General features: G+C 38.4%; 10 protein-coding genes across 12 annotated transcripts in view; 5 read left to right on the top strand and 5 right to left on the bottom strand.

Moving 5' to 3' along the window:
* LOC18788516 lies at positions 8,884-10,269 on the bottom strand. The gene is made up of 2 exons (XM_020554043.1): positions 9,777-10,269; positions 8,884-9,677 (listed from the first exon to the last, which is right to left on the bottom strand). The coding sequence occupies exons 1-2, from the start codon at positions 9,931-9,933 to the stop codon at positions 9,166-9,168; spliced, it is 669 nt and encodes a 222-aa protein (XP_020409632.1). The 5' UTR covers positions 9,934-10,269; the 3' UTR covers positions 8,884-9,165.
* Positions 20,998-24,627, top strand: LOC18792760 (inorganic phosphate transporter 2-1, chloroplastic). The gene is made up of 3 exons (XM_007221930.2): positions 20,998-22,100; positions 23,094-23,285; positions 23,656-24,627. Exons 1-3 carry the CDS (start codon positions 21,348-21,350, stop codon positions 24,478-24,480), a joined length of 1,770 nt encoding a protein of 589 aa, XP_007221992.1. The 5' UTR covers positions 20,998-21,347; the 3' UTR covers positions 24,481-24,627.
* Positions 24,908-29,302, bottom strand: LOC18790631 (beta-arabinofuranosyltransferase RAY1). The gene is made up of 6 exons (XM_007226663.2): positions 29,176-29,302; positions 28,720-29,072; positions 28,019-28,271; positions 27,174-27,938; positions 26,652-26,898; positions 24,908-26,509 (listed from the first exon to the last, which is right to left on the bottom strand). Exons 1-6 carry the CDS (start codon positions 29,179-29,181, stop codon positions 26,073-26,075), a joined length of 2,061 nt encoding a protein of 686 aa, XP_007226725.2. The 5' UTR covers positions 29,182-29,302; the 3' UTR covers positions 24,908-26,072.
* Positions 35,627-42,521, bottom strand: LOC18791583 (transcription elongation regulator 1). 3 transcript variants are annotated; one of them, XM_020566502.1, is made up of 12 exons: positions 41,840-42,520; positions 41,474-41,525; positions 40,787-41,194; positions 39,795-40,075; positions 39,516-39,719; positions 39,248-39,436; positions 38,979-39,053; positions 38,832-38,898; positions 37,597-38,695; positions 37,466-37,519; positions 36,325-36,399; positions 35,627-36,178 (listed from the first exon to the last, which is right to left on the bottom strand). In XM_020566502.1, the coding sequence occupies exons 1-12, from the start codon at positions 42,194-42,196 to the stop codon at positions 36,133-36,135; spliced, it is 2,907 nt and encodes a 968-aa protein (XP_020422091.1). In that variant the 5' UTR covers positions 42,197-42,520; the 3' UTR covers positions 35,627-36,132. The 3 variants fall into 3 exon arrangements, with proteins under 3 accessions (XP_020422091.1, XP_020422094.1, XP_020422087.1); XM_020566505.1 differs by having other exon boundaries at positions 35,627-36,399; positions 39,837-40,075; positions 41,840-42,521; XM_020566498.1 differs by having other exon boundaries at positions 35,627-36,399.
* Positions 42,785-48,402, bottom strand: LOC18788814 (ABC transporter B family member 26, chloroplastic). Its single transcript, XM_007225119.2, has 18 exons — positions 47,797-48,402; positions 47,566-47,693; positions 47,333-47,375; positions 47,183-47,227; positions 46,948-47,070; positions 46,760-46,863; positions 46,342-46,396; positions 46,185-46,255; positions 45,925-46,027; positions 45,531-45,741; positions 45,268-45,341; positions 44,685-44,741; positions 44,523-44,597; positions 44,311-44,385; positions 43,953-44,234; positions 43,797-43,861; positions 43,661-43,721; positions 42,785-43,353 (listed from the first exon to the last, which is right to left on the bottom strand). Exons 1-18 carry the CDS (start codon positions 48,274-48,276, stop codon positions 43,273-43,275), a joined length of 2,133 nt encoding a protein of 710 aa, XP_007225181.2. The 5' UTR covers positions 48,277-48,402; the 3' UTR covers positions 42,785-43,272.
* Positions 48,694-50,964, top strand: LOC18790123. The gene is made up of 4 exons (XM_007222249.2): positions 48,694-49,273; positions 49,574-49,726; positions 49,834-50,039; positions 50,611-50,964. The coding sequence occupies exons 1-4, from the start codon at positions 48,794-48,796 to the stop codon at positions 50,816-50,818; spliced, it is 1,047 nt and encodes a 348-aa protein (XP_007222311.1). The 5' UTR covers positions 48,694-48,793; the 3' UTR covers positions 50,819-50,964.
* Positions 52,062-52,949, top strand: LOC18788978 (60S ribosomal protein L27a-3). Its single transcript, XM_007223642.2, has one exon. The coding sequence runs from the start codon at positions 52,340-52,342 to the stop codon at positions 52,778-52,780; it is 441 nt and encodes a 146-aa protein (XP_007223704.1). The 5' UTR covers positions 52,062-52,339; the 3' UTR covers positions 52,781-52,949.
* Positions 53,807-57,273, bottom strand: LOC18792515 (protein DETOXIFICATION 29). Its single transcript, XM_007222425.2, has 7 exons — positions 56,673-57,273; positions 56,020-56,561; positions 55,256-55,342; positions 54,942-54,998; positions 54,504-54,861; positions 54,318-54,404; positions 53,807-54,200 (listed from the first exon to the last, which is right to left on the bottom strand). The coding sequence occupies exons 1-7, from the start codon at positions 57,036-57,038 to the stop codon at positions 54,108-54,110; spliced, it is 1,590 nt and encodes a 529-aa protein (XP_007222487.1). The 5' UTR covers positions 57,039-57,273; the 3' UTR covers positions 53,807-54,107.
* On the top strand, positions 59,652-64,934 carry LOC109946995 (FRIGIDA-like protein 5). The gene is made up of 4 exons (XM_020556183.1): positions 59,652-59,942; positions 60,295-61,641; positions 62,240-62,330; positions 64,783-64,934. The coding sequence occupies exons 1-4, from the start codon at positions 59,652-59,654 to the stop codon at positions 64,932-64,934; spliced, it is 1,881 nt and encodes a 626-aa protein (XP_020411772.1).
* LOC18792067 (copper methylamine oxidase) overlaps positions 68,208-69,627 on the top strand; it is a 6,163-nt gene continuing 4,743 nt past the window's right edge. The window contains exons 1-2 of the mRNA XM_007225184.2: positions 68,208-68,888; positions 69,469-69,578. Of these exons, the coding sequence (XP_007225246.1) occupies positions 68,669-68,888; positions 69,469-69,578 (330 nt within the window). The 5' untranslated portion in view covers positions 68,208-68,668. The remainder of the gene's footprint in view (positions 68,889-69,468; positions 69,579-69,627) is intronic.

Here is a 69,627-nt window from a genome sequence, read left to right as displayed (position 1 = left end):
TTGGTGTTAATTGTATCATGTTAGTGAGTCCTTATTTAGTTAGGATTTTTGGTTCCTTAATATTGGAGAAGAATATATAAGTAAGTATTTGCCCTACTTTGTTTGACTTGGTATCAGAGCCTAGTTCTAGGGTGTCTCTTTGCTACTTGTTTGCAAACCCTATTTTCTTCACGACCCTATGTTTCACAACCTTAGTTGCTAATATTTGAAATCATCCGCTAAATTGAGAGTCTTTGGCGTTTTTTCATCCTTCACCCATGTGGGTGTTTATATTGGTACTGTGCTATATTCCCAACTGATTGTTTTCGTTTGTTTGTGTGATTGATTTTCTATTCCATTGCTAGTGCATGTGATTAATTGTGGAGTGCAAATGCAGGACCCTAGCAAGTTTGCTGCTGCTGTGGCCCTGTTGCTGCCGCCGCTGCACCAGCTCATAGTCTAACCCTCTTGCTACTTCTCTCCTTCTAACCTTTATTTAAAAATATTTGTTTTTTTTGATAAAGAAAGGCTTTCGTTGTTGAAGACCACAGTTCTTCCTTTTTCTTCATTACCTTATTTCTGTTACAGATCCTATCCTATGGGCAGCACACCACGATGACTTGATCTTCTTTCCTTCGTGAGCCTCGTCACCGCTCACCAAGCCGTTTTTTTTCTCTGTGAGCCTCATCAACGCTCACCGAGTCATCACATCTTTAGACAACCCCCATGCTCTTCGCTTGCAGCACCTGGAGCACACCCACGACACCATTCCAAAAATCTCACCAGACTCATCAATCAGTACCATTCATCATTATCATCAAAGTCCAATTACTTTTGTATCTCTCACTTCTTGTCCTTTTTCAAATATACATCCTTTCATCCTTAATTTTTTTTCACCTTCTTCCAAATTTGAGGGGTAGATAGACGTACTGTGCTTGCGACTTAGGTTCTCTTGTGACCTCTGCTTGGGTTCTCCTTGCAATTTAAGTTCTCTCCTCCCTGTTGGAAGTTTGAATGAAATTCAAGGACTTTTGTCCTACATTGGTAGAAAGAAGAAAAATTGAGGCCTTTATAAGTGTGGTAGTCCTACACTGAATAAATGGAAGTTGGGCCAAGTAGAATCAATTAGGCTTCAAATTCGATTTGGGCATTAAATATTATATAGATAATATAATATTTAATTATAAAAAAGATGGGCCTTGTGCTTCATATTTAAATTAATTTTTTAGTTTCAAATTAATAATTTTTTATTAATTCAGATTAGTTTAATTAATTATTTCTTAACAATTGTGTCTCTTCTGATAGGGTTTCAGAAGTCTATTTAAATCAGAAGAGGCCTTATTCATTTAACATAGAAAAAGCATTCTACAAGCACATTCATATTGTCTAAGAGGAAAACAAACAAAGTTCGCTAGATTCTAAGTCCTAATGCTATGGCTTAGAATATAGATAGTTGAATCATGGGAGGCAGTAACCTACAGAACTTCAAGCACCGAGAAGGGGTGTGTTGAGGCCCAAAAATCCAGGGTTGGACCCAAATAAATTCTTGGCCCAACGCAATGCCTTAATAAGAAAAGACTCAATTTGCAGCACGCGAAAGTTCATCATTCACGCTTTCACGAGCCACAACCATGTGTCATGCCAAATAAATATGCAATTTATCATGCTAAGAATTAAAATGAGCCTATAAAAAGGCACTGGCTTTACAAGCCCATGCTAATTATTCCGTCAAGTATTATGTCTCTTTTCAAAGACGATAAAATTCAAGCACGCCAATCGACATGCCATGCCAAGTAGGAAATCATTATTTCACACCTAGCCATGCTACAAGCTTAAGTGGGCCCAAGCCACGCAAATTCCTAGGGCTTGCTTGAGTGGGTTGTGGTATGGATGGTAACGAGCTTTCATGAGACCCATTGATGAGCTGAGAAATTGAAGTTTTGGGCTGCTTGGGAGCCTGAAAACTCAAGCCCATTTCTTGAGCCCAAATATGTGGCTAAGCATAAAGGAGGAAAAAAAGCCCAACTACCCTAGAAAATTAGCCCATCACTCAAGGAAATTAGCCCATTCCCTTAATGGGCTAACTCATCACTTTAGCAAGGCCCAAGTAAGCCGAGAAAAATATCTATAGTCTCCAGCGCCTAGCTGGAAATGTGAACCGCGATGAAAGCCAAAGTGTTATGTCGGTGAGCTGCTGAGAGGCTCCAGCACACGGGCATAGCAAACTTCAAAGAAGAACATTCAAAGATCCATAGGATAATAGCGCGCACAGGTTGCTAAGAGGAGGGGCACCCTTCAAAACAACATACATACCCATTTCTTTCTTTCTCCCCACCAAATCTAGCCATGAAATAGGGAAGAAAATGAGGAGAGATGATAGCCAAAAATAAGAAATCACCACTGAAACAGCTGCGGGAAAAGCCTAGAGCTCATAAAACCCTGTTTTTGTGCAATTGGGTAGAGAGAATTTCACCAAATAGGATGAGTCAAAGGAAGAGAAGAGAAAGGAAAGGAAAGACTTGGCCAAATTGGATAGAAACCATTAGGGTTTCTTGGGAAGAAAAAGCTTCCAGGGCCCATAAAAGGAGGCTTCTTCTACCCAGCAAAATCATCATCCAGAGTGCGACCAAACTTTGTCAAGCAACTGGAAATTCACTCAAACTGCACCCACTACTTCACCACTAGCTACAACCACATGCAGAGAGCAAGCTTCATCTCTCATCCCAGAAACCTCTGTAATTTCGAGCCCCAATTCCTCCATCTCTTCCATTTTCTCTTCTAGCAAGTTATTCCTGAGTCTAACAAAGCTTTTGTCATGTTGCCAGAAACTACTCAACACACCCATTATTTCCTTCATCTCTCTCTCTTTTCAACAAACCCTCTTAGAATCCCTTCCTCCTTTCCTTAGAACCTCTGTCTTTCATAAGAATTCACAGCTCTCACTCTGTTTATACTAAACTCATGATTGCTTTGCTCTCATGCCACAAGCCTCTCATGCCAAGCTAAGAAATTATCTGTAAGCAGTTGTTGTTTTTGTTGGTGAAGGTAACCAGGATGCTTCCTAAGGCTTCATTACCCTTTTGAAGCATTCTTGGGGCCTGATTCTTGAACTCAGACACATGGGGTAATTTCACATGTTTCTCTTTTCGATAGCCCAAACCCATTTATCAGGCTGCTAGAATAAAAAAAACTCCCACAAGGAAATTACTATTTTTAGGACATTGCATCAAATCTACAAGCCTCTATCTAGAATCCAAGTCAGTTTCATTTATTTATTGTTTACTGTATTTCAAATTACAGTTTGTTATAAATTCAATTTCATTGGTATTTATATATTGTTGATATATAATCATTTTTATTAGTCACTGATTTTTGTTTTTCCAACGCTTCCCTCCTCAAGGGAGTGAAAAGGGTATGTTTATTGTCGTATCCCCATTACCTTGACGTATTTCTATGAAGATATTTCCTATTTCTTGATTCTGATGACCCCTTCTCTTCAAGGGGAGAGGAGGAGTAAAAAGAAGTTGTGTCTGCGTGAATTAGCTAAAGTTGATGTGGAAGAATTTGTGTTGTCGTTTTCCGTTGTTATTGTCATTGTCGTTGCTGTTGCTGTCTACCTTGCTACCATGGCAGTTGCTGTCATCCCGCCATCCATCACTATGCTAAATGTTGATGCCTTTATTTCTTCACTTGCTTCTAGTTCTATTTCACCTGCTGTTTCTCCTACCCCTATTGTGTTCATACTGAATCGTCCACCAACCTACTCTTAGGATTCAAATTGAATGGACCCTTCTACATGTGTGTGTGTGAGGGACTGGGGGTTGGGGTTTCTCTTGTTGCTGGCCCATTTTGTTTATATAATTTTAGGTTTTTAAACATTAAATTTTAATTGTAAAAAAATTATAATTTTAATTAGCTTATTGAAATTATATTTTAATTTGTATGAGCCTAAAAACTACATTTGAAAAATGACACAAATATTGATTATATGATACATTTTATTGGAACCCTTTTTTTAATCAAGTATTGGAACCCAATTGAACCACTATTGAACCCTTTTAAAAAAATATATAAAATATTAAATATTAAAAAAAAATTATATCTGAAGTTTTTTTTTTTTTTTAATCAAAAGGAGAAATTCCATTAGCAACTGCAACAAACGTACAACTAACTTAATCAACAGGGGAATGAGCTACAGAGTGGCCTCATTAAAATCTTGTCATAAAAAATCCCCAAATGAGGAAAATCCGGTTAAGAAAAAAGAGTACCACAGCTCCTCTCAAAAACAAAAAAACTTCAAATCTCAACCCTATCCAATTCCAAGGCATGCTCCAACCAAGGTGGTGCAACATCTGTCCACACAAGTTCTTTACTCAAGAATCTGTATTTATTTTGGAAAAAAATAATTTAAATGTATTTTAAAAAAAAATTTCTTAGATGCATACTTGTTCAATTTATTATCAATTAACCAACAAAATTCAACTTTTTTATTTATCATTTTGACTTATTTTTAAAGATAATTATAGCTTTTTTTACATTAGAATTTTATTTATTAATTAATTTTTTTAAGAATAGACATTAGCAAAAATACACTTGAAAAATAGAGCACATATTATTATTCTCAAATTGCACTACCATACACGTTTTCACTATTTTTATTTTATGAATCTGTTTTCCAATTAATCTACCATACATATTCTCGAATCCTGAAAAATGCAAATTCGTTTTCTCACTTTCATTCTCTAAAAATATTCTCATAAAATATTCTCTAAAAACGTTACCAGACAAGCACTAAACTTTTGCAAACGTGTAATGCTCTTGTTGATAATTGGTAATTGTGTGTGCAAATATGACAACTAGAGATTAGAAAGATAGTAGAATCATAGTCTAAAATATCGATAATATCGACACAATATCAAGGATATTATCGTTTTTTCGAATCACTGATATTTCGGAACGTATCAATACACATATCGTATAAATATCGATGATAATATCGAAAAATATCGATGTCGATAATTTCGCTCACACTTCAGCAATATTTTGTCAAAAATATCGAAAATATCGATGTAATGAACAAAGAAAGGAAAAAAACACACACAAAGAGGATTCAAACCCCTAGCATTTCACTCATTCAACGCCTTAACCACCATGTTACTTATGTTTTTGTGATAATATGCTAAAATATGTACATTTATATTGTTTTGTTTCCCTGCAATAATTAGATTTTCACATGAGAATGTGAGTCTTTAACCTTTCCTTTTGAGATAGAATCGAGCGGCTCATGGAAAGAATCCGAGACATAATCTTCAAATGATTTTCCTTATGGACAACGTCAACTAATCTCATATCCATATGGATGACATGTTAACAATTACATGCAAAACTATTTTGGGAATTTATCATTTGATTACTATTCTTCATAATACACTTGCTCTACACATAAAGATGATGAAGATAGTGAAAATTTTGAACCTCATAAGAACTCTATGTGGTATTAAGTCACTCATGTACCTTACCATGCATTTATAAAGTGTAAAATATTGTAGTAAATCATTATATATAAATGATTATAGTGTATTTAATCTTCTTTCCTTAATTACTACATATTTTCTACACTCATAGTGTTTATCAGCTCGCTATATAATCAACTTAAATTAGTTAAACCCATCATGCGATGCATTTCCTTCCAATTTTTTGTGATAACTAATATATAATTGACTAAATAAACATTCTCCAAAGTTTCAATAAAAAATTTCAAGTTTTTCTTACAATTTCCATAGTTTTTATTCAATTTTTATCGACATCGATAATATCCCGATATTTCTATCGAAATTTTCGTGTTTTTGAACTACCGATATTTCCGATACCATCGATATTTTATACTTGAGTAGGATAGAGGTTAAAAGCAAACTAAGGGATTATTTGAACTAACTATTTCACCCCTAATTTTAAAAGTTATTATCTCACTTGTTTAAAGTTAAGAGCAAACTTGGCATGTAAATATGGGATTAGCCAAGTTGGTTAGAGTAGATGTGCACCCCACTCTGCATCCGAGTTCAAATCCCCTTCCTTGTAGTTTAATTTAATTTAAAATAAAATATCATTTGTATAAAACAAAAATGAATTAATACCAAACTTGGCATGTCTTAAAATGTAGTAACCCTAATTTGTTTATAGACTTAGGTGGTTGGGACCATACATAATTGGAGTTTAGTCCAATCAAGTCCAATAGAGTCTCACCTCTCTAGTGGCTATAAAGATAATTTGTAAGTTAGAATATGTTGAATTGTTGACTAATTCAATAAGTCCAATTCTTATAGTAAAAAGAAAAAAAAAATCAATTTCATAAGACTTCTTAAACACCGAGTACTTTGATTCTGATAGTGGGATTCGATGGTGCATACATACACGTTGTTTTCTTATTAAGGACTACGCATGCATACAAGAAGGGTAGTGCTACTCTTATCATATTTTTTATACCATAATTGTATGCCACTTTATGCGGCAGCCGATTTGAATATCTACATCGTCTAAGGTGATTTGAATTATTATTTTTAATTAACAAAAAATTAAAAAATATAAACAAACTACCAAGAAAATACCCTAGGGTTTGACGCTTGCCTCTCCACAACAGCTCCAACTACACTCCACTCCACTCCATCTTCAGCACACAAACAACAATTCAGACTCAATATATAGATATGAACCAAAAGAGATCTAAATAAATTTTATTAATCTATTGTTATGAACCAAAGTAAAGTGGACAACTCCTAGGAAGTCTCAAAGGGCTCCATTCAAAACAATGACCCTACCTTGAATTAAGAAAATTACTTTCTATTGTTTCCATCTGATTCCTCAACTTCTCTAGTTCAGATCTTCTCTTCCCTCTATTCTAGATGTGAAAATTTCCTCCAATGGATGGGTTGGTGGGAGAGAGAGGGTAAGTAAGAAGAGGTGATAAGTTTTGAGTAACATAATTACATTTTGAAAATTAAAAAGAAATTTTAGTATAGCTGGCTATTTACTTGACATGTCTATAACACCTAAACCGATACATAAAATGGTATATAATTGTTATATAAAAATATGATAAGAGTAACATTATTTATATAAGAATTTATGTCTTCTAGTACTATTTTATTCTCTTTTTATTTCAAGCTCTTTGCAAATCAAAACTTTGTTTATTGAAGATAACACAGTACAACAATATTTATGTATGTATTTATTTCCTTCAATATAAATATGTTTCAACTTAATTATGAATTTCCTCATTACAAATTCAATCAACCACGTCATGATTCAAGTTCTTTTATATATATATATATATATATATATATATATATAGATATCTTTGGCCATGGGATAGAGTTGAGTGCATATTGAGATCACGCCTAGCAAACCACTTAGTGCTGTCACTGTTGAGTGCATCTTGAATGCGGTGCAGTGCAGTGCAGCTCACTCAAACACACACCGATCAACACAGTAAAGCTGGTTGCTCTCTCTCTCTCTCTCTGTGGCCTGTGGGATCCAACACACTATCACTTTTGTTCCACGCAACACACTATCAATTGAGGACAATATCGGTGTTTTATTAGTAATAAGTCAATTAACCGTCTCTCTAGTGAAATTTAACACTTTGTCAAAAGATGATTCAAAGTTGATGATCTCTCTATCTATATCTTAGTCCCACATTTCTACTTAACAACAAAGACGAGATCAAAAGGATCACACGCATGGTGGGGGGCAGGCAGAGAGGTATAGCCTATAGGGATGGGATGATCCTTAAACCACTTTAATTATCCCTTAATTAATTAAATATTACCCACACGATACCTAACAATGCTCCATCAAATCTCTTTCAGATTTGTCTCCCTTCTAAATTTCCATAAATTAATTGGTTAATTGGGAATCATCTGAAATGAAGGGCCAAGGGAATCTCATCTCATCCCTTGTGAATGCTACGTGAGTGGACTGCGGACGGCCTCTTTTCAAATCTCTATCAGCAGCTGTCATCTGTGTTTTTCTATTATTTATTTTCATTTATTCGTTTTTATATTTAGGGTTTAAATATCTTAGGTTAAACTAATTACGTGCAGCTTCATGAACCAGTAGTAGCTAGGCAACGAGCACCAGCTGTCACGTATGGGACATAATGTATTTTTATGGGTTTCTCCCCAATTCCATCAATAAAGATTCCGATGCTTCCAACTCTATCGCTGTTTCTCGAGAGTCCAGTTCTGCCTGCCTTCCCAACCCATCCCATCCAATCCCATCGATCGAATCTCTGGTCAAGAAAAAAGCTAACCCCATCATTCATGTCCTCATGCATCATGTATGATGCACCATACCTTACCATTATCATGCTTGTAATTCGCATAAGGTGAAAGCATTTATTTAATTAATCCAATCCCACACAGAACACAGAAAAATAAAGGAAGTTAAGTCCCGAGAAAATGAAACTTACATACATTCTGCTGGTTGAGTCAAAAATTGAAAGCTCTGTCCGTCTCCCCGATCAGCATCCAACCTGCTTGCTACATTTTAGAATGTCAAACTGTTGAATAATTAATCGATTTTTAATAAAACCATTTCCCAGAAAACAATAAGAAATAAACCGAGCAACTGGAACAAATTACAAACAAACAGAGATGTGGATGAGAGAGAGAGAGAGAGAGAGAGGTGCTCTGTTTCACGTAAAAGCATAACAGAGCGACACAACACAGACACGTTTGTGCAACGTGGCACGCAAAATCTGATGGAAAACGGCAATGGAAAAAGCTGTTGTGCAAAAATAATGGCTGCTATAAGGTATAATGGATTTTGGAAGGTTAAAAAAAAAAGAAAAACAGAAATGCAAAAAGACAAAATCACTCACCATGATTCATGAATGAACACATGCACATGAAAAAACGAAATTGGACTGAAATTCATTAATCGCCACGGATACTGAAAAGCAATCCATCTGAACGATTACAGCTCTAGCGCCAATCCCATTACATGATATGATCAAATACTATACGATAATTGATCTTCTTCTTTTTTGGTTCGTATTTTCTCCTTCGTGGGGTTGGGGGGAGAGGGAAGGGGAGTTGTCTGGTAGTATTTAATTTGTAGTATTTAACCCGCCGTGGCATATATATTTGTAGTACTCAGTCCGAGACTCCGAGAGTGTCACATGTGTTGTTATTGCCAGTGGTTGCCGTTGTGAATGAGATAGAGCCGACTACTAGGGCTTCCATGAGCATGGCAAATATTAGCACAGTGAGGAACCTTGGCGGCTGATTTCTGAAACGGCGTCGTAGCCTGTGAGATTTGGCGGACACAGCGGTCAACTGGCGTGGACACCATGGGGAACCTGGGAGTGGACCCGGAAGCAGCAGCGCTGTAGTAGTAGTTAGACGAGGAGGAAGTGCCGGAGGACGACGTCGTGGAGGCGGAGGCCGAGGAAGACGGCGTAGACGACGGCGTTTTGTGTGGTTTGGGAGGGACGAGGGAAAGGAAGGCTCTGATCTTCAAATTGGCAAAAGGCGGTGGAGATGCAGAGGCGGCTGCTCTGTCGTATTCTTCGATGAGATTGGCCAGATCCTCATCGGACTTGATGGACACAAGGGCGTCGAGATCCTCGGTGGGCAACTGACAACGTAGGCTCACGGTCACGGAGGGCCCACACAGCTCACCCAGCTTCAACAACAGCTCTGTAAACACACCACACCACAACAAATCAATCCTATCTACTCTTTATATATCATCGAGGATGGCATAAAGAAACAGAGAGTAAACGGGAGTTAACTGACCGGAAAAGGAAATGTTGCGGTGGACGGCGAGGACGCGGGTTTCGCCGCCGAGATAACGAAGCTTGCCGTCGGGATAACGGGGGAGGATTTTGCCACCGTAGCTGCAGAGGAACTTGATGGTGGAGGGCTTGGTGGGGTCAGGCGAGGGTCCTACCATTCTGGGTTTGGTTTGGTTTAGAAGAAGAGTTGGGAAGAGAGGCTAGAAGAAGATGTGTTGGAGACTACGAGTTGCGTGCTCAAGCCTATGTATGGTACACTTCGGCCTTTATTTATAGAGTTCCTTTCTTCTTCAAGGGGCAGGGCAAGTGTAAAGTAACTAGAATTGGTTGGTCAGCTTTTTCTTTATTTTTTTCTTTCCATTTTTTTAACTTTTTTAAAGACTGATGTTTACTCAGTTTTAACGCGGGTTGTACGCAGAAACGTTATCTTAGACTCTCTCAACAATGTGAACAATTATAGCAAAGGAGTATAATTGCATAAATATTTTTTGAGATTATATTTTAAAGTGAAAAATCTTAACCATGTCATTCTCGCGTGCTATAACAATTAGTCTGATTATATCCTGTGATTGTATTTCAATATTATACAATAATTTTTTAATTTGTAGCTCTATTAATTAAGAAGAATTATCCAAACTTCGATATTTGATCTCCAACCTCTTAACATCGCTTGTATATATATATATATAAAAATAAAAAAATAAAAACACTACCATTCGTCCTAAGAATAGTGTCGACTGTAGTTAACGATGTTTTGTCGTTTTGTGCTCCATTTTCTCATTGCTTTTTCCATCTGTTACTTTTGTTTGTATGCATATGGAGCACTTTATAATTCACTCTCGTTTGGTCGTTACCTCGTATGTGAACATGGACTAGTACTGTCTATCATTACCGGGAAACATAATTCGAAGCATAAAAGATTTGATTTCGCCAATGGTTCCCACCACAGTGGTGATGAATTCCCTCTTTTTTATGGCACTTAGGATCGAACTTCAGTGAAGTCTTCTTTCTTCCAACCAACCAATGTAACGAAAAGAAAAAAAAATTGATATTTCGCAACTTTAATCAGCTGCTTTCATAGATTACCGTCTGCGCCCGAAAAAATTATAGTTTAAAAAAGAATTGTTGAATAAATACATCTTCTCAAAAAACTAATTGATGCTTTTGGTTTTCTTTGTTGCTTACATGCCTTCATCTGCAAGTCCTGGCCGCATAGGCATTGCCCATTCATAGTCATAGTCATGCTGGCAAAACGGTGATATGCAAGGGCAAGGCATATGGGCTCCACAAACGCTTCTTTGTTTGTTTGTTTGTCTATTTTTTACTTTTTAGAAGAGAGGACTGAGATGCTCTTGTCGACCTGCTAAACAAAATGGCCGGAAATGATTGATGACCTCTATACATGTATGTGTTATGTAGCTGACTCAGTACTGCGTGCATATCTTCTTCTTCACACTGGCCATGTGGTCCTGTGAGGTCCATGACCCACCACATTCTTGGAGAAGTGCAATTTCAGGGTTTCTTGAGACTCACAAAGGAGAGGAAGGGGGTGGTGTCAAATTAACACAACTTCCTCATTGTAATGTTGGTCGTATTTGAAACAATCTGTAGGTCTGCTTGCTGGAGACAGATATTTTTGTTTTAGGGTTTTTGAGGTAGCTTATCTCGGTTCATGACAACAGACCGACCTATTAGTTCGCTCCCTCCTAAACATGGCATACCTAATTTAGGCTACTTTCGTTTTATTGCTTTATTTTTTCTATTTTTTCTCCTCATTTAATAAGTAAAATATGTTAAGATTACATAGAAGTCCGTCTCTTTGAAATTTTACAAAATGATGAGGAGAAAGATAAAAAAAAAAAGGATAATGAAACCAGGATAAGGAAAGTTATTCTGGATTTTATAAGAACGAACATGCACTCATGAGTATGAAACAGCTGCATTTCATTTCATTATTTCTTATAATATTAATTTAGGTTCAAGAATGAAAATATCGGTCGATATATCCCTTTTGTTAGGTGTCGATACAGATATAAGAGGGTAAGTCTATTCCTTCCCCCTTATTTGCAATATATCCCCGATAACTCCCGATATCCTCAATATTTATCAATATTTTTTGATACCAAACAAATAACCCAGAAATTTGTCTTTAGTTTAAAAAGTAATCATAGGTCCCAATCCCGAAATATTTATAAATTGAAAGCCCAATAATATCTAAATCGCTGATATTTTCATCTTTGGTTCTAATAACATTTTCAAATAGTAAATGGACAATACACCTGAACATAAATACAAGCAGGACCCAGATCGATCAATTGCAAGCTGTCCATAGGACCATAGACATGCATCATCACATCAGTCTCTTGTGGCAATTAAGAGTGAGGTTCCATTTAGAATACGTAAGAAATCATCACATTAAAATCTCGATCTTTACCGAAAGAAAAAAGAAAAAAGAAAAAACCATAATCAAAGTAAGCAGTTTGGAAATGAAACTGTAATGGCAAGTCCAAAAGATATGTATCATTGACAAATGACAATCGATTGAAAGGTCATGCACTTCCTTATCCGAACACACATTATCTATCTGCTCTTTTAGGATAACCTCTCACTAGAGACTAGACTTAAAATTATGCTAAAATCCGCTAATCCCTTGTCCTTTTCCTTGATTATGTCATGCAATTATATTTCAATTTGAAAGATGAACATGTCAATGGGGTCCCACTTGAGCCATGGATCAAACTCTATCTATCTCCCACCATCTTCTATACCATGTTTCCAAATTCTTAATAATAATAATAATAATAATTTTGCACAATAGTTCAAAAGTTGCTGAGCATATCCACCTTTATCTCCTTATCCTTTACGTGCGAGAATCATGCACTTTGCTTGGTTTATTCACATACATCATACATAATTACATATGATATGCCACTTGCATATTATTATTATTATAGTTTATTCGGTAGGTCCCAATTCCCAATTACAAAGTGGAGAGCAGCTTACAAAACAACAATAATACTACGAATACCAATTTGTCGCATAAATTTTTGAGTAAAAATATTTTAAGTTTTCTGAACCAACATGATTCAGAGTGAGTTTGGACGGAAAACAAATTAAATGTAACTAGCAGCATGTTCTATTGTCTTGCTCTTTTCCCTTTTTCTTATTCCGTAATTACGCACTTTTTCATATGCCTTTTGTGGAGCTATATTTCGGAATTGGATATTCATATTATGATTTTGCAATCTCTCTTTTATACGTGTCATAGATTCACCGAGAATACTTGTAATTAGGATGCTGACGCGATCCCTGTCTATAACAAAAAAACACCCAACTTGCAATGTTTTTTTATAAACAGTCGGCTGTCATTTTGTTCCGTTTTCAGAAACGTATGAGTCACTCGTGCCAGCGACAAGCTCGAAGCTATTTTCAATTAAAAAAAGGTCGTTTTAGGCAAGGAAGGGGACCGATAAAATGACGAGGCAAAACAAAATAGATGTGGTGGGAAGATTAATGTGTGTCATGTATGTACCTAAAAATTTGGTATGTGAGCTTTCAAAATACATGCTTGATCATCACCTTACACTATTGTGTACCGACATATTGATATAGTATTGGACCCATGTCTTGTATAGGGGACCCCTATCTACCGTTAAAGTTGACTCTCATGATGATGGAATAATGCTAGAGTCACAAAGTTATTACACTAATTTTAAGTTGCCGTGTTTGCATTTTATTTGTTTTCTCTGATTTAGACCTTATTTATTTACGGTAGATAAAAAATTATGACATTAATTAGTAAATAAAAATTAAAAACCAGTTAATTAGGATAGTGAGTTCTTTTCACCCAAATTTAATTTTTATCTTTATAAATTAAATTAATTAAGAGTGATTTAAAATCGGAGAAAAAAAACTAGTGTCTCTATTGTGTACAATAAGTTGGTAAAGTGTTATTGGAGATGAGAATCTGAGGTTGCTTTGCCAGTGTGCCAATGTGCCACTGTGCCACGTGCCGACCTCTGGTAGTATATGGAGTAAGCTTCTCGATTTATTATGTGGCAGAGTGTGATTGCGTTGGCAGCATGCACAGTGGAGGGTTTGGCACGCTCCCCACAGATGTGGAAATGGTAAAAGTGATGGGCAGCGTCCGGTTGGGACCCAGTGGACCCTGAGCTTTGAGTGTTGAAGGCTTGTACTTTCTTATGATTCTGAACTCAGTGGAGGACCAAAGGGGTTCACTGAATGTGTGGATGGTCCTTCTCTCCCAATTTGGACTTTCGAATTAATTTTGGAATTTGGATGAAATCATTGAAGCTTGAGAATTTTAAATTAAACTGCTGCTATGCTAGCAGAGAAGAATATGGGGATGTATTGCATAATAAAGGTTAAAGCTAGTATATTACCAAAGGACTTATTCTTACATACGGAATTAATTGAGTTGGTAAGGATCGTTTTATTCACTATTTAGTATTATAGAATTATACGGTATCATCACGTCAGCTAGTGATATTTTCATTTAAAATTTGTCACTATCTAGTATTATAGAATTATACGGTATCACCTCGCCGCCAAAGCTCCTCCTCCCCACTTTTTTCCATGGCTGCCCATCGATTTTTCTTTTTCTTTTTTTAAATCTCTCCCTCCCCTCTATTATGGGTTTAGGTTTCAAGGAATTTTCTCACTATTATGGTTTAGGGTTCAAGGGGTTTAGATTGAAGATTTGATGGGGTGGGTTTATGATCTTTATAGAATCATTTAATTTCATACGAAGGTTTTGAGGAATCTGAAAAGTTTCCAAAGTCCTACAAGATATATGGCGATTGACATGTTTGACAGGAAAAGCAAATGAGGTAGGTGAATAGGAATCCAATCTTGGTTGCATAGCTTTCAAAATATACCAAAAGCCGAATCAAATTTTTCCTATTGATTGTGAAAGAGTGATGCAGTAGTCATGGCAGACGGTGGGTGTGGGGTTTTGGAGTTCGTCAATAAAGCAGATGGTTTCTAGGGGGTTTTCTTTTTTCTTTTTCTTAAGTTTTTAAAATCTATTTAATTTATTTAATAAGAGTTAAAATGAGTGGTAAATCTAGTTGTCAATAAATTATACACGTGACGAATTTCGAGTGGAAGTATCACCAGCTGACGTGGTGATACCGTACTATTCTATAATTTATCGTCCTCAAAAAGGCATTGGTATGCCCTAACCCTATGATGAGACAGCCTCCCCTCCTTCTAAACCTTTTTTTACGAAAAAAAAAAAAGAGAACTTATTCTTTCATTATTATGTTTAAAATTACAAAAGTAGACTCTAGAAACCATGTGGGTTTGGTGTGGGTGAATAGTTGGCCAATGTATTGTACTCCTCCCCTTACACTTGAGTTGTATCTCATTTCCGTACAATAGTGTAGTTTAGAATATCGATATGTCAAAAAAACCAAAAAAATAAGAAGTTTTATTTCATGCTAATTTTGTGACGCTTAATTAGTCTAAAAAAGGTGCCTCCTCCACCTAACTTATACGAATGAATTCTATATATATGCTTGATTGTTTTGCCAAATGATTGATTAGATTTTTAAAAGTAGTTCATGCATGTACAAATGGACCAAATCGGCGCGGGACCAAAGTTAGGTGGAATATATATAAAACAAAACCAAGCAGATTAATTAGTTTCCATTATTCTTTCTTTTGTTAATTACCCGAGTGAGTGAGTTAACTCACTTTCAAAATTTCAATGCAAATGTTAAAGATTTTCAGCTTGACGAGGAATCTTAGAGCAACTCCACCGCTCTACACAAATCGGGCAAAAGGCTGCCCTTGCAAGCCCAACACCCCTTCAGTGCGCAAGATTGAGCCCGGGCAATCAGTGGATTCCACCAACCCGGGCAGGCTCAAGGGCAATTCTCGTCTGAGCTTCAGCCCGATGGGAGTGACGTCAGCGCATGGTAATTCAAATTTTTTTTACCGTTGACGTGTGAATTACACGCGCCAACGGTAAAAAATTTGACTTCCGCGCGCTGACGTCATCGTGACGTCAGCGCTGACAAACTCCAACGGGCATTTGACACGTGTCGCAACCGGACTTCTCAGATGGGTTTTTTCTAGAAATCCGACGGTCCTCCTTTTTTTGGCTAAAAAAATTCCAAAAAAATTCAAAAAAATTCTGAATTTTTTTTAAAAAAATACCAAAAATTTCTGTATTTTTTCCCTATAAATACCTAACCATTTTATTTACTTTCCACACTAAATCTTCATACAATTTCTTCTCCATCCAATATTTTTTTCTCTCCACTCACATTATTCACTTCCCACACCAATTCTCCACACAAACTCTTCTCCTTCCAATATTTTTTACTCTCCACTCACATTTTTCACTTCCAACACCAATTCTCCATACAAACTCTTCTCCTTCCAATATTTTTTACTCTCCACTCACATTTTTCTACTACTTTCCATTTGTATTAAAAAAAAATAAATAGCATCTTCTGTCGAAACCGGAGGCTCGTGGTCAACTCATGAAGATATTGCGTTGTGTCAGTCTTGGGTGAACGTTAGTCATGACCCTATCACGGGCAATGAGATGAAGTTCCATCATATGTGGAGCAAAATTCATGGAGAATTTTGTCAAAGATCGGGTTCCATTCGGACCGAAATGGCCTTGTCTAGTAGATGGAAACTTCTGAATAAAGAGTCAGGAAAATGGAGAAATGCCTTGACAAAAGCAAGGGAGAACATTCGAAGCGGTCAAAATCTATCTGATGAGGTAAAATATTTATAATTGTCATTTTAATAAATTTAATGTAATTTTTTTTATTGCATATTCTATGTCTTTTTGTTGCATAATTTTTTTTTTTCTTTTTGCATTTCCAATTTGTCTATATTTTCTTGCATAATCAATTTCATTATTGCATTTCAAAATAGTTTATATTTTCTTGCATAATAATTTTTTTTCTTGCACTTCCAATTATTTATTTTTAATAGATCATACAAGCACAAATGTGGTTCGGTGCCATGAGGCAAGGCAAAAAAAGTTTCGTGCATTTTCAATGTTGGGAAGTTGTGAAGGATTGTTCAAGATTCAAAATTATTCCCACCGGTCCAACGGTTGTGTTGAATGAGACGCCGCTTCACGATTCACCATCAACCGATTCGCTGTTGGACTCCCAAATGGAAACGGAGTCACCACTCCCACGTCTGCCAAGACCTATTGAGAGAAAGGCGGCAAAGGCCAAGAGAGGGGGCACTTCAAACAATGAATGTGTACAATTATTGGAGCAAATAGCTAAGAACACCTCACTAAGAATTGAGAGAGACTTGAAAAGAGATGAAGTAGATAAGGCACGAGATGAAGCATTTATAATTCAACAGCAGCAGGCACAAGACAAAGACATGGATGATAGAGAGATGAGAATCATGGCCATGGATACGAGCCATATGTCTCCTGAAACAAAGGCCTATTGAAAGCATAGACGAAGGGATGTGATGAGAAGAAAACTTTTCCATGACGACGGACCTAGCAATACAGATTGGTTAAATGATGAAAACCATTAGGTTTTATTGAAACACCTTTGCCATATGTTGTATTGTTGTATTGTTGTATTGTTGTATTATCCTTTAATTTATTGTATTGTTTCCTTTTCATTAAATAAAAAAAGCATTAAATAATATGACTATTTATTAAAAACATTTGAGCATCAAAACAAAGATTAATTAAAAACAAACCTTAATTTATTGCAAACAACACACAAAACAAATCATACATAAAAGCATAATAATAATAAAAAAAGCATAATTCCAAAAAACACCACACACAATATAAAGCATAATTAAAAACAAAGCACTAATCTTGACTTCATCCATTGTGATTGCCTTTCATCTCCCACAAGTGCTCGATCAAGTCAACTTGACGTCTCACGTGAACATATGAAGATTGCATTTCTTTATAACGATCAATCATGGGGTTGTTGAATCAACCATCCCGAACCTCCATTGGTAGTCCATTTGGTCTCATCGGCCTTTCATATATTCTTGTCAACACCGTGTTCATGGGATCGGGTTCAAACACCTCTGGAGCATCGTAGTCATACTCATCCTCCACAATCATGTTGTGGAGGATGATGCAAGTCATCATAATACTTCGCAGTACCTCCTCGTCTAGCATCCGAGCAGCACCCCTGATAATTGCCCAACGAGCTTGCAAGATACCGAAACACCTTTCTACGTCTTTCCTGTAACCTTCTTGAAAGAAAGCAAAGCTTCTTTCCTTCTCGGATTGGGGATTCAGAATTGTTTTCACGAATGTCGTCCACCTAGGATAAATTTCGTCGGCAAGGTAGTACGCACCAGAGTATACGGTATTGTTGATTTGGTACGTGACCTGGGGGAATGACCTCACAATATCCCGTCGAACACCGAGAATTGACCAAGGACATTGAGGTCATTCTGAGATCTGGCAACCCCGAAGAAGGCATGCCAAACCCAACAGTCGAATAAAGCTACGGCCTCCAAAATTATACTTTTTTGGACATTTCGATTCCTGTACTCTCCTTGCCAAGCAGTAGGACAATTCTTCCACTGCCAGTGCATGCAATCAATGCTTCCAATCATGCCTGGGAAACCTCGAGCCTCTGCTTTTTGTAGTAACCTTTGCAGGTCCCTCAGCGTGGGTTTGCGAAGGTACTCCCTCGTGTACAAATTTTTCACTGCATCACAGAATCTCACCAAGCACTCTAGGATAGTTGATTTTCTCATCCTTGCAATCTCATCCACATGCTCTGCAGATGCCCCATAATCAAGCATCTGCAAAGCAGCTGTAAGTTTTTGCTCCGGGATAAGACCCAAAACTCCAACAGCATCATGCTTTTGAATGAAGTATGTGTCGTAATTAAAAAAATCATGCATGATTTTTTGAAACAAATATGGCTGCATTTTATATCTCTCTCGAAACTTATGAGCAGGATATAACGAATTTGGGATAAAGTAATCCTCCAAGAGATTCTTACCTCGAGACTCTCTACGTCTGTCCACATTTGGGGCACGAGGACGACGGTATTGCCTTGATTGATTAAGCATACACACCGCTGCTGCAAGCATTTGTTCCTCTTCTTCATCGGCGTCCCGATCTTCTTCAGCACGTCTACGCCGGATTTCTTCCTTTTCTTTCTGTTGCCTCTCTAACACCCTCCTCAAGTTTGACATTGAGAGTAGAATGTGTTTTGTAAAATCTGAGAAATGAAGGAATAGATAAGAAATGGTGTGAGAGGTATGAGTTGATGGTGTAGTTTTATAGAGGGATTCAGAAGATAGAGATGACACGTGGCACAATTTTAGAGGATGAAAATCTTATCTAAAATATGAGATTATAATTTTTTTTTTAAATATATGAAAATCTTATCTGACATGGGACACGTGGCACAATTTTAGATGGTGAAAATGTTATCTGAAATCTGATATTATAATTTTTTTTAATGAATATCCAAAAATTTTATCTGGAATAAGACACGTGGCAATCGAGATTCTCATTCGAAAATCTTTTTTGAAAAATAATGGACACGTGATAACCAAAAATATTATCTGAAAATTTAATTACAAAATATTATCAAAATTAATGGTTTAAAGTATAAAAAAATAGGAAATAAAGTACAATGAATAGTATTTGCCTTAGATTTGTCCTAGACTTAGCCCTCATGGATAGAACCACAAATAGCAAGGCTACCACTATTTATGTGAATAGTGGCAGCCCTTGCTTGCCCTTGCTTTAAACTTAGCCCTTATGAGTGGAGTTGCTCTTAGTGTGTGGAGATAATAAGTACTTTGCTTTGAACCATAGAAAAAGGGTAGGGAGTTGGGAGGGAGGGATGACATAGGATAGGAAGCAGCATAAAGCTCCAAGCCGTCCAAAATCAAGGAATCTCTACATGATTGGATGCACGACCTTTTTGACCCAGGAGAGAGACCACTTTAATTTTCCAATATACTATATGCTTGGTATATAAGGCAAGCATATTCTAGTACAATGGGAATGCGCGTCCTTCTTGTGTTGCGTTTTTGGACTTTTCTTTTAGGATTTAGGATTTAGGGTTACGTCGACATCGGTGGTTTAGAATTGTGTTTGCGGTTCTCATCCCTCACCTTTGACCAAAGTCAATTCATGTTTCGATAAAAGCTCCTTGAACCTGTGATTGATGGAAGGTCGGAATTTGCTAAAACAGAACTAGCAACTTTCAAACTTAAGTTTCGACCATTTTGTATTGTGAGGTCGCCTAATAAGGTCGTAGGCTTACATAATTGGAGCACTGATGGGCCCTAGATATTGTCATGGGCTTGGGTTGTTATCTGTTTGTGAGGCCCAATCACTCATGCGTTTAGCATAATGAAAAATAAGTTTTTACTTTAGGGCTTGCTACAGACTTGGCTCGGTTTGTTGACTTGTGTGGTCAGGCTCGGCCCAAACATATTTGTGTTCTCTTGGGCCCAGGGGTTTGAAACTTTGAAGCTATCCTTTGTCCGGGCCTTGTTTGGTTGGTGAAAAAAGTTGCAGGATTTGATCAGCTTCATCCAATACCATGTTTGGTGTTAAAAAAATGAATACAGATATACAGCCCCGATCTCTTAGACCATAGGGGTTTAAGAGATTGTGGTCACCCATCATTGGATTGTTCAAAAAAAATTCTTAAAAAGAGTACAAGAGTTAATGAACCGATGAATTTACATCCAACGGTGAGTGACCACGAATCTCTTAGACTTCTGTAGTCCAAGAGATTAGGATTGTGCAGATATAACTCACTACTCCAAGTTCCAACTCTTTGATCTTGGACCCCAGACCGGGGAGCCATGATTCAAATTCGGAACACTAGTGCTAATGAATGATATTTATCATTCCAAGTCAATGTAATCAAATGCAATTCAATCCTACCTCTTAATCAAATCCAATTCTAGTAATAAAAAATATTCATATTCTTTTTTTATTTGTTTGAGACATTCGATATTGTAGTTGTGAAGAATAGACCAACATATCCATATTCACTTGTAATCAAGTAGTTAATGTTGAAAGAATATTAACTACTTGAATACAAGCTTTTTATTCTATCTAACAATATGTTATGTGTGTTCTAAAAATAGACCAGAATTGGAGTTGATCAAGTTGCCCACCACAATGCCATAAGGAGAAACACCATCATCTCTAGTAGATATGGTGGTGTGCTTGATATATTCTCTTTTTTCTTCCCCTCATTTTTTCATAAACTCTAATTTTTCTGAATATTGACCAGGGAATATATGTGAGTGGTGGTGAGAAGTCTCTCAAGAAATAGGACCACCACTCGTCCCAATCGAAGAAAGGAAGCAGCCAAATCCACTCTTACCTGCCTTTCTTTCCAACCAAAAAAAAATTAAAAGAAAAAAAATCATATCCAACTCAAAAATGCACACTCCTCTGTTCCTCTACCACCACCTACTCCATTCTCCTCCTCTCCCTCACCAAATTCCATGGCCAAGAATCCACCTGAATAATCCCCTTTGGATTCTCCACCCTCTCTGTTCCTCACTCTCTCTGCCCTCTTTCTTCACCTAAGAAATGACTCCTTCTTATTGCCTATCTTCTGCAAGGAACACCATCACACCAGAAGCATTTCTTCTCCACAATTCTCATCTCTATCTCCCAAAGCACCGCTCTTTTTCCTTTTCAACTGAAACCCACTTCCCAAGGAAAGAGACAAACTTTCTCAGGCCCCAAACACCACTGCCCAAGTCTTTTCTCCCCATTTTGAGGCTAAACAACTCGAAAATCACACAGCCTTTTGCCAGTTTATCTTCTTTTGCAGAAGCGGAAGGTGAAAAACAGCAAAACCAAGATGCCAAAGCTGAAGAACATCACGAGAATGCAAAAACAGAGGACCAAGCTGAGTCGCCTGGAATGGCTCAGGCCTTCCACATATCTTCCCGCACAGCTTCAGCCATTTCCATATGCATAGTATTTGCAGCTCTGAGTCTTCCATTTTTCATGAAGTCTCTGTGGCAAGGCATGGCCTTGAAGACCAAGATGTTGTCTTATGCAACGCTGTTGTTTGGTTTCTACATGGCTTGGAATATTGGAGCCAATGACGTGGCCAATGCCATGGGGACTTCGGTGGGTTCAGGAGCATTGACGCTAAGGCAGGCTGTTGTAACTGCTGCAGTGTTGGAATTCTCAGGAGCATTTTTTATGGGGACTCATGTGACAAGCACAATGCAAAAGGGCATTCTTGTTGCTAATGTGTTTCAGGGCAAAGACACTCTGCTCTTTGCTGGCTTGCTTTCTTCGCTTGCTGCTGCTGGTACTTGGTTGCAGGTATAATATTGTTCTTCCTCTGTTTTTATTTCTATCTCAGTTCTGTCTAAGTTAGTTATGGGATTAACATATTCAATTCCCATGAGACAAAAAGGGGAGATACTAGCAAAGAGCATTTCTGGATTTGGTAGAATTCTCATGGCTTATTGAAAGAAATCAAACTAAATTAATTAGTATTAAACTAACTTTGTGTGGATCATGGAGGAGGCCTAGTTATGTTGAGTTCAATATCTTGGTCCTTTTGTTGGGTTACTTAAACTAACTTTTATGGACCAACTTCTGGAATATGTTACCCAGACAGGACAGAATGGACGGCTATTAGATATTTATAAATGTTTAACCATTGTGCAATAATAAGAACAAACTTCCACTGCATGTATTTTGTGGTTTTGTGTTTCGCTTGATCGATGACCTACATGAATGAGTTGTCCCTCAAAATCATCGAACCAAGATTTCCTTGATACATGCATACAATGACATTGGAAAACGGTAAGAGCTGGTCTCTTCAATCAAATGCGTGTGAAGGGAAGCTTCTCTGTCTTAGGATGATTCACCCTCCGAATCTTCTTTAGTAATGGGGTTTTATGATCAAAATAGTAATACCACGGAGTATGACCGCCACACTAAAATTTCTCTTATTTAACAAGCATAATAGAGTTTTCTTTTTTCGAACTTAATGAATGTATTACATTAGCAATTATGTATCATGCAGCATAACTCATTCAGAATGACAGAGACCTTTATGGAAGAAAGCAACAATATACTCTTCCATGCGCTTACTTTGACAAACAAATAAATTCTATACATATAACTCAATTTAAGCTTGACTTTGAGTGTAGTTGTTTCAGAAAGAAAAAGAAAAAAACAAGGACTTTGAATTTGGTTGTTCATTTATATGCTGCATATGTTTCCCCCTGGATTTAGTTGTGCACCTATATGCTACATTCTCCTGTTCTTTCTTCCATCCACCACTAATTGTTTTCTGCTAGTCAGGTTGCATCATATTATGGCTGGCCTGTCTCAACAACGCACTGTATAGTAGGATCGATGGTTGGGTTTGGACTTGTCTATGGGGGAGCAGGTGCTGTCTTCTGGAGCTCATTGGCAAGAGTGATTTCTTCATGGGTTGTCTCACCGTTCATGGGAGCACTGGTGTCCTTTCTTGTATACAAATGCATTCGTAGGGTATGTTCCCCTTCCTTGGAGATGGAACTGTCAAATGATCCTCTGCCTTATATCATATATGGGTATGGCGTTGGCTTATGATAACATACAAGAATTTACCTGCTAATTAATGGTTCCTAGAAGAAAGGCTACCACATCTTTGTTTCGCTTGTAACCTTTAACCGATCTTATTACCAAAGACTATATAATTTGGTTAGAAAAAACATGGTTTCTTTTATTTCCAAATTAATTCAAAACATAAGCCCTAAGCATCACTCTATATGTCTAAGTCTTAGTCTTAGCATTTTACAGAACCTGATTTTCTGTTCAAAAATTGAAAGTACACTTCTTATTGCTTACAATTCTTCTTCTTCTTCTCTGTTCCTTTCAGTTTGTGTATAGTGCTCCAAATCCTGGACAAGCTGCAGCTGCAGCAGCACCAATTGCTGTATTCGTGGGAGTGAGTGGAATCTCATTCGCAGCCTTTCCTCTTGGAGAAAACTTGGCTTTGGCTCTGGCCCGGGCTCTAGCCTGTGGAATTGCAGGTGCAGTCCTTGTATACAGAATTATCCGAAAGCAGCTAGGTCATCTCCTCCTCAAGTCCACATCATCAGAAGCAGAGCAAAAAGAGGGTACCATCCACCCAAAAAACATTGGGTTTCTCTCTGATATTGCAGGTCCAACGGGTACCCAGTTGGAAATAGTATATGGGGTCTTTGGATACATGCAAATCCTCTCAGCCTGCTTCATGTCATTTGCCCATGGTGGGAATGATGTCTCCAATGCAATAGGTCCTTTGGCTGCTGCCTTATCTATTCTTCATGGCGGTGCCAGTGGAGCTGAGATTGTTATTCCAACTGATGTTCTAGCATGGGGAGGATTTGGAATTGTAGCAGGCCTCACTATGTGGGGGTATAGGGTAATAGCAACGATTGGGAAGAAGATTACAGAACTGACACCAACTAGAGGATTTGCAGCTGAGTTTGCTGCAGCATCTGTGGTTCTATTTGCATCAAAGCTGGGACTACCGATCTCTGCAACTCATACTCTGGTGGGTGCAGTCATGGGGGTGGGATTTGCAAGGGGGCTTAATAGAGTTAGAGCAGAAACAGTGAGGGAAATTGTGGCTTCTTGGGCTGTGACAATTCCAGCTGGTGCTTTCTTTTCTGTTGTCTACACATGGATCCTTACCAAGCTTTTGTCTTATATTTTGTGAGTGTACATTTGAAGATAGAAGTGATGGACAGTTGATGTAAGTCATTAATTAAAAAACACCACTTCTTTTACAGATTTGTGGAACTAAAGATCTTGCTTGTGCTCACAGCCTTTTTCTTCTTGAATTCTACACTCTGGTGTTTCTTCTGTTTGAGTATCCTATACTGCCATACACATATACGGAATCCTTGCTCAAGCTTATTAGACATGTATGTTCTTTAAGGAAGCATCTACCTACAAAAATGCCTTTTATTTTCAAAAAGGGAACATATCCCAAAAAAATTCAAGGATGATCCACCATGTTGGTTAACTATGCAGCTCAAGTACAACTCTTACATATAGAAAACACAACCCCTAGATGCACTATTTTGGCAATAACAGTTTTAACAAACAAAAAATATTTTTCTGTTTTCAGGGAGACATCAATATATTGTGAGAGTCTGACAGTGAAAATTTGTTGAAAACAACTCCTATAATTATGGTACACGACTAATCTAGTCTTTAAAACGGCATGTCTATAGAATATAGTGCTGGAAATCGCACACTAATTATTTATGGTGTATAAATTTTTTTGTTACATCTCTCTCAGACTTTTCATGGAACCAAAATATTGCAGTAGCAATTCAACCACGTACCAGAATACGAGCGCAAGGTTGATAGTTTACAGAAAGTCATGGAGAAAGCTCTTGTACAGAAGTGAGACTTGGCTCCCATCCCAATCCTCTACATGATTTAGTCTTCGGGAGTGGGGGAACAAAAGGCTTCTTTCCTCTAATACCTTTTCTCCGTAAACGTTTTGACCACCTTTCCTTGGAGATATAATAGTCTTTATCAGAGCAACTAGATTCATCTGTGTCCCAACCTCCTGCATTCACAATGATCCCATCTGGAGACTCTTTGCCTTCAGCAGGTTCTTTGGCCCTAGCTTTCTTTTCATGTTTATGCTTAATTTTCTGCACTGTAGTAGTTGGTATTATATAATACTTCTGACCAGGCAAAAGGCTCTCCTCTGGCCCTAAAAGGGACTCCTGAGGATTTTTGAACACCTCTGGGCGGGCAACGCACATCCCAGGATACTTTTCCATCAACAGAGATGCAGGAACTACATTCTGATACAGCTCCTCTCGCCCACCTGCGTGGACTATCCTCACAAAAATATTCTTCGACTGTAAACTGAAGTCCAATGATATGGGAGCTCCTACTTCCTTACTTGCAGATCGTTCATTTATGGTAGATCCTTTCAACTGTTTGTGTCTTCCACTGTCGGTATTCCAGGCTAGGCCTAACAACTGGATGAACCTCTTCAGCATAGCCACAATTAAAAGAAGCCTGACCAAACTGTTTCAACATAGTCCACTGGTGGGGATTCTGATCATTCTATTGCCTTGATATTATTAAGCATTAGCCACAGACGGTAATTCCTGTTTTTCATGGCCGGCTCTCCTTAATTTAATATTCCCTTTCAGAGGAAGCTGTGATGAAACCAAGGCTCTCATAGTTGCAAACATGAGAGAAGGAATAGTTTCTTTATCATTGTTGGATGTGAAAACCGAAGTGAGTCACTAATGATTATAACAAACCACCAATTGGGTCTCAAACTTTTTTTACTAATTTGGAATGGTGCTGACACATCCTTGTACTAGTATCATATTCCCATAAACCTGATAAAACCTGCCTTTCTAACTTCTTCAGTCTCCCTCTGATCCAATTGTTATGGAGAACAAAACAACCCTGCTTCACACAGGCTGCTCTCACTTTTTTTCTCTGCCACAGGTCCAGATATGCACCATTTGGGAAGAGATCTCTGTCCAAGAAATGGACGGACAGATTTGTTTCAGGTTCCAAGCATCTATCGTCACCCACACGATTGGAACCCCCTTCTCCACATAGTGTGTCGTAGAAGCTTGGCTGCTCAGATAGATCTGAAGTTGCTGCATGTGCCACCACCTTCTTCATAGCATCAATTGTCGAACCATCAGAACGGGCAAAGTAAAAGCCAGAGTTCAACCGCCTAGGTAAGTTAATTGGTCCTGCATACAGAGCAATACCACAGAGGGGTTTAGGGCATTGGATTTAATAGCTAAATAGTCGTACGGATGGAGATATCACTGCATATATGTACTACGTGCTTATATCATTGGAAATAAGAGTGACCATTTACACAAAATGCACCTGTTTTGTTGAATTCATCAGACTGAGCTGCAAGAACAGCAGGACCAAAAGAGTAGAGCAATGGCAGCGGGTTTCTAAACCAATATACATCCGCATCACTAAGAAGCACGTTGTAACCCATCATCAGTATCTTCAAAACCATTTTGGACTTCACTTTTGTCACCTTCTGAAAACATTTTGTTCCGAAGTGGCAATCACTGAAGCTGATCTCACTTGGAGCTAATGGATCCCTGAAAACAGGCAGGCCCTAACAGTAACGGGAATAGACAGTCAAATTTATGAACACATTCGGAGATCAGTCTAGAATTCAGACTAGCTTCAAGTTTAGTAAATAAAGACTCTTTATCTTTGATCTACTACCGAAACTCAGCCTGCTTTGAATCATAACCGATATGTATCGTTTACTTATTTATCTGTCCATGCATGTGCATGCTGGCATGCTTTGTGTATAAGAATGGACATACACATTCAAGTGAAACAAGAAGAGAACTGGAAATAAATAAACAAGATTTAATAAACTACCTGCAAGACAGCAAACTCGTATATTTCCTGGTCAAGGGCACAAATGATAAAATTTGTGACCTGCAGTTGGCGCAATCTACACACCCAGCTCATTAGCATGTCCTTGTAACTATATCCCGCAGCAGTAAGCACAATTGTGTTATTTTTGTCTGCATTGAACGAGAGAAGTGTCTCTAAAGAGAATGGAAGGTCTAATGGTTTCGTATGCTTTGTTGGAACCATCTGAGAACAGTCTGATAACTGGCCTGGTGATTTAACACCCTCAGCCCAAGCCAAAGTGTTCTTCTTCCACCCGAAACGCAATATCCATCCTTTCCATAATCTCCCTGCACTCTGGTATACCGTCGGACAAACGATGTTTTCCGTTGTATTGACAAAAATATATTGCCCGTCACATTTCAAAAGTTTTACTAGGCTACGGTAATTAATTTCGTGATAAGACAATGATCCATATAGTGCCCCAATATGAGAATTTCCAGCATATTCCCAGCTTCTTTCAAAATTTGAAGCATTGGAACCTCCGACATTCCAGTCAGTCTGATGTTCCTGATCAACTAGATAGAAGCTTGAGATTGTCCAACTGGCATCAAATACAAACCTAAGCTCAGACGACAAGGCCTCACTGACGACCCAACTGTTGTGCACCCCCCTACCATGCAAGAAAGGAGGAAGCACTCCAGAATGTAGGGGAAGATCTTTGTTATTCCATGCCATAAGCAGCTTTCCTTCACAGAGAGTCGACTGCCAACTCTGCCCAAAAATCTCCTGCAATTGATGGAAGAGTGCACAATATCAATGGAGTTGTGACCATCAAATTTTTAGCCTGGAATAAGTTTTTTTCGTACCTCCTTTGTCGTCATCAATTTCCCATTCTCTCTTCGCCAATGCTTTCCATCCTCAACCAAGTAGAATGGGAGGTCGGACACATTTCGTGATGAAGCAACTAGAAGCCAATCATGGTCAAGTTTGTAAGCATAATTCATGGTGGAAATGAAGTCAGGTAAAACAATGGTTTCAGGATCAACCAGAACAGAAATGTCTGATGAAAATGACCTTGATCTTGCCATCATCGAATGAAAAAATGGGGTACCGAGGAACCTAGACCCATACAAACATGTATCAGATGGCAATAAATATACGATAGTTCTAGCTCCACTCCATTACTCCTTGAGGATTTCCTTAAGCCCGAACTAATCCTCAAAAACCATCTCTGGAAATAAAGCAACATACTTTGTACTCCTCATCTAGACTCTTCTGAATTATATAAGCCACCTTCTAGGTTCATTTTGAAAACCTTTTTTTTCTCCTCAATTCAACCAATCACCAGAAATTTACTATTAACATACAACCAAAACAAAGAAAACACAGCAGAAAAGACAAAAAAATCTGCTTTTCTGAAAAAGGCCTTTAAGAACTGTGACACAACTTACAGAAACATTCCATTTTAGCAGATAGCTAAGTCAACAACTATGCTATCAACTAAAATGCACTGCATTCAAACAAAGTAATGATGGGCAAGAAATGAATGACAAAGTTATTGGCTTACGTGAAATCAATGTTGGGTTCGACCAAAACCCGCGAATCAAACGCTCCAGCGAAAGAAACAACAGAAGGGTCTTTGCTGAACAGCACAACTGCAATCTGTGGGGACAAAGCAAGCCATGAGCGAATAGCTAAATTCTGCCTAGCCCCAACAGAACCAGTGAACGGCCTAGGAGCTGAGAATATGATAATTCTCGGAGGTTCCGAAACGCCGGCACCTAGTTGACTAAGCTTAGGCCTCATGATCTGATCCTTGAGGGAAGGAAGAAAGCATTGAGTAGCATACAGGGAGAGACAAAATAACGCCAACCCACATAGCCAAATTGACCATAGACTCCATACTCCCACTTGAAACGCCTGCAAAAGCAAATCACATTTACATTCTGCATTAATGTAAGTCATATAACAAAGAAAAATGGCAAAGAGAATTAAAGATTTTTTTGAAGCAGAGAAAAGTGACCTTCATTTTATGTGGAGTTGTTGAGAACAATGAGACAATCGTGAGCTAAGTAGCCTGGTATTGTATATCTCAATATATTTTGTGTGTATATATCTATGAGAGAGAGAATGAAGATGAAAGTATGGAACTTTAACTGAAATAGAGAAGAGAAGAGGAGAGAGTTGCAAAAGTAACGAACACACCAACCAGCCAGCCAGTGGCGCTCCCACCAAGGACAAGGGCGTGCGGGATCCATGTGAGTTGCCAAGATTGTCGCCTTTCACACGTCAGATTCCATTCTAGGTCTTCGCCCACCTTTTTACGTTTGATTTGCGTTCTTGAATATCTCTACTCGCGATAGTCAACGAAACCATACGGCACTCTTTTCCTTACGGCGTCGTTTAAGCCTTAAGTCTTTTCTTTCTTTTTTGACGTTAACGATACTAGGGCGGGGAAATCAAACAGAGACCCTAACTTAACGATACAAGGATGGGGGAATCAAATAACTGCTCTTAATCACTTGATCTCGACTAGAGGGCTTTCCCTCACATCCGACTCTTCATTATAGAAGGTTCTTTCTGTCCAATACGGGGGAATCAGCTTCATTCAATGCCAGCATCTCTCTCAGCTGCAAGAAGATCAACTGCATTGCCAAGCTCCAACTCTGCTTTTAGCTTTAGTCCCGGATAGCGATAGTCTCTATGTGAATCTCTTCCCGACCAGGCCAAGCCGAATCGGGCCGCCCTTTGGGATGGGAATAGCCCACATGCATCATTTGATGAAAGCACTCCAGTCTAGTCGCCTTGAGTCCCACTTGAGTCTTTTCTTTACTTAAAATCTCTTGTTACGCACTGACATCTTGTTATTTTGGGTTTTAAATTGATCTAAAATTCTCTCAGAAAACAGAAGTTGTAAATAATATTGGTGAAGCCCACATAAAGAGAAATGATGGAAGAAAAATGATGGTGTTGAGTATGGTAGTCAAAAGAAGAAATGATGGTGTTAGAAGTGGGATGATTAGTCAAAAGATGAAATTATAATGTTGAGGAGAAATCATTATGTCTCCGTTAGAAGCCTTTTACTTTGCCTATAAATAGGCTTGCTCAATCACTTGTAAGACACACCAAAATGAAGAGAAGAAAGAGTGAGGAAAGAAAGAAAGGAAGAGAAGGAAGAAAGAGGGTGAGTAAGTAGAGAGAAAAATAGAGTGGAGAGAAATTTCTCCAAGAGAGAAAAATTAGTGAGCCACATATATTGTAAACACTAAAGTTGTAGCCCTATTATTTTACATAGTGGAAAAGTTACTGCTGCTGCTCTCCGGGGACGTAGGCATAGCCGAACCTCGTTAAATACTGTGTCTCATCTATAATGGAATTACCTCATTCCATTTTGGCCAATGATATTGTCGACATTTAATAATTGAACGTGGTTCCAATTAATACAGCCCATTGATAATTTGAGTAGCTATTCCAAAACCAAAAATTGTCATTCATCAATTCATGATCCCATCATTCTCATTTGCATGCGCATGCATCAATTATAAGCATTTCTTTGCTTTTGGGTACCCAAGCCACTTCAGGGGGCTTTTATTATGTGAGAATGTGGATTATAACCTCCAATGGAGCGTTATTTTACATAGGGCGTGGAAAATCTCCATTTAGGGAGTTGGAACATTTAAAACCCATATATCTGTCATGCTGCAGGCATGCCACTGATTAGTACATACATGTCAATTAATTTATGGGACTTTAACCCATATAATTTGCTATGCATTAGGCGTGCACAATATCAATATTGACATGTTAAAGGATTGTCCTTTCGGGACTTCAATCCACATCATTTGCTACGCAACAGGCGTGCATCATATTGATCACTGCTATACCCATATTCTGTTCTTATGGGACTTTAATCTGTGCAGTGTATTATCAATGTATCCAACTTGCAATCTGTAAAATTTGCGTTAATAATTCATGGATACATACAAGCCATTCTTTTGGAACGGACTTATCTCCCCATTTGGTTACCTTTCAAGATAAAATATCAAATAAGTATATAAGCATAAAACAACACAAGTATTGCTTACATCCTTAGGTGGGAGAAACTTTTCTCAAGTATCATTCAAGCTCGTATCGGCCCAGTAAATATAATGTAGCGCTTGATGATCTAGTTATATCCTGCAAGAGCAAAAATCACAACTCTTTTGCCTCTGTCAAAACAAATAACCCTCAGAGTTAGGATCACTTCATGGACTCTTTCTTCAGATGTTCATTCTAAAGAAATAAAGTCTCTTATGAACAGAGAGTTACAAAAAGAGAAAAAATGCAAAAAAAATGTGATATTGATTGCAAGGTAAGATAAGCAATCAGGGAAGGAAGCTGGTGGGAGCAGACAATAAGCTCTCATTTCTCCTAGTCTAGAAGGACTTCCGGAGATTAGAGCATAAGATCGCATTCACAGTTTCCTAATGTAGCGGAAACGTGATCAGGGATAGTCTCGCTTCCTGAATGGATGATCAGAGATAGTCTTGCTTCTCGAGCATATTGAGTGCTTACTGATAAGAAAAATAAGTAGATATCGCATCACTAGTTTTGGAGAAAACTGGATGTCTTCTGCAAAGAAAATTTCGTTAGTAACACATTTATACACAAATAAGAGGAATGGGTAGAACCGGTGAATTTCAAATTAACCATAGGAAAATTGCGAGATTCTCGGGGTACTTTTGAAAAAAAGTAGCTCCGTGAAATCCGCAAAGCAAGATCGGCTTTGACGAAAATAATACTTGAAAACGCCGAAAGTGCCGACAAACATTAATGGAGGCCGCGCGAAGTTTTGGAATCTGGAAAAGAAAAAGAGAATATGGGGATCTGAGATAATATTGGGATCCTGGAAACTGTAGCCATATTTCCTCCTATAGATATTGCCTTTGCAAAACTTGATTGGAGCAACTGCGTTTCAACTCAACTTCCTTCATTTTCTGAAACTTTAGTTTTTCTAAGACTTTCTTCTAAACCTTCTTAAAATGGCTTTCTCTTCTTCCTGCCCAAATTATTTCAATTTGAATGCTCCCACAACTACCAATGATGCCAAAGTTTGGCGTCCATCCTTTGTATCCCAAAATCGTCATCTCACAGTTAATGATTCTGTGATGATGAATGATGCTACTGCTGTCATAGTAGCTAGGAATTTCATTATTCCAATGGATGAAATATTGTTGACAGGGAGATCTGAGGAAGAGGCTATTGATGACTCAATGGCTTTTAGCATTCAGAGTGCTGCTTCTGTTTCTAACATGGCTGATCGTTTGCGTGCTAGAGAAAACGAGGTTGAGAGGCTAACAACTGAAAATTCGTCTCTTCAAAGAATGCTTCATGAGTCTCAACAGGAGGTTGAGAAACTTAAAGGAGAGAATAATGCCTTGTTGAAACTGGTGAGTTCGTACTCTGTTGATACACTGAGAAGGCTAGACATGCTGCAGGTCTCCAATGAAAGAATTTTGGGAGACCACGAGAGGCTCATGGCTAAACTTAAGAGGCGTCGTCCTCTTCCTTCAGAGGCTTCCAGAACATAATGTATTTTTATAGATTTTACAGGGCCTGCACCTTCATTGCAGGTGGAAAAAATCTATATGTTGTATGCTCCTTGCCTGTTATAATAATTGCGCACATTCTTAAACTTGCACTTGTGGTTTTTACATCTTTTCAAAATGACGGTTTGGAACCTTGTGCCTTATAGGTTCAAATAACCACATCGACTCTCCCAAATTTCATATTTCAACGTATGGGAGCCCGGAACTTTTGGCCTGGGCTAAACACAAACTCAGAATTTATTCGCCTTTTTTCAAATAGACATGAAATATGAATTGAGTAAAAGCTACGATAATATCGCAATATAGTAGTGAAGAGCATTAACTAATATTATACCCACAACCTCAAATTCGGGATTTCTCATATATTTGAATCCATGTGCTTTCGGCCCAGATATATCAAAATATGTGGGGAGCCTCAATTCATCATTTGAGGTTTATATTGATATTATCCATTTCACGGTGTATTCTTAACAACCGGAATTCACAAAATATATTTCTTCCTTGAGGTGTCGATTATAACAGAATCGAACTTTATTAAATTCATCATTCTCTTATGCCAAAGAAATATGTGGCGTACCACAATTTGCAATAATACCTCAAGGGTTGTCCATTTAATTGTTGGAACTTCAGGTTCTCAACACTGTTAGATTTTGAACCTCAAGCAAAAATCACATATTCTCATGGTATGGACATTTTTACAATTTTCTGTACATATTTCTGGACTTCAAGCCCTTACATAATTGTCCATATCTTGAGGAACTTCTGGCATCTCATTTAATTGCTCATCAATGAGTTTAAGGAACTGCAGGTTCCCTTTTGAATAGTGACAGTTTACCCAAAATGGTAAATATTTATGCATACATCACTATTCATGTATACGGCACTATTTATGTGTACAGTACATTTGCCAATACAGTTATTTTCATGTATACGGCACTATTAACCAATATAATACTGTTACATCATTTAAGGAACTCCATGTCCTTATTTACATATCAAGAATCAAGGACCCTCAAGTCCGATCACATGTTTACAAATATAGTACTGGAGAGATTGCCAGCTCTCATATCAATATCATCATCAAGGATCTTCAAGTCCTGATGTAATTGTATGATGAGGATCAAGAAACTTCTGGTTCTGATCTGTATCCTTGTAAAAAAACTCATCATACCATACAATTAATCCATAAAATAAATTGCTTGTAAATTAAATTATTGGTAAATGAATTGCTTGTATGGACGATAAACCCGCACCATACGTTAAATAAAAGTAAACGTGCGGTAAAGTAAATTTATAAAGTATGAGGGTTAATTCCTCATCATACTTTAAGTAAAAGTAAATATGCGATAAAATAAATTTCTTGCTATATGGACGTTAATTCCGCACCATATCTTAAATAAAATTAAATGTGCAGTAAAAAAATAAATTGCTTGCTATATGGACGATAAACCCGCACCATACGTTAAATAAAAGTAAACGTGCGGTAAAGTAAATTCATAAAGTATGAGGGTTAATTCCACATCATACTTTAAGTAAACTAAATTTGCGATAAAGTAAACATGCTTGTATGGGCACTAATTCTGCTCCATACATTTAAATAAAAGTAAATGTGTAGTAAAGTAAATTCATAAAGTATGAGGGTTAATTCCACATCATATTTTAATAAAGTAAATGTGCTTGTATGGGTACTAATTCTGCTCCATACTTTTAAATAAAAGTAAAGGCGTGGACGATAAACCCGCACCACCCTTTTAAATAGATATTGTCGTATGGGTAATAAAACTACACCATACAGTAATTAAAATAAATAAGGGGTTAAAACCACCACCGAATAAAATAAGAAAAATGTTAGTATTAGTAACGGTCTCTCACTGATAATATGTTTAGTATTACCAAGGGTCCATTTTTGTTAGTAGTTAGTAATAGAAAAGTGAATAGATATAGCATATTATATTACCATCAACTTTTCATATATATATATTATACAATGGTTAGTAGTATAAATAATAGTGTAGCACAAAAATTATACCTGAGAGCTTCGAGTAAACTTACAAATAGCCCTGATTTTGTTGAAAACGCGGACTCTGGAAATTTCTATGATTTACATAGAGATAGTTCACTAGAAATATATTTACTCACTCAACTATATGAATAGTTGATGGCTACATCCTCCACTCACTCCAAAAGATTTTCGCTCCAAAAAGATAATCATGAAGATATCAGGGGGAGATATTCATCAGGGGGAGCATCCAAAACTATGCTGCACTGATTACTGTAATCTTCTTCATTCCATCAGTTTTCTACCTCATTGGGTTTTCTCCAAGCAAATCTTTAATGATGCAACCGACATGTCATTTGTGGTCTCCAAGGGGGAGTGTTGTAAATAATATTGGTGAAGCCCACATAAAGAGAAATGATGGAAGAAAAATGATGGTGCTGAGTATGGTAGTCAAAAGAAGAAATGATGGTGTTAGAAGTGGGATGATTAGTCAAAAGATGAAATTATAATGTTGGGGAGAAATCATTATGTCTCCGTTAGAAGCCTTTTACTTTGCCTATAAATAGGCTTGCTCAATCACTTGTAAGACACACCAAAATGAAGAGAAGAAAGAGTGAGGAAAGAAAGAAAGGAAGAGAAGGAAGAAAGAGGGTGAGTAAGTAGAGAGAAAAATAGAGTGGAGAGAAATTTCTCCAAGAGAGAAAAATTAGTGAGCCACATATATTGTAAACACTAAAGTTGTAGCGCTATTATTTTACATAGTGGAAAAGTTACTGCTGCTGCTTTCCGGAGACGTAGGCATAGCCGAACCTCGTTAAATACTGTGTCTCATCTACTTTACGTGCAGCTCAATATTCGCACATATCCCAGTTATTTTACAACAGAAGTAAAATTATGTCAGTTAAGACCCCATTATATTCTTTAAACTAAAATCACACATAATCATCTGGGTCGAATGATAAATAGAAAATTAAGAAAAAAATTCTGCTATTTTGTCACATGCCAAAAAGAAACAAAATCAGCAATGCTGATTTGAACAAAACAACGTCCCAACAACATTGGAGCAATACATACAAATTATGTGGGTCACAACTACAAATCGTGATGCCACAAAACTGTGATTATAATTCCTACAAAATCCACCATCAGCTCATGCACATCACCCATATGGCTCAAAGCTGTCGTGCATGCCATTCTCCTCGGGACTAAATGCACCCATTCAACAAAGTAACACCCACTTCGTATTCAGAGAAACAGAAGTATAGTCCTCAACTGCGGTAGCTACACACGTTGCACCGGCTTTGTTGTGAAACTCAGTTCCAGCACTCATCAGTCTTCAGACCACTAACGAACATAAGTCTAGCTCTTAATCCTTGGCGGACCATTGCTCCAATCATCTCTGCCGCCGTACAGGTGATCTGGACCTTGACCTTCTTCCCCTGCATATAAATTAGTGCAGTTAAAACAGACCATACAAGGATTTAGAGTTATAGAAGCAGAAGCCTGGCAATATCACCTGAGTTGCTTATTCATACGTGTATATGTCTGAAAAACAATACACAACAAAGATTTCATGGCAACATACCTTTTGGAATCAACAGAAGAATAAGGAGAATGCCTGCGCTGAGAATGCTTGCTATGTGGAGACCGCGAAACTTGTCTAGAAATGAAAACATCCATGATACTAATTTGGTGAGTTATACATACATGGTTCAGGAAGAGAAATGCTCAGCCTTTTGCAGAGTCATACTGGATAGGGAGTGGCCATTAGAACATATTATTCTGCTTCTAATGACTATGTAAAGAAACTATATGACAAAGTCATAATTCTCACAAGGGATTGAGAAACCAAAAGATTTAAGCTTTTGTCTTATACTGCACTTTACCATGTGTTCTGAAACTAGACATAAAACAAATTCCCACTGTAAATCCGACAAAGGGCAGCATAGAATAAAAACCAGGATGCCCACTATTCTTTCCACAATAATGTTTTTGCTACAGCATTGTGTGAAAGGTTACCGAGATCCAGATGATTGATCTTTATTCATGTTCAGAATACCAGAATATGTAAATGAAATTGAATTCAACACAGTTACTTAATATATACAAACAATGAAACCATGTATATGTTTTTACTCTTCATTCCTAATTTTAGTTTTAATTTCTGGTCTTGCAAATCAATTCAAAATAAAAGAGCTACACATAATACAACTTTCATAACCTCAAAATGTTACGTCAGTCAAATCACTCAGTTAACATGCATCCAAACTTGTCACTGGAATATGACTCAAACCTCAACAGGAATGAGAATGCTGAAAGATTTAGAACATTTAACACTAAAAAGATCAATGCAATGTAGATGTAGTTGACCGAAAAACATATCTTGATCTACAGCATAGTATAAAAATAAAATGACAAAAAAGAAGGGTCAATCTCACACAACAGTCACATTGAAACCGCAAAAGAACATAAGATGAACAGATTGAGTACAAGAGGGTACTGAATAGGATTTAAAATCATTTCATTTTGTTTCTTCTATCTTTGGCATCAACCTGCTAACGACCTTATGCTTAAGTTATGTTGATTTCAGTTGGATATAAGAAGGTAATATCTCCATAACATATTACCAATTTCATTTTTCCAGAGCTATTTAAAACACAATAGGCTGAACCTTACGATGCAAACAGAGAAACAAAAAGCGGACACAAATTTCTGATAAATGGTACCTTCTCCTAGACCTGACAGGTGATGGTGATAAGTTACGTCTCCTTGAGTGCTTCCTGCAGCACATAACTGTACATGAGCCACAACATAACATAAATAGAACATGAGTAATCAGAAGATCACAATGAAGAACCTTTTAGAATCATCAGAAGCTTCATCACTTGAATCATTGGCATGATTAACCAAGTTGTCCTTGCTGTTTCTACCCCTACTGCCAACAGAAGAGGAGCGCCTTCTCTTGTGCCTGCTTGAGTCAGTAGAATGTTTACGCCTTGATCTATCATCCTCCTTATCCTTTGCCTGTTCCCTTTTTCTGTTGTTATCTTCTTTAGCACTAGAGCTATGGAGTCTCTCCGTTTCTCTTCTATCCTCTTTGTCATCAGCATGGGAAGATCTTTTTCTTGATTCAGATTCCTGTGCTTTTTCTACAGGCTTAAGACTTTGCTCCTTCACCTTTTCTCTTGAGCCATTCCGATCATCTGTCCTCTCCTTTCTCGAATGCCTCTCATCATGCCCCCTACGATTCCCATCACCCTTCTCAACTGTCCTAATCTTACCACTCTCTAAGTCCTTATTGAAGTCCGTCACAGAACTATTTTTACTCTCATGTCGATCATGCTTATCAGGTTTCATCCTGGACTCCCTACCTTGTGAGTCATCTTTTGATGTTTTTTTGACATTGACATTTTCTTTATGGAGGTCAGGTTTCAATGTGCCTACAGTATCCTTCAGCCTAGAGGCAGTAGTTCCATCTGGCAGATTTTTAGCGGCATTACTTTCAACATTCTTTTGTCTATTATAACTAATATCACTAATAGCGGCACTGTTGTTATATTTGGACTCAAGTGAACTGGTTTTGCCCAGATCACTCTCTAAAATTGTCTGACTTCTACCGTGCTCTTCAAGCCCTACTAAAGAACTGTCATTTGTAGTGGTATCCTGCCTAACATTTGAAGGCTTTTTGACAGTTGAGTGCTGAAGAATAGCATCTTTCCCAGAATTTGGCATAACAGAACTCTGAATATCACCATCTACATCGTCATCATCACTTGCATAATTTGCAAGACCTAACACATTACCAGGTGAACTGGAACTGGATTTTTCACTGACATCTTCAGTCTCAGATTCCTTAGACTTGGCCGGAATTAGAACCTTTGCAGAAGCCTTGAGAGCTGAAACTGCTGGGGGAGATGGCAATAACTTATGGTTTGAAGTCAGTGTGCTCTGTTCAACTGTAACAAATGACATAATTAATTAAATTCTTTGTTTATTTTCTTTAAGATAAAAAAAGAACAGAATGCTAGACCAAAAAAGCTACTTTAAATACATAAGATCAAAGACAAGGATCTGTAATTATGGTACAATTACCTTCAAGTGTCAGATCATCTTCAGTAAGAACTTTTGTAGCAATTTCATCAAACAGATCATCAGTAACCTGTCCAAAAACATAGGAGTTAAAAATGCAGTATATGCGAGTTAAATTAGCAAATCTATCATTTTCTAAACACTACAAACCTTTAAGAGAACTTCAGTTAGAACACGCTTTATTTCCTGGTTAATTGCTGCAGTCCTAGCTGCTTCCACTTGATCCTACCACAAAACAAAAAAAAGAAAGATACGGCATGTAAGTTTCCATGAGGAAATGACCTGCATCCAAATAGCTATTATCATGGGATGAATATATGGAGGGAAAAAAAACAGGATTTTTCAGAAGAACAGTTCACTAAGGGGGAGGAGTGGGGCTTCAGATGCAAAATTAATAAACTTAGGTGATAGAATAAAACCTCATCATCCTCTTCTTCAGTTGATCTAGAAGAATCGATACTCTTGCTATCAGCTTGATCTCCCTTCCCAAAAGATCTATCAACTCCTTCATCCTCAATGGATTGCGTCTCCTCCTTAGGATGGTCCATAGATGAACTTGTGATGACTGCTTTCTTAATTTCCTCTCTAAGCCAATTAGGCACTGAAGCCTACCATAAATTTCAGGTGTATAAAAAATTAACAAGCATGCCACTCACCATTGAAATATTTACAACGGCAAAATTTTACCTTTTTGGGGCGCTCAGAAACTGTAGAAACTCCATATGCATCACCAGGGAAGGCTGCAGTAGGGTGAACTGCAGTTCCTGCAGTGAGACCAAAGGGGGGACCAGCAGATGGAATTGTTGGCTGGAGGCTCAGTCCAGGAAAACTGCCAAATGAAGGTGGAGCATGCCCAGGAACAGGAGAGGGTATTGCCATGGAAGGATCATGCTGAAGAATCAAACATATGTCAGGAAATTCATATCATGGCCTTAGAAAAGAAGAAAGACTCAACAGAATTAACACCTGTGGTCCCGATGGAACTGGAAGACTAGAGGGATAACCTACACCAGGTGCAACAGAAGTAGACCAGGTATTCATGGAAGGCACTGTGGTAGCAGGGTCATGATAAGAATAGCTGGGCTGCAGGTGTAGACCATGATCAGAATTAAACCCAGGTGCAAACTCTAAAGGCTGGTCAGCAAGATTGGTTGTTGGGTCAGCAGACTGACTGCCATATGCAAAGAGCATTGGCTGTGATGGTTGCATGTGATATTGTTCTTCCTGAGCTGCAGAACCTTCATTGCCTGTCATTCAAGTAAGTAGTCAAATGGCAAATCAAAAGATCAAATGAGGGGGAAAGATCCTTGGGGCAAATAAGGGTCCCCAATTGGCTACTAGGAATCCGAGTGAGAATGGAGATGTAACCAGCCTCTACAATCTTTCTGCATTCCAGACTATATTAGCGGTAATAGTTATTCCCTCTAATGTCAGCAAAAGCTGAGTAAGGTAGGAAACATCTTATTTTTTAAAAATTAGAAGAAATAATATCTCCTGAAAACCATATATACCCTCCAATTCAGAGCATCTGTATAAGGGGGATGTAGTTCTTGCCGACTAATATTGCCCTTTTACTGGAGATGGTCAGCACTCAATCAAAAATGTATTCTTGCTGTACTTAATAAGACTTCTTCAGCTTAAAAAAGAACACAATCCACTTGGCGGAGTAATATAATCAACGTATTTGAAAACACAAAAAAAGGAGGAGAGCCACTTAACCAGTTACTATTAACCACCTAAGGACATCCCGATTAATATGGTTGAAATGATCGCTGCACAAAAAGAAACAACCTCCAATTCTAATTTTCAAGATACTCTAATGATCTGTGTGGAAGGTCCTACATTTGATAATGCTAAAAAAATCCAGAATGTAAAATTAAAGAGTAAATTTGAGTGCTGTAACAGCAGTTGAGGAACAGAAGCTTCACATGCAAAGTCAATACCATGTAAATTATTACCTGTAACAGAAGAATAACTAGAAGGTACCTCCTGCTGATGAACAGATGGACTAGTAGATAGGTTTCCTTGTCGATGAAACACAGAATTTGTGTCCACAGCTGGCATTCCATCTCTAACAGCATGATGAGCATACGAAGATGAAGTCTCCTGGGGACGAATTCCCAGTGGCTGGTGTGTTGGAGTACCTGAAACTGGAACCTGTTGATAGCTGGATGCAGAAAGTGACTGATGGTGAGTACCAGAATAATGAGAATCAACGTTCTGGGGATACTGATCATGATAATGACTTTGCTCTTCTACTCTGCCTGCCGGAGGAAACTGCAACTGTTGATGTTGATTCTCCGTTGACGCTCTCGCATCTACCCATGCCTTAGCCTTGGCTTCCCAATCTTCTTGATTATTATGGGCTACCATTACAAAACAATCAAATTCAATCCAATGTCATCAACCCACAAAAGTGAAAGCTCCTGGAAATATTTTGGCTTTACACAAGAGCAAAGAAGCAATTGAATAATAACACAAATAGGACCTCGTTTTTGTCCACTGCAAGCACGACTACAAATAATTTGGTCGAAAATATTAAGTGGACGACAAAAACATAATGGGAAACAAAGTGTTTTACTGAATATGAATTCAACGAATCAAGTTGTGGTTGATATGAAATTAAAATGTGGAAAGAAACTTACCTGGGTAATCCCAACCTTGGTTGTTTGGCCAACTTGGAGCAGCTCCCCACTCCTACAAACATTTATGCTTTGCGTTAGAATATCAACATGCAGCAACATGCCACTAACTTCACCCCAAATACAAATTGAAGTGGTTGTTTTCAGACCAAGAATAATAATGACTCTCATTAACTCATTAACCCTCATATCAAGCATACACATCAAAGTTCAAACCAGCCAAAAAGGTCCAAAATCAATTTATCCACATCAGACCCCATATGCTACATACATACAGAGAGAGAGAGAGAGAGAGAGAGAGAGAGAGAGAGAGAGAGAGAGAGAGTGTGTGTGTGTGTGTGTGTGTGTGTGTGTGTTTTTGAGGCATACCTGGGTGTGCTGAGGATAAGAGTGAGGTGGAGGAGGAATGGGCGGAGGGGGAGGGAGGTGAGAAGGCAGGTGAGGCCGAGATGGGGGAGGAGGAGGAGGAAAGTGGTGGTTGGGGGGGTACGGAGGAGGATAAGGGTGAGGAAGGGGCGGCGGAGGATAAGAACCTGGCGGAGGGAGATGGTCGGCGCGAGGTGGTGGAGCCCACTGGGGTTGTTGAGGCGACGGATACTGGAAGTGGTTCGAGTACCACTGTGGTCTCGGTTGCTGCTGCTGCTGCTGTTGCTGGTATTGGTAGGGATCCGACGTGGCCGGTGGCTGCGGCCGCATGTACCGCTGCTGCGCTTGGTACGAATCCATGGCCTTCCCTTTTGGGTTTTGGAGCTTTTTTCTGTTTTTCTTATTATTAATTCGTTTTTCTGTTTTTTTGTTTTGTTATTTCATGCGAGGGGGGTTTCGATTGGAAACGAGGGTTTGCACCGTGCACAAGTGATGAAGGTGGAGGAGTAGCAGCGACTTTTCGAAGGCCCCTTGATTTGATTTCATGTGTAATGTTTCCACTCCCGCGGGCCCGCGGGGGTTCCATGACTTGGGCCTTTTAAGGCTGTGACTTGGCCCTTTTTGGAAGTCATTGGAGCCCATAGCGCAAATCCAATTAAAATATTACTTGTGCAAATTATAAATATTAGTTTTGGTGAATTTACATAAAAAATTTAGAAAAACAATAATAGTTGTACTACATTTATTGAACACTTTGCTACCCCAGTAATATATGTGACCCACCTGCATTAGAGGTGCGGTATGATGAGTAATGTGGTCAGTAAATGTAGTACAAATACAAACAAGTAGAAATAGCAACAAGGTACTCCAAGTTAGTTTAGAAACTTAACAATTCCTATATTACAGACTTCACACATTCACCAGCAAAGTTAAATCAGTCACAGGAAGTGGGAAACTAGGCCATTAGCGAAATAAGCTGGTATAATCATAGTCGAGATCCAATTTTTGCTATAATTTCATATGTTCATTTTACTCGGTTCTACATATCAACAGTGAGTAAACACACAAATTCTATAACAATTTTGTTGTATAAGTAAGTATGTTTCCCTGAGAAAAATAAAATGGCAATCCGGTTGTTCATTCAGCCGCAATCCAATGCATGCATCTGTGCTCTTTCAAATTACAGATGTTCCGAAAGGGAGAGTATGAGGCTGCAGATTCTGTTTGAAGATGGGGATGGCATCACTACAGAAGCTTCAGTGCTGCATCATCTATAGACCTTCCTTCACAGCTTTACCCGCTACAAGTTTTCATTTTCAAAGTATTGTATGGTTCAGCAGTAAGAAAGTTGCTTGGACCTCCATCATCCATAATGCATCTCATAAAAAATTAATCAAACAAATGAGTTCAACTCGTAGTGTTATGATACTCCTAGATCATGCCACAGCATCAGCTTGTCTTCTAGTCAGTCGTGCATAGAGGCCATCGTCAACAAGAAGCTCCCTATGACTGCCAGTCTGTGCAACACAAAAGATATATTCAGATTACATAATAAAATAACAGGTGTGAAACTTACTAAGCCGAGGTTGAGTGGTATGTACATCAAGCTCTCTACCCAAGCCCCATACCCCGAAAGAAAGAAAGAAAAAACTAATTAGTGCTCTAGTACGAGAGATTGTGGCCCATAAGGCTTTGTTGAAGTGGGCAGGAGTAATCCAAGTAGGGTTTTGAAAGTCCCATGTTGCTTCTTACCAATATAAGAACAGAAAACATTCCAAAATATATATCGTACAATACTTGTAAGAGACAGGCCAAGTTTCTAACCTCAACAATTCTACCAGCATCCATTACCACTATCCTGTCAGCAGCTTGTATGGTAGAAAGCCTGCACAAAGTGAGTAGGCCAACTTTTAGAATAACCCATTAAGACAATCAAAAGGGAGGATATTAGAGAACCAACCTGTGTGCAATAACCATGACAGTTCTCCTCGTTGTCTTGTCACTTCTGACAGCACGAAGAACACCCTGGATATAAGGGAGAATGTCACATCAAATTACTTATCCTTTTAAACCATTGTGATATTGGTGTGGGGAGCTCATTGCCAGAAGTGCTTACCTTGACATTGTGTTCACTCTCTGCATCCAGTGCACTAGTGGCTTCATCGAGGATCAAAATGGTTGGGTCCCTAAGAATAGCCCTGGCAATGGCAATTCGTTGCTTTTGTCCCCCACTGAGTAAATCATCATCAACAAGCGTATGATAACCATTGGGCAGGGCTAAAATGAAATCATGTGCATAAGCCTGCTTGGCAGCCCATTCAACATCCTCCTGTGTAATATCTCTAGTACATCCATAACTAATGTTTGAACTGATATCCATCCGAAAAAGTTTGGGTTCCTGTTTACATTCAAATTGTAAGAAGAAAAAATCTACATAATCTGCTAACTTTCATGCTGGAAACAATAATACAAACCTGTCCGACAAATCCGATTCTTTCCCTCCACCACTTGACGTCTAACTCTTGTAGAGGAAAACCATCAATCAAAATCTGCAATGAAAGCAATGTAAATTAATGGGCAAATGCGCTAAGCAAAATAATAATTCAAAGACCAAATTTCAGCACCATCAATCCTTCCATCTTTTTTCTACTTTTGTGGTAACACATTGATGGATGGCTTAATATACCTGACCATTTGTTGGCTCATAAAGACGGAGCAAAAGATTCACCAGTGTGCTTTTTCCACTACCACTAAGACCAACCTATGAAAATTAGGAGGTTTCAAAGTTAAGTGCTCAAAATTTACCAGGGAAAATAAAAAACCAATAAAGAGAGTCAGCAACACTCACAATAGCAACCACTTCATTAGGCTTCACCGATAAGCTGATGCTTTGCAGTACAGGTACCTATTCAAATGTCTAGTTATTTTCTTTTGGCATTACCAACCTTAACAACTTTAAGCAACAAAAGAATCACATAACTATTTTAATCAGCTAGCCTAGTCAAACGAAACAGGTGACATATAAAATGGTGTACTATAGGAATTTGGTGGTACAAATTTTAAATATAGTGTTAATGCTAGGTAAACTTAATTAGTGATCTTTATAATTATGCCACTAAAGGCATAGAAAAAAGAAAAAAAAAAGTAGAATGGGAGATACTCTAGTGTGAGAGACCCAAAAAAAAAAAAAAGCAGCTTCTAGTTAAAAAGTTTCCCTGCATAGGTACTCTACTCTTCATACCGTCAAGACAGTAAGGGACTCCAACACTTTTAGGGCAGTGTATGGTGGACTAGGAGACAGGGAAAGACCACGTTCAGGACATTTATTTCTATTTTAGCCACACTCACATTGTTCTCAAGTGAAGAGCATGGGGGATATCAGAAACATGGTTATCATAAACAGAACTTAGATGTTTGGATAGGAAAGATACCGTTGGTCTTGTAGCAAAATGAAAAGAAACATTTACAAACTCAACATGTCCAACCAGTCTTTGCAACCTTGAGCCTGCGCACAACAGAAAAAGTAAAATTAAATTAAAGAAATAAACATCATCATACAAATTCCAGGCATGCCAATACTGCAAGACATAAACAAATACACCATAAAAGGCAACAAAAAAATTATTTAACCTAAATATGACATGAAACAACATATTGATGTAAAACGTTCCACTGACATTCATAATTTCCTTGCCTTTTGATATAAATTGGTCGCTAGGCAAGAGATCCATTAATTGGAAGACTTTTTCACTTGCCCCAACAGATTGCATCAGAGAGGATAAATTGTCCCCCACCCACCATGTTGAATAAATTAGCCACTCGCTGTACAATATAAACTTTGTAAGTTTCTCTGCTGTAATATGACCAGCAAGAATAGACATTCCTCCTACCAGCACAGCAATGACCTAGAAAATTGTGTGTACCAGTAAAATAAGTCAACTACAAGGACTAGTAAGATCAAGAAAATAAAAATGAAACATTCTAGAATTAAAATTAAATTATCAATTCTTGTGTGAATCATGAACACAGAAAGTGGTTATTTTGAATACTAAAATCATATCTCTTTGAAAACATTGAAAAAGCAAGACCTGTGTTGAGTGATAAAGAGCATTGAAGCTCAAATTCCAAAAACCATATGCAGCACTTTGTCGCAAGCTTATATCAGCCAATTTCCCCAGCCACAGCTTGTACCTATACAACATACAGAAATAAAAACAACTCTGTCAACCACTATGAAACATGAGTACAGCGTTCCTGCTTGCCTATGCTAAATTTATTACATCCGTTGTAGCAACAAATGCTGAAATCTAAAAGACTGATAAAGGATGCAATTCTGTAGGATCCACACCTTCCAAGTTCTTGTTTTTCTGTTCCATAAACACGAACAGTTCTCACCAAAGAGAATGTCTCTTGCGCAACCTACATTACCAAAATCTGGACATTATTTAAATCACTTAGGAACCAAAATCTTCAACAAATTCATATTTAAATTTTGTTTATTATACCTCATTGGCAGAAGCAGTGAACTCCTGAGTTAGCTTTGCTGCCTTTTTCTGGTACCTACAACAAAGGTAAAAGTTTATGCCTCAGTTTCTTACAGCAACATTGAAAATATCCGAAAGAATGGGACTCAAGAACAACAAGCATTTGATACAGACATCTTGTTGTTCTGAAACCACAACCCTATACTTTTCCCAAGCACTACCTATTCCTTCCTTGTCCTCATAAAACGAGTGGCTTAAACCAAACCACATCTAATAATTCACATCCAAGGGTATACTGATTTCTAATGTTACCCATCCTTTTTTTTTTTTTGCCACACTTCCACTTCATAGTCTTATATTCACCGATGAATTAACAGTATTTGGCAAGGCATAAACATATAGAGGAAGAATAACTGATGAAACTGTGAAAAAGTTTTACCGGCCATAAATCAGCATAATTGCTGCTAAAGTAGAGCATATCACCAATATACATAAACCAAGAGGCCATGACAAAATTAACAAGTAGATCATCGCACCTGTCCCCTGAAAAGGAATAATGCAGAGGCAATTTAAATCTCAGAGTGTGGGCAAACTCCGAATGGGTTGTAATTTAAGTAGTGGTTAAACCTGAAGAACATTGCGTAATATCATATTCAGATCATTTCCAATAACCCGTGATACTTGCTGACAATCTGCCCCAAGCCTACTTGTCAAATCACCAACTGTTTCAGTGTCAAAAAAGAATATATCCTACAATAGAGATACTGCAAAATAAGTTAAACAATAAACTAACAGATCTAGAAAGTTATAACTTGATTGATAGAATTTTTTTTTCTGAAAGAAAAGTCCAATATTTCAGAACCTGAAGAAGAAGTGAAGAGTATAGTGTTTCCCTCATTCGCTTGACCTAAAATATGACATTAAAGGATCCAGTAAGCAATTTTGGGGGAAAAGCATGAGAGATGTTGGGGCAGAATTGAAAAGGAGGCAAAATCATGAGAGAGAAACTCACAAGGAGCATATTTGCAATGCCAAAACAGCATCCTCGTATACCACTGAAGTCCAGAAACAGAGTATGAGGTCAGCAGCTGTGTCAAATAACTGATCACTCATGAAGTTGGTTCAAATTCCAAACATCAAATATGGAGTGTAAACAATTTCAGAAAAGCTCCATGCTTTGATATTATTTTGACACTTGTAAGCTAATAAAAGAAGAAGGGAACTCTGTCCATACAAGATTTTGACCTGCAAATTCCCGAAACTACACAAAGAAGCACCAAGAGCCGCACATTCTGACGGAACACAGCGACTTCCCCGCTCTGTGCCGTAAATATTGACGCCGTCAAGTAATGCGGTATGGATATCTCCGAAAGCTGAAGCAAGCAGCAATGCCAAACAAAGCAACTCAGTGAAACCAAAATCCACAAAACTCAAATTACATGCCTTAAAGTTTGAAATAAATAAAAAAACACGAACCGCAGCGACAATTAGGGCAGAGAAAGCGGCAAAGATAACCCAACGGTCTCGAGAAACCAAGCCCCACATCCGAGTAAGAGCGCGCACCACAGTCACCGGCTTCGCGAATATTCTAATTTGAGCTTCATCGGAGAAGCTCCACCAAGTCCCGCCGGGCAAAATTGAGCGGAGAAAAGCGAAGAGTCTCCGGAGCCTTTCGAGGAGCTCGACCTCCGTTTCTCTGGGATCGTTCTTGTACTCTTCGGCTGCGTAGCCATTGATGGAGGTTGATTTTGGGGGAGAGAAACGAAAGCGTCTGGAATTAGAGTAATGGGGAGAGAGAGAAAGGCGAGGTTTCGTACTGGTTCTGGTTGCGGAGGTGAAATGGTGGAGTTTCTGAGGGGTTAATAAGATGAGAGGTTGTTTGTGGTGGAAAGAAGAGAGAAGGGGAGCGTGTAAGTTGCAGAGTGGCTTGACCATAGTTGAAGGAGAGAGAGACATTGGATGAAGCAAAGCTATGGCCTTTGCAGCTTGAAACTCGTTATATCCAATCCGCCTCTGGTCCTTTTTGTCGTGGAGACGAAGATGTGGAACTCGAGAGGTCACACATCAGCTCGTCACTCGCGGTTGCGGGTACGCATAAGAGAAAGCCGTAACAAAAAAATAAATAAATAAATTATTGGATGCAGAAAGTCTTCTTGCAAAACGACGACCAGGATGCCGTCGTTTTGGGCTCCAGTGGCGTGTTTCCCTCTGACAAGTCGAGGCTGCTACAGTTGCCACACGGCTCTATCCTATGACACGCCACGTTCACATCCTTTCCAACAACATTGCCCTCAACATATTCAGAATCTTGTTCAACAACTCAAAAGTTTGAAAATAATTTCCATGCAACTTTAAGGGTATTTTGGTCTAAATAAATCAACGACGCAAATACCTCTCTCTCAGTCTTTTCAGCGGGAACCCCATATCTTCCTTCTCTCTCTTTATCTCTCTCTCTCTGTCTGCCTCCGGCGCCATGGCCGTTGTTCTCGGAAACCTAGCTCTGCTACTAGACGTGTCGTCGCCTAGGACCATAATACTAGACCGGAAGATTCGTCCGGTGGCGCTTGATGCTCTTTTGAACCTGAACTTGAACTTGCCTAAGAGGGACTCTCACAGTCACGCGCACAACGGCTTTATCGTGGCCAAGGGGTTTGACTCGGACGGGGAGACTCGGAGCCAACGAGTCGTGGCTCGGGGCAAAGCGAATTCTAAAGTAAACGGCGTGGACTTTGACAGGGACGAGGAGGGTAACGGTAACGGGAATGGGGAAGATCAGGATCCGTTCGATTGGGAGAAGGAAATGCGGAAGAGGGTGAAGGAGATCGAAGAGAGGAAGGAGTTGGTGAAGAAAGCCGAGGAATTGCAGAGCCAGATAGAGGAGGATTATGAAGACGACGGCAGAGAAGAGACGGAGCAAGAGAAGCGGATGAGAGTGAGGAAAGAGCTGGAAAAGGTCAGTCTTTTATCTCCTTTGACCCTTTGACTCTTTCAGCTTACTATTTATTGTTTGGTTTCTCGGAAAACAGTGGAAAAGAAATCGTTCTTGAGTTCTTTTGTTGTTTTGTTAAATTCATGAAACCAATCTAGATGGAGATGTACGCATTTAGTTTGGAAAAGTGAAGCCTTGATTCTTGAAAGATCATTGCTTTAGATGTATAGCAAGTTTTAAAATTTCATTGTTGGTTACGGCCCGCCCAATGGGTAGTTGGAACGAGATTTGATTGGTTTATTTTGTGTTATGATTTGAATGCAGGTGGCTAAGGAGCAAGCAGAGCGGAGAGCCACGGCGCAGTTGATGTTTGAGTTGGGGCAGAAGGCTTATGGAAGGGGCATGTACGGTCGTGCCATTGAGTTTTTAGAAGGCGCACTCACAATCATTCCTAGGCCTACGTTATTTGGTGGTGAGGTTGGTTTAGCTCCCCATTGGCTATGATGATCTCCTTTTGGCAATTGTGTTAATGCTGCAACATGTTTGATCACTGTGTTGATGGAAATTGCTGTCATGGTTTTCAGATACAAATTTGGCTTGCTATGGCCTATGAGGCTAATAACCGCCATGACGATTGCATTGATCTTTACATGCTATTGGAGAAGAAGCACCCCAGTGTCAGCATCAGACGCCAAGCAGCAGAGCTTCGCTACATTTTGCAAGCGCCAAAGCTCAAGATAACCCAAGAAGAGATGGTAACCATACCACTCATTGGTTCTAGTTATGACAGGTATTGGTGCTTTTCACTCAACCATATCGTGCATTTTAATGGTTGATTGGACCTATGGTTACTGTACTATTGTATGTGCACATCTGTGTTTCCTCTGGCAATTGTATGTGCATATTCCCCGCCCTCATTGTCAAACATTAGACCTTTCAAAGCCACTTAATTACTAAATCCTTGTTTAGACAGTGATACCGAAAGTTAACCTCTTGAGGAAACTATTACATAGTCACTTTTAGGGATTGGTGACTATCAGGATCCATCTGGAAGTTCTCTTAATTAACATTCAAGTCTGTCTGAAATCAGTGCCTTGGCCTTTTGCCCCACTTTTCATTGCTGAATTTGTGTCTTGCTTTCCCATCAAACACTCTTTCTTACCACACGAAGCCCCAATCGGACAGGTCAATGAAGTTGCTTACCCTTGTCTTAGTCTTCTAGTTCTTGGGAAGCAGGGCTTTTAAATAACATATGGGCCTTGAAACTGTTAGATGTATTTTGTTCATGGCTCAGATTTGGTCATTTCAGCAACTCTATGTTTTCCTTTACTAATGAGGTTTTCGATGCTTGAATAATGCAGCTACGCCGGAACGTGGAGTGATAAATACAAGGACAAGGATGAGAGGAGCAGTGGGACAATAACCAATCAGCTCCCATCTTCGAAAGACTATTTCGGGGACTTCATGGTATGGCGACCTCCAATTGGACTGGAGAAAAACCAAGTCTTTTGGATAAGTTTGACGTTGTGGTTGGGTTTGGTTGGAGCTGCCCTCTTTCTTCAAAACTGAACTATATATACAATACAAGCTTTAGTATCACTGTATTTGTGAATCATTGAGGTGTTCATCATCTTATTAGTGTAATTATATGTTGTTCATGTAATGTATGTACATTTCATGGTGAAAATATTAAATTTCTCTAGTTCTTTCTCAAAGGCGACTATGTTTTCTCAAGTTCTGTTTTTGTTTTTTTTTTTTTTTTTTGGGTTCCAAATATTCACCGTCTTGTTAGAAGCTATAACATGAAATGTATTATACAAAAATGTAAAATATATATTAAAATAGGGTTATTTATTCAAATGGTCTTTAAATTTATACCCGAGTTGCATTTTAATCCATCAATTAAATTATTTGTTTAAATGGTCCACCAACTTTTTATTAATCGGTGCATTGGTCATATCGTTACACTCCATCAATATTGCTGTTAATTTGAGGGTTAAAATTATCAATTTATACTAAAATATTAATTAATTAATTAAAATAGAGATAGAGGGAGAATGCATAAGGGGTGGACAGTGGGTGTGGGTGGCTCTGCCTTCTTCTTTTCTCTCATCATGGAGAAAACATAAATTTCTTCATTTTCTTAATGAAGAACAGATAAAAAATCAAGTGATAAATAAAAACAAGAAATATCCCCTTCATCTCATCCCACGTCTATCCTACGGAGCAACAAAAGTGAAACAACTTTTTTTTATTTTTCCATTTTTGCAACTCCAACAAGAGAAATCCAATACCATAAATTGATCAAGACACCCATGTCCTTCTCCCTCAATCCTCTGCTCCCATTTCTTACGATTTAGCGGTGCAACAAGCTAGCTCCACCATTCAAACCTATTGCAGAGCTCAACTCGTGCCACCCACCTTGGCCATCGAAGTCGGAGAAGTCATGTATGAATGAAGTCGTCATTGTTGTCATCTCTCCCGCGTTGATGTTATTTGGTTGTATAGGGAGGGAAGAAGAAGAAGAAAAAGGGAAACGAAAACTCCACTATGAAAAAGTCGTATTTACCCTTCCTATTCTCCTCACGTGCAGTTCACGTAACTAAAACTCACAGAAAAATGTAATGATAGACTAACTCACTGAATAATAAAGAGTTGGTGGACCATTTGAACTAATAATTTAGTTGAAGGATCAAAATGCAATTTGAATATAAATTTGAGGACTATTTGAGTAAATAACCCATTATCTTGATCTGGAAATATTCAAAATAAAAACCCTAAACACTGTCAAACGGGTCACGATATATAAACCCAGTGAATTGGACGATTGGGCCAGAGGACGAGTACAGATTGATATGGCTGGAAAACAAGGAAACCCTAACTCAGCCCAGAGTCCAGAGCCTCATCCGCAACTCAATTATCACATTTATCCTTATTTGAACGGCCCAACCCCCAAACCCTTAGGGCAAAAGCGTAAACCCAACACATTTCCACCAAATAAATATCCCAAATCCCAGCTTCAGTCAATCTTCTGTGAGCCGCCGAAACCCTAGGTGAGCGAGAGAGAGGCGCAGAGAGAGAGAGAGAGAAATGACGACCCGATTCAAGAAGAACCGCAAGAAGAGAGGCCACGTCAGCGCCGGGCATGGTCGTATCGGCAAGCACCGCAAGCATCCTGGAGGTCGCGGTAACGCCGGAGGCATGCACCACCACCGCATCCTCTTCGACAAGTACCATCCGGGGTATTTTGGTAAAGTTGGTATGCGCTACTTCCACAAGCTCCGCAACAAGTTCTACTGCCCCATCGTCAACGTCGACAAGCTCTGGTCTCTCCTCCCCCAGGAGGCCAAGGATAAGGCCACCAAGGACAGCGCGCCGTTGATCGACGTCACCCAGTACGGCTTCTTCAAGGTCTTGGGAAAGGGCGCTTTGCCGCAGAACCAGCCCGTTGTGGTCAAGGCCAAGCTCATCTCCAAGACAGCTGAGAAGAAGATCAAGGAAGCTGGTGGTGCTGTTGTGCTCACAGCTTAGGTTTGGGTTGATTTTGGATTTTTGTCCGTTAGGGTTTTGGATTCAGTTGCTGTTTTTTTGCTTTTAAATTCTGGTTTAGACTCTTGGGCTACATTTATGTTATATTTTGAAAGTTTATCTAGCGGATATTTAATTAATGCTTGTTTTCAGATGAATGGGCTTTGCTTCATATATGCTTTTGATATGATTGTGGGTTTGTTTCATTTTTCGTGTTGGTAGATTTTTGTTCGCGTTGCTTAATACATTTTTGTGTGTTGTGATTATATGATGTGAAAAGCATAATGTGGCATTGGTCGCACTGAGCTAAAATCTGTTTATCTTGTTGTGAATATTTGGATTTTGTATCGATCTCATGGATCAAGGTATTTGCAAATGTGCGATTCGTTTCGTTTATATACCTGTGGTGTTGAAAATCCTCAACTTTATTGCTAGTCATATATACACTTAGTTAGACTTGAGTGCTTCTGGGGTTGTGGCTATGTGCAAGTTTTGGTAAATTTCATCCAACTTCTGATCAATTCCACCATTGTTGTGGTTAGTGGATGTTCTTAACCTGTGCTTGCTATTGCAATTTTCATGTGTTTGGTAATATTTATTAATTTGTTTAAGGGTTTCTAAAGCGAGAGCGAAGTCAAATCGAACTTGCTAGCAGTTCAATCATTTGTTGTTTAGCAGTTCAATCATTTATTGGATGGTCTTAATCTGCATTTGTAATTGCATTTGTGAATTTTCTTAGGCTTTACATGTATATGACATTGTATTGGTTACAAATTGGTTGAAGGGGTTCTAGAGGAGTAGTGTGCTGCCTTCATTATTAGGTGGATTTTGGCAAGGTTTTTCGGGTGTGTGCTGATGAACCATGTTAAATTTTGGGGACAGCTGCGTCTGCTGTTTGTATGTTGTTTTTTAAAACCATATTTCATATGGCGTTTCAGAAGCAGTTTCTATATGCTGCTTTTTTATATGGGTCGTCGATGGTTTCATTTCCTTGTTTATCTGTGTTTTCTTTAGCAACGAAAATGGGAATAAACTCCAAAAACGATTATATATGAATGAATTCAACTATGAATGTCATTATCATATTGCAATTACACTATCATCTCTTCCCCTGCCACTGATCTTCCGGCCAATCCACATAGGTCAGGCCGATCCGGTACTCAAATTTATTATAACTCAAAATCTCCAGTGAAGGACTAAGCTGCCAATTGTTGCAGAAGATTGATCCTTGCACTGAAATGAAAATGGCATTCCGGTGGAGCCATATTTCTGGATATGACTGTCCTTAATTAAATTTTGCCAACCTCTGCACTCTGTTTAATCTCGAGGTTCAAATTTCTACTTTGTTTCCACCGTTGTTCTGTTTGTCATCTGTATCTATATGCCCTCCCCATTTCCTTATCCTATCTTCAGCTATGGAAGCCTGCGTTTCATGACAGATTACGTCTCAGTTTACAGTGTATTATCATTGACAGGTTAGAAAATACGACACAAAGTCTTGTTCACTACGTTGAAGATCTGTAAATTGAAAGGCCCTTACCTCCTTGTTCCAGTTGGTTTTATAAATCATCACGAATAGGACGCACGTCTGAAGGACTGTCCCCATCAGCATCCCAATCCAAATGCCCTGAAAATGGAAATGAAGTGTATAATTATATTTGGCCAATTGACTAATAACTACGAAATACTAGATCGAAAGCTGGAAGAGGGCTTATTAAGAACTCACCTTAACACCCCAGTCAAGCTTGTAACCCATAATTAGGCCCAAGGGAACCCCAATTACATAGTAACAAGCTACGTTCACATAAGCCACTGCAGCTTGCCATCCAGCTCCAATGGCAACCCCGGAGAGAACAGGCTGGATGTTGTTTATGACAATGCAGGTTGCTAGCAATGGTGTGAGCTGCTTCACGAGGGCCTTAACCTCCGAGTCGCTTGAAAACAAGGCGGGGTACTCGTCTTTGAAGATGATGAGGATGAGCGAGAGGAGAACGCCAATGAAAAAAGAAGTCACTACGGCCACCACTAATGAGAACTTTGCTGTTCTTGGGTGAGCTGCTCCTAGTTCATTTGAAACTCTCACACTAGACACAAAAGTAATTGATTTCAATGGGTTGTGAAGTTTAGGGACTTGGGTATGTATTTGTAAGGCTTTGCCACTGACCTGATCGCTGCGTTCATGCCCATAGCAATCATCACCGTCCATCCCAATATGTTCATGCTGCAAAGCAAATATACCACAAGAAAATAATGATAATAGAAATAATAATTGACATGTGGCACAATTATGTATGCGTGAGTCAATTCATCTCGTGACACCAGAAGTCTAAAAAGCAAAAAAGAGTTGGTCGACTTTTCTTGATATGCCCCGCAAATATATTAATTGGGACTTATTGTTGGTGGTTCCATTCCATCATATTTCCATGGATACGATTTCTTAATAAAGAAATGGGGCCGGACGAAGAAAGAAGCACTGACCATATGGACAGGCCATCCACGGAAACTTCTGCGTTCTTTAGATACCCCGCAAATAGAATTAGTGCCATAAAATACCACACTTCCAAACTGCACCAAATCAAATCAACTTGTTATATTCATGCTCATGTGGTTTCGATCTATTAATTTATGAATATAACCCCAACACAAACACTAAACAGCAACAGATCTAAGAGTAAAAACTTTACACAAATCATTAAACATTAATTGTCTCAGGAGATGGGAGTGGAGGTAGGTCAGAGAATTGTGTAGCTTGAGGCAACTCGTCGTTGATACCGACAGGCAAAGCAAAGGGCATAATAAATTCAAAGTATGCAATGTAGCGGATCAAGAAAAAAGTCAAAATTAAATATCTGACGTGGACATGGGACCCATGTAGAAAATTAACATAAAAACCCAGACGCAGCTCTCTTTTTGTTTGTTGTTGTTGGGTAAATAAAAAGGTTTTTCCAGACGCGGCTTAGCTATCGTGATTGTGGATTGTGTATGACAATGTAAATTTGTTGTTTTTTAGGGAATTACATGCAGGACAAGCAAAGTACAGTTAATTATAACTTGTTTTTATTTCCCCTTTCGGTTACTATTCTTTTTTTTTTGTCGAAATGGGGGAATTTTTCGGTTACTTTACTAGATGTTTCATGTGTTTCATGCTGATAAAGAAAATAAAAAGAAAAAGTTATTTAATTATGTTGCTGTAAAATTAATAAATAAATAAATAAAAAGCGGTGAAAGTGGCGTTAAGTTACCAGAGCATGATTGCAGATGCGAGAGACAGCTTCACAAAACTCCAAAGATTCTGAAAGGCCTTCCACGAGAACCCAACCCAGGCTCGACCACAAGTCCCTGAAAAGATGTAAATCAACTGTGCCAACACGATGAACCACCAAGACACGTTCAGCACCACGGCCCCACCCACCAGGGCCCACCCCAGCTTCAGCATCAACAGCCAGCTGAACACCGTGTGCAGAACCAGAGCCACCGCGGCTATGGCCGCCATCACCATGATCTTGCTCTGCGCCTGCAGGAACTTCGCTATCGGGAAATTCATGGCGTACGCGAACAGCTGCGGTATCATCCAGATGGCGAACACTCCCGCCGCCTTCGATATCTCGGCGGTCTGCCCTATCAGCCGGAGCAGCTGTTGGGCGAAGATGTATAGAAAGCATAAGAGCACGCCCGTCGTGTTCAGGATCACCCATGACCTCTGCATGTATATCCCTAACATGTCCAGCTGTCCAGCCCCGAACGCTTGCCCGCACAGCGTCTCCAGCGCACTCCCCATTCCAAGCTTAAATTATTCAAAATTTCATTTTATATCAGAAACTGCGGCTTTAATAGTATTTCTCATTTGGTCAGTGACAAACTGACAGTGAGTTAGTATAAAGGGAGGGTTACGTACCATTACGCCGAAGGAGAACCCGGCGATGACGGAGTTTTCAATGGAGACGGCGGCGAGCTCTAAGGTACCGACCTGGCCGGCGAAGACTTGGGTGATGGCACCGAGGGAGTACTGGCAGAGGGAGGTGAAGATTGCGGGGCCAGCGAGGTACCACAGCTTCTTCGTTTCTTTGTAGAACTCGCGGAAGAAGTCGCGGAAGCTGAGGATGGGAGGGATGTCGTCGGCATCGGGAGTGAAGGAGGCGTTGGAAATGAAAGAAGGGTGTGCAGTTGCAGGGAAGGACTCTAGTTGGTCATGTAGCTGATCACGATCAGCATCACCAAACTCGTCTCTCGGCGACAGAAGTGGCTGCTTCTTATCCTCCATAGATGAGGAAAATTCGGGAGAGAGAGAGAGAGAGAGAGAGAGAGTTTTGTTGTGGTGTGTGTTGTGCGTTGTGTGTTTGGTTAAATTCTTAGGTGGCGAGAAAATAAAAAGGGGACTTGTGTAACGGCGGTGGAACCCAACTGCATGGAATTTGCATCAAGTGGCTCATATATGCTCAGCGGTCCGTTTTGGAGTTTTATTGATTAATTATATTATTAATTAACTTACTTAGACCGTGTGAGGAGGTTGTGATTATGAGTATGACCCTAACTAAGTTATCCCTCGTCCTTTACTTAGGTGTGAGAGGAGGTTGTGATTATATATGGAGACTTTGTTTGGTGTACCTTACAGTCTTCCTTTATTTATGTTCAGTGAGAAAATGACACATTTATTTTTTCTCTAGTCAAAGTTTTCTGTATATTTGTATAAAAATATATATAGCCGACCAAAATCTTTTGGGGAGATAAACTTTGGCAGACTGAGACGAATAGTTTGCTGTTTGCCTCAAGAGAAAAACCAATGGGTTGCTGTCTGTGTGGCGTGGATCTTTAGTAAAATTGGAATGGATGAATTTAGCTGATCATATTATTCATTACCCGACCACATGCAGCAGCAGCAACATACAAGTATTGAAACCTACGCCAATCTTGGCTTTACTAACAAATTTTATTTTTATTTTTATAGGGAATATATATACGTCCAAGAACAAGAAGATGATGAGTGACATAAATATATATGCATGAAAATTGTAATTTCATGAGATCGTGGTGCTTGCTCTTCTCTCCACGTTGTATGTATATGCCACCCCAAAACCCCATCTTATATATTTTTTGGATATATATTGTATAGCCTTCCATCTAAGTATAGCTGCATGCTTTTGGATAAAATCAAACCAATAATGATATGTTACGTGAAAATATTATTATGCGTGTGTCGTGATAGAGTTATTTTGTTATTCCCATTGCCTCAGGGAAGTCTTTGTCGTGAAAATATGATCATTGATTGTGTTGGATTCCCTTTTTCCTAGGGAATGTAAGCACATTACTGTATTATTTGTTTCATAAGGAAAATAAATATTCTCCAGAATAGAGAATTGGCTGGAGATAATTAGATTTAGGACCTCAAGAGAGAATCATATTCTCCACACTAGCTATTAGCTAATAGCTACGCTGACGTTGTGCATGAACTGTAATTAAATTCACTATTAAATTTGGAATTTTGGAGCATCTCATCATCTACGTGTACTAGACGAGACCAGATGCTTAAGAAATTCATTAAAATATAATGTGCCTGCAGGCTGCAGCAGCAACATCAAATATATAATTTGTATTAATATAATATATTTATTGGTAAATAGACAATAATAATAAGGCAAGGAGAAAAGATTCAAAAGTTTTCTTTCTTTCTTTTTTTAATTTGGATGGTTTTGGAAATTAAGTTTAATTTGGCTACCAGTCAACCCATAATAATAATAATATCATCGCTGTTGATATTTCTTTCTCAAGAATGGTAGTTGAGTTGAGTTGACCATCAACGTCATATCATATAAATCAAATCAGAGGCCAAATTCGATGCCAATGCTAAACCAGCAGTTTCTTAGACCATCATCCACAATGGACTATTAATGGGCTGAGCCGGAACCCTCAATTTGAGCCCAACGTATGTTTGTGGGCCGGCTCATTAAAACACTCCTCTTTCCTCTTTCCTCTTTCCTTAAGGAAACAAAACTACAGGAGGTTTCCGTTTCTTTGCGTGCGCTATAAAATCCAGAGAATTCACAAGTTACACAAAAGCACAAATGCAATGGAGAAGATAGAGTCGGATTTGAAAGGGTTCGAGTTGAAGCAGAGGAGCCTGGCCAAGGCGTACGATAGCGTACATGCGCCAGCTAATTCCTTCGTCATCTTTACTGTGCAGTAGAAGGACCTTGAGGATCACTTTGAGTCCACTCGGAACTCGCTAGAGGCCCGCTTCCGAGAACTCGAGGCCCGGGAGGAGGATATCGGAGTCCGAGAGACCAAATCGGAACCCAAAGATTGGAACTTTCGCTCCGAGATGGAGCCGAAGGCCGGCGAGTTGCGCGGCCTTAGTAAGATCAACTTGCATTCGCTTATGTCATTGATTGAAGAACACAGCGATGAGCTTCTTGTTCAGGAGAAGCTGTTGATGGAAGTTGAGAAGTATGTTAGAAAGAAGGAGATGGAGTTTTATTCGATTGACAAGCGTGTTAAAGAGAGGACAAAGAAATTGAATTGGGTTGAGAAAATCGTGGAAGAGAAGTCGAATTTGGCCGAGTCTAAGGAGGGGGAAGTGAAGGGGTTTCAAGAAGCATTGAACAAGTACGTTGCGTACATTGAGTTGAAAAAGAGGCAATTGAATGAGATTCTTGGTTCGATTGAGAAGCACAAGAAAGAGTTTGATTTGAAACAAGAGCTAATTGAAGCAACGAAAAGATCGATTGAGGAATGTGACAAGGAGTTGATATTGAAAGAGGAGAAACTTAGGTTGATTCAGAAATCGTTAGTGGAGTGCCCTAATACACTTGAATCCAAAGAGAAAATGATTAGGGAAATAGATTTGACAGAGAGAGATTTTGGTTTGCTTAAAAAATCAATGGAGGAACGGTCTTGTAAGCTTCAATTCGAAGCGAGGGAACTTGAATTGATTGACAAGAGGGTCAGTGAACGCCTCAATGAAGTTAAGTTGAAGGAAAAGAATTTGGATCAACTCCAAAAATCGATACAAGATGGCGAGAAGCACTTGGATAAAATGTCTAAGGGACTTCAAAAGAAAGAGTGTAAACTTCAAGACCAGGCCAAAGAGCTTGCATTGAAGCAGAAAGAAGTTCATTCGATCAAAAAATCCACTGAAGAGCACACCCCAAAACCTGATATTGAAAGAGAGGCAACTTGAAGACCAGGCCAAAGAGCTTGAACTGAAGCAGAAAGAATTTGATTCGATAAACAAATGCAGTGAAGAACAGACCCAAAACCTGAAATCGAATGAGAGGCAACTTGAAGATCAGGCCAAAGAGCTTGAACTGAAGCAGAAAGAATTTGATTTGATAAACAAATCCACTGAAGAATACTCCCGAAACCTGAAATCGAAAGAGAAAACTAATACCCTTCATTCTCGAGTGAAGATTGAGCAACTGGAACATATCCCTTCCAACAATGCCTTTGTTCCTTCTTCTGCAAGTAATCAATCCAGCATCAATAGGGATGGTAGAGGCTTGCAGTTGTTCGTGAATGAGTAGTTGAAGAGAATTGCTTTAGTGGGTAGTGAAATCTCAGCTGTTCTTGAGGCCTCATTGGACCAAGCAAAATTGGTTTTGGATGCAATGCAAGGGTTTTACCCCTCAAATTCGACTCTAGGCAACAGGGAATGTGATTTAGATTTAGGAGTTATTAGAAGGAGTTGTATTCTTTTGTTAGAGGCTTTAAAGAAAGTCTCACCGCAAATTAATCCTCATGTGAGAGAAGAAGCAATTAAGTTGGCAGATGTCTGGAAGGCTAAAATGACGATGGCAACAGAGAATTGGTTGGAGATTTTGGGTTTTTTGAGGCTTGTTACTACGTATGAAATCACGTCTTCTTATGATGAGAATGAGCTTCAAAGTCTTATTGCTATAGTTGTTGAGAATGAACAGGCAACTGAATTACCCCAGGCTCTTGGTAGCACAAAAAATGCATCTGCCATCATCATTTGTTCCCCTGAGAAACCAGAATCTTCACTGGCCAAAAATGCAGCAGCTGTTTCTTTTCCGAATCTTCAACTAATTGCTACTACAGATGCAAGGACTTTGCAGGGATTTCTGCATGAGCTTGCGAGAGGGAATCATTTAATACATAATGAAACTTTGGCTGCTCTTCAGACGTCATTGGACCCAGCAAACTTTGTGTTGGATGTGATGCAGAATTCTTTTGCTCAATACTGGGGAGACGGAGATGTTCCTTCTAAAGAAACTGTCATGTTGAGTTACATTAACCTGTTGGAGCAGCTAATGGGTGTCTCACTGCATGTTGGTCGTCATGTGAAGGACGATGCGGAAAAGCTAGCAATCCAGTGGAAAGCAAAAATGGGAGCTGATACTCAAAATTCATTGGAACGTTTGGGTTTTTTGCAGTTTATTGCTACATATGGGTTGTTTTCTACCTTTAGTAGAGATGATATTGCACCGCTTCTTGGGAGAATTTCTCAGGATAAACAGGCTCGAGAATTATGTCAGAAACTCAGGTTTGCAAATAAGATCCCAGCACATTTTATTATGAAACTTATTGAAAGGAGGAAACTGCTTGAGGCTGGAAGGTTGATTTGCACCTTCAAGTTCATTGACATTTTCCCCCCAGTACCACTCTTAGAGAAGTATGTGGAGAACAGAAAGAACTGGAGGTGTAGAATTTGCAAGAGAAAGAACTCACTAGATAAAAAGGATAAGGTTTTAGATAATGATATTGCTGATTTAAGAGCTGTGATTCAGTGCATCAAAGATTGCAAGCTCGAGTCTGAATACCCATCCGGGAACATTGAAATACAAATAGAAGTGCTTGAGAAAATAAAGGAGGATCGAAGAAGACATTCAGCAACTTCTCTTGCTTGCAAAGTTGGGCAACAAGAGTAGAAGAAATCTCTTCCCTCCAATGTTGAGCAACAGGAGCACCAATGTTGAGCAACAAGAGCATAAAAATTCTCCAGCCTCCAAGATTGAACAACAAGAGCAGAAGAAATCTCTTCCCTCCAATGTTGAGCAACAAAAGCAGAAAAATTCTCCTGCCTCCAAGATTGAACAACAAGAGCAGAAGAAATCTCTTCCCTCCAATGTTGAGCAACAAGAGCAGAAGAAATCTCTTCCCTCCAATGTAGAGCAATAAGAGCAGAAAACTTCTCCTGCCTCCAAGATTGAACAACAAGAGCAGAAGAAATCTCTTCCCTCCAATGTTGAGCAACAAGAGCAGAAAAATCCTCCTGCCTCTAAGGTTGAACAACAAGAGCAGAACAATCCTCTTGCCTCCGAGGTTGAACAACAAAAACGCACATGGGATCAACTGCATCAACAGCAACAACAACAACATCAACAACAGCAACAGCAACAACATCCAAATAAATCCCAAAGAACATCAGGATCAGCTGCTACACTATATCGAATGCCAACTTCCACTCCTGAGTACTATCATTAGCATACAAGTTTGCCAACTTCGCAGCATGAGAATTATAGACACCCTGGGCAGTTTGGTATGGCTGCGGCCAACCAATATGGAATTGGTGCTAATTGGGGACGTTCTGGGCAGTTTGGTATGTATGCCAACATTTAAGCAAATGGTGCAATGCCGCATTCTGGAATACATCAGCCGTATCACTTCACCCCCAGCCCTCCTACATATGGCCCTTATCAACCCAATAGCTAGTATCAACTGCGTGTGATTGCCTTCATATATAGCAGATACAACAAATTCTTAATTTAAACGTCTTTGTATAATCTTGATATCTCACTATTTAGTTTCTTAACTACTGACTTTGTTTTACAAGGTATAAAGCAAGGTCTTAAATATCGATAGTTTCGGAAATATCAGTAGTTCAAAAAACGGAAATATCGATATCAATAAAAATTGGATAAAAATCACGGAAATTGTGATAAATACATGGAAATTTTTAATGAAACTTTAGAAGAAGTTTATTTAGTCAATCATCTATTATTTTGACACAAAAAATTAGAAGGAAATGCATTGCATAGTGGGTTTGAGTGATTTAAGTTGATTATATTGCGAGCTATTTAATGTTATTGATTATTTTATTATTCATTATAAGTACTTACATTACTAAATTCTCCTTCAAATTATTGCTTAATTACTTATATCTCTATAATCATTTTTATTATTTACTATTTAATTCTTCCTTGGATAAATTTATTTATGTTCTTAGTTAATTTTCAATCTTCACTATTATTTTTTAAGCATGGTAAAGTGCCTAATTTTCATGAAAAACCAAATTGGTTTACATCTTTAATTATTTTTCAATTTTTGATAAACAATAAATATAAGAACGCGTACCATGTCCAGTAAATAACATGAAATAAATTATTGTTTAATCACTTAAATCTCTATAATTATTTTCTTTATTTCCTATTTAATTCTTCCTTAGATAAATTTATTTATGTTCTTTGTTAATTTTCAATCTTCACTATTATTTTTTAAGCATGGTAGAGTGCCTAATTTTCACGACAAATCAAGTTGTTTACATCTTTAATTATTTTTCAATTTTTGATAAAATAATAAATATAACAATGTGTACCATGTCCAGTGAATAACGTGAAATAAGGTTACTCATGTATCTTATCATGCAATTTATAAAAGTGTAAAATATTTTACTAAAAAATGATAAATAAATTACTAAGTGCCCGTTTGGCATTGCTTATTTGGGGTAATAAGTGATTTTTAAAAAATTTTGAGAAGCACAACCCGTTTGGTAAATTGTGAGAAAATCACTTATTATTAAAAATTGTTGTGAGAGAAAGCTATAAGAGAAAGCAGCTAATAAGATACTTTCATTTTCTAATTATGCAGGAATCAATTTCGAAGAAGCGCTGGGTTTAATGATTATGCGGCAATCATTTTCTAATTATGCGTAAAATTGAACTGGGCAATTCTGTTCTGGTAAGTGGTTTAACCGCTATCAGCACCAAGCCTATGTGCAAATAGTTATATATTTTTATCCAAATGCTGGTTGATTTGACGCTGAGTAAATAGCTGGAAACTATCATTTTTATCAATGAGAGATATCGGCTTTTCAACAGTTTTTATTGCATAATCAGATCAAAACTTGAAAGATAGTATATATCAGTGATGGGTACTTTGGGTATATCCCAGTTGCATAACTCCTTTTCTACGTCTCGCATAGTTATTTCTTGAGAGTTTTTGACCCTTAGGGTTCTGTGGCTAGAAATGATACTAGAGCTTGATTCTCCATAAGAACGGGTAGACAAGATTCTCCTAAGTCTTGCCATTTTAATATTCTTGGTTTTATGCTTTCCTTATGTTCTCCTCCTAATTCAAAGTTGCTAGTCCCTACCTAGGTCTCTCAATGCCTCACGTCTCTCTAGCAACGGCTAACGAGCCTATCCGACAGCTAGACAACTCGATGACTAGTGAGTAAAGGAAACTTGACAGAAAAACCAGAAGATTAGACCTGCAATACTTAGTTAGAACCTTCAGACTAACAACTCTTTTAGGGACTTTCGGCTCTGATACCAGGTACTGGCCCAGCCTCTTAAGAGAAAATTTTTAATCAATTTTAAGCTTTTGAGTGTTTAAGTTTGAGTGCTTGAGTGTTTTATTTCCAAAGTACTGCTTCTGCGAAGCTTCTGTTAAGCACTACTGCCCTTCTGCTTCTATGTAAGTTTGCTAAATATTAATGATATCGTTTTTAATTTCGTTATACTCTTATCCTTGGTTTTGGCTTTTTATGTTTGAGTTTCTTATAATTATTTTGTTTATTCTTTACGTCTCCACACTACATTCCGCACGAAAGCTTAAAATTGATTAAAATTTTGCTCTGGGATATTTTGAGTGTTGAAACTTTAATATTGTTTTAATATTGCTTTATGGTATTTTATGGAATCATTTGTATATTTTTGGATACTTGAAGGTTATGGGTTGACTTATTGTTATCTTGAGAACTATTATCTATACTTTGAATATGTATATTTTGGGATTTGTGTTTTGGACACAAGTGATGTCCGGTTGTCTAGAGATATGTGTTGGGTACATGGGATTGTTGGAAAGAGGTTGTGGAATGGGATTTGGGTTGTGGTTTATGTTAGTTTGGAGTACTTTTAGCACTACCCTATGTACCTCACCGGCACTTGAATACTTGGAAACATTGGATACTTGGATATTTTAGAACTTGGGCACCCTTGACGAGGTGTTTCGTAGACCGTTAGCTGGGTAGTTTGAGCGCGTAGGACTTGTCACAGGTGCACGAGTATTGAGGATTCTGCTGTGCGTGCTGGTGAGCCTAGTTCCTCGGTTGGACGGCTCGTTCCCTAGCCACATGATCAATTGAGGATTCTTCCATATGGTCTAGTCAAACAATCCTCTGGTTGGATTGTTTCCCCAGTACAAGTTTGGTAGTGGTCTTACCTATATACTATATACATATATATATATATACCTTTATTCTTATTTATTGGTGAGGATCATTTCTTGCTCGCTGTGTCAACTAGCACGTATTTTGGGATGAGAGTGGTTTAGGAAAAAGGGAAAAGTTTTGAGTGGGTTTGGGTATTAGTATACCGTTACGGGATATGGGTTTTACCTTGGTTTTACTTTGACTATATATTTATATATCGGTTTTGAAAGCATGTTTTGGCATCGTTTTCTAAAACGGTGGGGTTAGTACGTTGATATTAACTATGTTGAAACTTGTTTTGTCCACTCACAAATTTTTTATTTTGCGCTCCTAGACAGTAGCTTGATCTGAGCCGAGCCACCGAGCCAAGATTCTCACTTCCGCGCCTTGAACTTTTGTAGGGCAATTTCTATTTGTTTTGCTTTCCTTTGAACATTTGTTTCCAATTGTAAACTAAATGTCCTTAGAATTGCTCTGTTATCGCCCATGTTAGGGTTGGATATAAGGCCGGATGCCTAATCTGTAAACTATATGCTTTTGTACTGTACATGTTGCCAGTTGGGAACTTTTTACTGTGTTTTGATAGGTTGGAATTTTGGGAAAAGTCTGTTTTTCAGGGGAGACTTTGCCAAAATTTCGGTAAAAGTCTCGACTCACCTTCTTTGTTTTGGGGGAGAAGGTTCTTTTAGTAAGTGGGTCCGACATTAGTTAGATATCGGACGGAAAGTAGGGTCCATCGCGGATTCTAAGGGAGGAAATCCAGGGCGAGTCCTGTTAGTAAATCTACGTATAGATATTAGGAAAATCATATCTGCATATTTGAATTCAAAAGTGTGATTTGAATTCAAGAGTATGATTGTGTATGTTGACCCTTCTTACTTAAGTTGATTATAGAGAATGTCACATCATCTAGAGATAACAAGCCAAATCTCCTCCACACACAGACTTATACCTTCAATGCAAGTTGCAACTTAGGATATTCAATAAATTTAAATTAAAAAAATTCACTCAACATCCTTCTTCAAAATTAGAACAGCAAATGAGGTTTGATTGATTAGATACTAGTCCTCTTTTTAGCAAATGAGGTTTGATTGAATATAATCATGAGTACATACATCTTAGAACTTTGAAGAGAAGTGAAGACATATGGATATTCTCAGCAGTTATTGACACTTTATTGTTTTGTCAACATTTTACAAGACATAATTCTCTAAGGTCATTCTTTTCTTTGTATGAAACATATATTGTAAATCCTCCTTGTTGTATTTGCAACTCTTAAGAGTTGACATAATAACATATTGTAAATGTATATATCAATGTTAGAAAAACCATATCTGGAGATTTGAATTCAAAAGTGTGATTTGAATTCGAGAGTATGATTATGTCTACTGACCCTTCTTACTTAAGCTGGTTATAGAGAATGATACATCATATGGAGACAACCAGCCAAATCTTCTCCACACACAAACCTATACCTGCAATGCAAGTTGCAAATTAGGATATTCAATTAATTTAAATAAATAAATAATATAAACAATACCTGGATTAATCTTCCAATGATAAGATAAGGTTGGACCATATTCTAGTATATAAAAAGAACATTATTTGGCTCATTATTTAGAAAGAACAATCCCTAAACTTACTCAAAAAACATATATATGTATGCTTAAACAATTTATTAAAAATGTAAAAAAATAAATGTTTTCGTCTACGTATCAACTACAAAAAATAATGAGGAGTAACGACTCATTTCACATAATATTTCTTTACGTAAAAAAATTTGGTGGTAGGAGCTTAAGTTGTGGCCGGCTTTTTTTAATTTAGTTTGAATTTTGTACTATTATCCATGATTTGGCCCTGTATCACTAGCTAGTACTAGTAGTGCATCGGGGGCATGTTAAGCTAATATAACTCAACAATTTAATAATAAATAAAGAATGAAAGGCGGGCTTGGAACATTGCAATTGACTTGTTGACGTGTGGATGACTGTTGTGCGTGGAATTGTGAGGTGTTATCTAAATTAAAATAATTGTCACCCTCCATCTGCGGCCCCTACCTACCCCCACCAACGCTGGAAATTGCCATTTACGTAGATGAGTCCATCAACTTATAAGCACGCTTTCCTTTTCTTTTCCAATAATTCTAGGCACATTCAATTTTGGTCACCATGTAAAATAAGTTGAGAGTGCTACTCGTCTTTCTTTTTCTCGTTGGCAATGAATAATATTTAAGACTAATTTGTATTTGGGTTGACAGTATATGAGTTGTTTTGTTTGGCTGAGGGGGCCTGCCTCACGATGCCTCAACGTAAGCTGAGCTGGTGCTCGTGTCTTTATTATTAAGTTAGGTAAAATAATAGATTATTCATCACTTGCTGATCAATATATATACCAACTCCTTCAAACAATCAAAGCTGAATGTATATGTCATAATTTTATTCTTGGTTGGTCCAAGCATATGTCAGATTCATTCAAGCCGATTTGGTTACTTTATTTTTTATTGAGAGAAGCAATAATATACTAAACTCATAAACACTACACGAATGTTAGGACTCGAATTCAAAACTTTTCATGAAAGAGCAATTACTCCAAATTATTACACTAATAGGCCATTTACAAACCTATTTAACTACTTAGATCAAAATATAACAAAGTGAAAAAAAAATAAAAAATAAAAAATGATGTGTCTCTTCGGTTGCTTTGCTCAAAGTACAAAAAAAAAATGAAAATCATGTGGAAGACAAGTTAGCGAAACACGTTTTTCAAACCTTTTTTCAACAACAATTTTCAATCAATAGGTTGAAAACACCAACTAGCTATCGGAAAACCAAAAGGTAAATCCACTTTTTCTTTGAAATGTTGTCATTTTATTGAGAAATAATTGAAGAAATATGAAAGGTTGAATTGTTAAATTGGATGATGCGATACAAATCCTATTTAATATTAATATGGTGTGGCACATAAGGATTGATTTGAACTCAATTCAATCTAAACCGGGTCGAGTCGGGTTGGATCAGCACGGAGTTAGCTAGAGGAGTGACGTGGCCATAAAGGGCCGACAGAGTTTAGAGATCAGCAGAACGACGTCTCTTACAAGTGGAAGCTCCTATCGCTCCGCTCCATACCTCCCTTGTATTTATTGTAACCTCTGCAGCTCCGCTCTCCGGCCTTGTTGACTTGTTTGTTTGTTTGTTTGTTTATTACCAAACAAAAGCAAAAAGAAAGAAGCAAAAAAAGGATTATATATAAACTTCTCAACCCAACCGCCTTTTGTACTCTCTCTTTTATATCCTTCTTCTAATTAGCTAGCCAGCTAGCTATCAGATTCAGCAGCAGATTAGTTTACATCAATTTTCCCGGGAAAGTGAGAGAGAAAGAGCGAGAAAGTTCGAGAGCGTTTTCATTTCCTCAATCTGTTGCTGAGAGAGGCATTGCTGTATGTCAGTGGAAAACTACTCCAGTGACAGTTACTACGGTGGATACGGTGAGCTCGATAACCCTTCGCAATGGCCGCAACTCAGGAAAAAGCGACGCCTTGTTGCCTGGACGCTGTACCCGCCAAATCCTCGGCTCTGCTTCGCAAGGCCTCCGACCCGATGCGCGATTGGACCGTTTCGGGCTCCGATCCGTCCCAGGATCCGATCCGCAACAGAGCTGCTGTGCCGACCTTGATCCGACCCATCGAGACCCTTCCTGCTACTTCTACAAACACCACTGCCGCCAAAGGTAGTAAGAATATCCTTCTTTTTTATTTACTGCTTTGGGTCCAATTTTTTTATGTATTTATTTACTGCTACTTTTACAAATAACGATCTTGATTTTAAGACAATGAAGTGATTATCTTTTTTATTTTTCGCTGTAGAAAGTGATTATCTTTTGTTGTTTGGTTGCTGAGAATATTAAGGAACATGAAATAAAATGAGATGGTTTGGTTTACGTGTACTAGTTGGTCTAATGAATTCACTTTTCCTGTCTTCTGGGGTCCAAAATCTTACACGCAAGAATTTTTTTTTTCCCATTTGTTTTTTTTTTCTTCCAGTTTAGAAAAAAAAGTTACTTTCGGATTAAACTGGTCTTTGCTTACTCTAACTGCTGAAGGAAAAATAAAGAAAGATTTTTATTCCAGTTTTTCAAAATTGAATGCAACCGATTTAAGCAGGCTTTCCTTCTTAACAATCTCATATTTTGGCCTCTAAAAAAAATAATTAAAAAAGAAAAGAAAAGAAAAAAAAAGGACAATCTCATATTCTGGGTAGCATTGATCGCAGATATGTTACTGATGATTCTTGTTTAATTATTCACATAGGCATCCCAGTCATGTTGAGGGCTCAAACCAGCCATCCTTTGGAGCCTTTATCTGCTGCTGAAATCTCTGTGGCAGTGGCCACTGTCAGGGCAGCTGGAGCAACCCCTGAGGTTAATCACATTTCTATTATTGATTATGTTTTAGCCTAAAATATGGGTT

The sequence above is a fragment of the Prunus persica genome, chromosome G1 (genome assembly GCF_000346465.2).
Source record: "Prunus persica cultivar Lovell chromosome G1, Prunus_persica_NCBIv2, whole genome shotgun sequence".
Classification (NCBI taxonomy): domain Eukaryota; kingdom Viridiplantae; phylum Streptophyta; class Magnoliopsida; order Rosales; family Rosaceae; genus Prunus; species Prunus persica.
The sequence above is the reverse complement of the archived record's forward strand: the minus strand, read 5'-3'. Positions and strand labels throughout refer to the sequence as shown.

Coding starts and splice junctions, on each gene's coding strand:
- LOC18788978 (XM_007223642.2), top strand. CDS start 52,340: ATGACGACCCGATTCAAGAAGAACCGCAAGAAGAGAGGCCACGTCAGC.
- LOC18791583 (XM_020566498.1), bottom strand. CDS start 42,196: ATGGATTCGTACCAAGCGCAGCAGCGGTACATGCGGCCGCAGCCACCG. Junction 41,526..41,839: donor CTTATCCTCAGCACACCCAG/GTATGCCTCAAA, acceptor AAATGTTTGTAG/GAGTGGGGAGCTGCTCCAAG. Junction 38,696..38,831: donor AGATGATCTGACACTTGAAG/GTAATTGTACCA, acceptor CATTTGTTACAG/TTGAACAGAGCACACTGACT.
- LOC18788814 (XM_007225119.2), bottom strand. CDS start 48,276: ATGTCTCTCTCTCCTTCAACTATGGTCAAGCCACTCTGCAACTTACAC. Junction 47,694..47,796: donor CTGCCCTAATTGTCGCTGCG/GTTCGTGTTTTT, acceptor TGCTTGCTTCAG/CTTTCGGAGATATCCATACC. Junction 43,722..43,796: donor GTCATGGTTATTGCACACAG/GTTGGTTCTCTA, acceptor CACTTTGTGCAG/GCTTTCTACCATACAAGCTG.
- LOC18792515 (XM_007222425.2), bottom strand. CDS start 57,038: ATGGAGGATAAGAAGCAGCCACTTCTGTCGCCGAGAGACGAGTTTGGT. Junction 54,999..55,255: donor GTGGATGGCCTGTCCATATG/GTCAGTGCTTCT, acceptor TTTGCTTTGCAG/CATGAACATATTGGGATGGA. Junction 54,201..54,317: donor AAACCAACTGGAACAAGGAG/GTAAGGGCCTTT, acceptor CATGAAACGCAG/GCTTCCATAGCTGAAGATAG.
- LOC18788516 (XM_020554043.1), bottom strand. CDS start 9,933: ATGGTAGGACCCTCGCCTGACCCCACCAAGCCCTCCACCATCAAGTTC. Junction 9,678..9,776: donor CCGCAACATTTCCTTTTCCG/GTCAGTTAACTC, acceptor GTGTGTTTACAG/AGCTGTTGTTGAAGCTGGGT.
- LOC18792760 (XM_007221930.2), top strand. CDS start 21,348: ATGACTCCTTCTTATTGCCTATCTTCTGCAAGGAACACCATCACACCA. Junction 22,101..23,093: donor CTGCTGGTACTTGGTTGCAG/GTATAATATTGT, acceptor TCTGCTAGTCAG/GTTGCATCATATTATGGCTG. Junction 23,286..23,655: donor TATACAAATGCATTCGTAGG/GTATGTTCCCCT, acceptor TGTTCCTTTCAG/TTTGTGTATAGTGCTCCAAA.
- LOC18790123 (XM_007222249.2), top strand. CDS start 48,794: ATGGCCGTTGTTCTCGGAAACCTAGCTCTGCTACTAGACGTGTCGTCG. Junction 49,727..49,833: donor CTACGTTATTTGGTGGTGAG/GTTGGTTTAGCT, acceptor CATGGTTTTCAG/ATACAAATTTGGCTTGCTAT. Junction 50,040..50,610: donor ATTGGTTCTAGTTATGACAG/GTATTGGTGCTT, acceptor TGAATAATGCAG/CTACGCCGGAACGTGGAGTG.
- LOC109946995 (XM_020556183.1), top strand. CDS start 59,652: ATGGAGGAACGGTCTTGTAAGCTTCAATTCGAAGCGAGGGAACTTGAA. Junction 61,642..62,239: donor CAACTTCTCTTGCTTGCAAA/GTTGGGCAACAA, acceptor CCAACTTCGCAG/CATGAGAATTATAGACACCC. Junction 62,331..64,782: donor GGGACGTTCTGGGCAGTTTG/GTATGTATGCCA, acceptor CCGGTTGTCTAG/AGATATGTGTTGGGTACATG.
- LOC18790631 (XM_007226663.2), bottom strand. Junction 27,939..28,018: donor AATTGATGACGACAAAGGAG/GTACGAAAAAAA, acceptor CATCAATTGCAG/GAGATTTTTGGGCAGAGTTG. Junction 26,510..26,651: donor TGATGAATTCAACAAAACAG/GTGCATTTTGTG, acceptor CTCTGTATGCAG/GACCAATTAACTTACCTAGG.